Source organism: Erinaceus europaeus, chromosome 5, assembly GCF_950295315.1.
Source record: "Erinaceus europaeus chromosome 5, mEriEur2.1, whole genome shotgun sequence".
Lineage (NCBI taxonomy): Eukaryota > Metazoa > Chordata > Mammalia > Eulipotyphla > Erinaceidae > Erinaceus > Erinaceus europaeus.
In genome coordinates this window covers 47,758,873-47,830,961 of record NC_080166.1, presented here as the reverse complement: position 1 = coordinate 47,830,961, position 72,089 = coordinate 47,758,873, and the positions used below count along the sequence as shown (strand labels likewise).

Here is a 72,089-nt window from a genome sequence, read left to right as displayed (position 1 = left end):
GCTATAAACCATTATTTGTAACACTTGGACTTGTAAATGGATATATAGATAAGTTTTGGCTGGAAAGGGTGGCCAGCCTAGGAATGCCACACTGTCTGCTATACTAAGTTAGCTGAAACAATTTCTGTTACTCCCACTCAAATCCTTAATAGAATATCTGAACATGAGTCTTGCCCGTGCCTTTTTACATTAGTGATTTAATAATGATCAAGACTGTGGGATAAGTGGGGTACAACCCCACACAATTCCCATCACCGGAGTTTGATATCCCCTCCCCACCATCGGAAGTTTCCCTAGTCTTTATCCCTCTAGGAATAAGGACCAAAGAATTTTATGGGGTGCAGAGGGGGGAGATCTGTATTACTTCTCTGCTGGATATGGGCATTGACAGATTGATCCATATCCCCAGCCTGTTTCTCTCTTTCCCAAATGGGGTAGTACTCTGTTACCTATGCCTTTTTAGAAGTCTTCCTAATATGAGCTACTCCCAAAAGCTGCAAGAATTGGGCCATTAGTTATAAATAGAGGAGGAAACAGTCTCTGTTAATATATTCAACTAGTTACTAATTAAGTCTACCAAGTTAAAACTAAATCCTTAAATTAAATTAGTAGCTCTCAAAATTTGCTCTTTACATCACCTGAGAACACAATAGACTTGAAAATTCAGGAATTCTAGCAGGTAGGGACCCAGCAATTCCAGGTAAAATCAGTCTTCCAAATGATTATGAAATCTGTTCAGGTTCAGGAATCATGCTGTAAAATTTACACTCCCTTTGGGGTGGTAACTTCAGCTCAAGCACAGAAAAGTGAGGCTCATTAAATACCTGTGTTACTTGACCTTTTTATAGAAGGCAGATAAGTTGCCTAGATGAACAAGACTAGTGCTGTGTGCACTGTTCATGAGAGACTTGGGAGGGGAAAGGGCCTTCATATTTGATGCATTCATAATTAACATAGCACAACTAACTGCTTCTGTATGGTAGAATGCTTGAGGCTAGTGTTCTATTTTCAGACTTTATAGAACAGGAAAGGATTCTGGATTTTTACCTGATGAAATTCTGCGGAAAAGTGCAGCCCAGCGTGACACCAACTGGTGCAAAAGACCTAACACAATGTGACAGAGAAACAGAAAAGACAGCCACAATACCTATGCCCTACCTTGACCTCTCTCTCTGTTACGTTGCCCTAGATTGTTAAAATTTATGGCTAGGTGGAGATGGGGAATTCACAAGTGTCCTTGCTTGAGATGCAAGGCTCCCAGCCAAGTTGCAAAGAACAAACTAATGATTATAAAATAAAACAAATCCCAACGGTGGTCAGGCACAGAAAAGTCATCAAAAAAAAAAAAAAAAAAAAGAACAAAGGCACCGAAATTACCTAAAGATGGTTCCTACTTTGATTCAGATTGTTGGTATGCTTCTAAAAACCCCTTCTGTTTCATTAGTTTAATCCCCCCTGCTTAACACTATTCTATTTACATAACCACTGTATTCTATTTACATAACTGCTGTTAACAAGCACCACCCTCCCTCTAGGGCATTGGTGGTTCAGTGGTAGAATTCTTGCCTGCTCCGCCCCCTCTCCTTGTCATACCCTGATTTTCACCAGTCACTTTTCTCTCCACCCTCTCTGCGTAGTATCCTGTTCCCACCCTACTGGGCTAGTATATTTATAAGGACAAGATTGGTTGTAGTTTTTAGTTTAGCTTAGCTCGGCTTAGATTGCCCTGCGTCCTGCATGAATAAAGAGATACTGCATACAACCCAGCCATGAGTCCCGAGTCGTCTGTTCACCGCCGCGAAGCTAGCCCGGCCTGCTGGAGCTCCCGAACAAAAACAACACAGATAAGAAATTTTTTTATGTAGTTGTGTTTTTCAGACACTAAAAGGTTAATCATTAGCAGCTGCTAGTTTATAACAAATAGAATAATGACTGTATCGACATATTGAGTTCAATTAGTTTAATGGCAACTGCTGTTCACCGTTGCCTTTCATTACTATTTTGAAATTCTATCCACTGTGAAACTCTGCAAAAGCTGTTATAAGAATTTGTAGATATTTCTACCCTAAATGTTCATAAACATTCAACAGATAACACAATATTTTTTAAAAAGTTGAACCTTAACAAAAATCACTTATCTACTAAATATACTAAGACTAACCAACCTGCGTAGTTCTTATTATGCATAACACATTCTCAAATATACTAAGACTAACCAACCTGCGTAGTTCTTATTATGCATAACACATTCTCACCAATTAGCCATTTTAACTTGAAGTCCTTAGTATCAGCAGTCAGAAGCATCCTATGAAATATCACAGACTTACAGTAAATTGAAGCTCTGATAATATTGAGTTACTTTTGTAAACTCAAAACTTTAAGAGACCAGCTTAGCATATATTTGATAAAGACTTTGAAGTAAAAGGAAGGGAAATGTACCAATGTCTTCTACATTATCATGTTCTGCTTTCACTTGGAGTACTATGTTTAGGTCTAGGTACCCAAGTTTTCATGACAATGTTGACAACTGAGAGTACTTATAACATAGAAAAGATAAGGATCATGAGAATCAAGTCATACGATTTTTGCCAAGCTAAAACTCACAGAAATGGACTATCCAAGACATTTTAGGGATGATCAGTGGAAACTCAGAATGGTTCTTATTTAATGTAAAGTCGAGAAGTAACAGAGGGACCAGGGAAGTGGTTCAGTAACGGAGTGCAGGACTTGCATACACGACACCGCAGACTTTAGCCCTAGCACCACCATCCCAGCATGAATCACTAATTCTTTCCCTATTTCATAAAATAAATAATCTTAACTCTGCAATCAAGAAATAAAAGATGATATTGTTATAATAGGGACAAAATAAACGGGACTAATCTTGCAATAAGTAAAGAAATGACTGATAACTACCAGATGGTTTCGCTCATATGTGGAAGCAAGAGAACTGAATCACATACATTTGAATAAATAAATAAGTTAGATATTTAAAAAAATGAAATTTTTTTTCTAAGACTTTCTTAGAACGATGATGGTTATCATTGGGAAGGTGAGGGCATAGGCCTTTGGTGGTGGGTAGGGTGTGGAACTATATACCCTGTAGTCTATAATTCTGTAAGACATTATTGATCACAAATAAAATAATTAAACGATTTAAAAGTAAAACGTAGACACACAAAAGTAAAAGGATGGGCTCTAGCAAGGTACTCCAGTAATGTGTTCAGGGCTCTGTTTCTCTTTGGTTCACTCAGCTTCAGATAGTCTCTCCCCACATGCTTTAAACTCATTCTAGTATCCTAAGAACTCTACAAAATAGTAACTTCTTCAGCATTTTCTTTAAAAGCCCTTATGTATAATTCTCCTGGACCAGTTTAGATCACAAGTTTAGGATAAGAAATAATCACTGTGCTCACAGAAATGAAATATACTGAATGAGAGGGTATCTGCTGTGTACACATCCCAAGATCCCACTCTACTATAAACCACATCAGTGCAGAATAGGTTAAAGATGATTTCCCATCAAAAATTATCGATATGTAGAATAAAGGGATAAATCATAGGGAGGCAAAAATAAAGGTGGGCCACATTAATATTATCCGTCTCCAAATATTTGAATATTTAACAAATTAAAATTGAACCCAGTTTATTATTATTACTATTATTAGACTACAGGGTTATTGCTGGGGCTCGGAGTCTACACTATGAATCCGCTGCTCCTGGAGGCCATTTTCCCCATTTTGTTGCCCTTGTTGTTGTCATTATTATTATTGTTGTCATTGCTGTTGTTGTTGGATAGGACAGAGAGAAATCAAGAGAGGAGGGGAGACAGAGAGGGATAGAGAAAGACAGACACCTGAAGACCTGCTTCACCGCCCATGAAGTGACCCCCCCTTCTGATGGGGAAGTGGGGGCTCGATTCCCCATCCTTCTACCATTCTTTGCACTTTGCGCCATGTGTGCTTAACCCACTGTGCTACCGCCCAACTCCCTGAACCTAGTTTATTTTATCAAATATCACTTGGGACAAAGTAATAACTAATATGTAGATATTACTAGGAATCATATTTCTAATCATTACAAGAAAGAAATTCATAATCATTATAAGTTATCAATAAAGAAAAATGTGCATCATAAAGGGAGGATATTCAATCATAAGACAGTTCTAGGCCAAGGATAGATGAGCTCCTGGAGCACATAATAGAGAGAATTTCCTAAGCTGATTAGTAAAGAGGAATAGATAAAATCTAAGGTCTTTTCCAACTCTAACTAATTCTATGATAGATCTTATAAACATTCTAGCTGAAAATCATCTGTCACTGTTCCCTTAAATAGCTCCTTTAAGCCGCACTGATATTTCTGGAAGTCCTCTGTCTGGCTTATGAGACTGGGTAATGAATTTTTGACCAGCTCTTCTGTTGTTATAGCAACTAGAAAAAGGGACCTTGCAAAAAGGATTGGCTAGTGATTAGCCAGTTCTTAAATAGCAATTGCTGCAAATGAGAGTTGATAGCATGCAATAACAATACTCGAAGAACAGTGTGGTTGACGCATCCCTTGGAGAAGAAAGATCAGGATGGGTACACACAAAGTAGGACAGAAATTTCAAATGGAAATGCTTATTTAAACAAAGGGTAGGAGGATATGAATAAAGATGACTATGGACTTGTGTAAAATTAGAGTTAGGCATCACAAAAGGAAATTGCTTCAATCGGTAAACATGGTATTTTAACATATTAATTCCTAACTGACATTTCTTTCTAACTAAATGACTGTTTAAATGAGTACAGTATAACTTCAGAAGCCATTTGGAAATACAGTTATGGCAGCTTGAATCATGTTGCCAGAAGAGTTGACTCTTCCATGTGTACAACCTCCCTATCCACATATGTAGAAGAGGAAGGGGAGAATGATTGACCAGCTTCTGTCCAATAGACATAACGACAAAGACAAAACGCAACTTAATCAATAGTGCAAATGAGCCAAAGGTTATCTAGTTGAGAGACAAGAAATTTCTTATCATATTTATTTTAGTTATTACATGTGATTCGGAATTTCACTTGAGGCAAAGAGGAGGAGAAAGAAAGAGTATCACTCTGGAGCACTGGAGCATAGGGGGACTGACCAGGAGTCTCCCGCACGCAAGCTTAATGCTCTATTAGTGAATCTATTTCCCGTCACAAGAAAAACAACTTCAATTTAATTTAAACTGAAATAAACTTATCTCAACAAGAAAATTTAACCAGCTTTCCTTTGAATAAACATCTTTATATGCTTAGTGTTTTCTAACGACTGAATAAGGAATTGGATTAGATTCAAAACTCCTTCATGACTGGACAGAGTCAGGTCTGAAATTTCTAAAGTTGTATATAAAATCATTGTTTTGGCTCAAGAAATATGTCCCACAGTTTATTCCCTACAAGATATTTTTACATTTTTATTTGATTTTTCCACTTTACAGGGGAGTTAGTGGTTTACAGAGCACTTCTTGACACATGGGTACAACTTCTCCTTCTCCATGACAGATATCTGCAAGATACTCTGTTCTCTAGTCTAGGACTCTAGTGCCCCTTTATCTTATGCCTCTTCCTCCTTCCCCAGAGTCCTTTGATTTACTGCAATACCCACAAGATATTTAAAATGTACTACCACTCACCAAGAACACTACATGGCCTATAAATTCTAGGAGCAATACGTAGATTAACACAGGTTTTTCACATACTATCCGCTGACATAGGCAAATCAAAATTGCCATCCCTCCTTAGAGAATATAGGTAGAAAACACTGTTTCACCATTAACCCCCACTAGAGGCCATGCCAACCATTTAAAAAAGTCTGAAAGTGGGGCTGGGTTGTGATACACCTGGTTGAGCAAATATGTTACAATGTGCAAGGACCCAGGATCAGGACTCCAACCCCCACCTGCAGGGGGAAAGCTTTACAGGTGGTGAAGTAGTGATGCAGGTATATCTTTACCTCTCTACCTCCCTCTTCCCTCTAGATTCCTGGATGTTTCTATTCAATGAGTAAATAAAGGCAATAAAAATTAAAGTTTAAAAAATGTTTGAAAGCATATTTCTTATCTAAAGTACATGTCTCTTCATTATAATACAAATTATTTATTTTAAGTTCATTTTATTGAACAAATACTATTTTACAAGACTGTTGTCACAGAGGTACAATTTCTTATCTCCAAAAAATGTATGTCAGCATACCTCACCTACACCAAAGTGCTCTCTCTCCACCACAGGGCATCAGTTCCCTACCCCTTTTTTAACCGAACCCCCCCAACACACACACACACACACACACACAACTCCCCAATTAGTATCATTAGATCTGTTGAAATTGACCACAATGTAATGTTTCACCCTTACAGGAACTTGTTTTTATACAGGCCATGTCTATGAGCTAGCATCTTTATTTAGATTTCATTCAGCCCCCAGGATTTAGTAGTTTATCATGCGGATAAACTACTATTAGAGGCAGGGTATCTACAGCATAAGAAAGCAGGAGAGGAAAAAAAATGATGATTTCTACAAGTATGTAGACTTCTTGCTAAGTCAATTGAAAGTAGAGCCATACATTATTTATTTATTTTTTAATATTTATTTATTCATTTTCGCATTTTGTTGCCCTTGTTTTTTTATTGTTGTAATTATTATTGTTGTTGTTACTGATGTCTTCGTTTTTGGATAGAACAGAGAGAAATGGAGAGAGGAGCAGAAGACAGAGAGTGGGAGAGAAAGACAACTGCAGACCTGCTGCCCCATTTGTGAAGTGACTCCCCTGCAGGTGGGGAGCCGGAGGCTTGAACCGGGATCCTTAAGCCGGTCCTTGAGCTTTGTGCCATTTGCGCTTAACTGCTGCGCTACCGCCCAACTCCTCTATATTTTTTAAACAAGGAATCAATGCTTCTAGTTGAGAAATTACTAGGAATGAAAATAAATGTTTGTGTCATTAAACAAGATTGCAACAATACGTTGTTCCTGATTATAAAGATGCTTCTGACCATGAGGTTTCCATCTTTGCAAGGAAAGACAATGCAATGCTCTACAAAAGAGCAACTAGAGAGCACAGCTGTGTCCCATAGCACAAAGTTTCCTCCACTAAAACATTCTCCATTCAATTATTGAGCATTAATTGCTTTCATGCCTGCAATCATTACTGAACTTCATCCTATTCTAAATGTCTGTTTTCCCCTACACTAATATGTCATTTTCTTTTTCACTTGTGATCGTTTTTATTCTCTTTTTCTCACAAGTCCTGAAATTCCAAAATTTTGCCTGCAACCCCTTCTCTTCCTCCACAGTGCACCGGTGGAATAGTCATTGCTACTTCTGTGTCTTTGATTTCACAGACATTGACACATTCTCTCCCTTTCACACTGAGACGAATATATTTCTTAAGCCAGGTTTCCAAGCTACAATTAGAACTTTGCCTGCATAACCACAGACTCTCTCTGTGGTTACTCGGTATTTAATACTATACTGTTGTTTTCACAGGGCTGGCTTCACGGGTGGGTAACAGACGACCCGGGACTCATGGCTGGGTTGTACACAGTATCTCTTTATTCATGCAGGACTCAGCACAATCTATACCAAGCTAAGCTAAACTAAACTACAAACAATCTTGTCCTTATAAATATACTAGCCCAGTAGGGTGGGAACAAGATGTGACGCAGAGAGGGTGGAGAGAAAAGTGACTGGTGAAAATCAGGGTATGACAAGGAGAGGGGGCAGAGCAGGCGAGAATTCCATCACTGAACCACCAATGCCCTGGAGGGAGGGTGGTGCTTGTTAACAGCGGTTATGTAAATAGAATGAAGTGGTTATGTAAATAGAATAGTGTTAAGCAGGGGGGATTAAACTAATGAAACAGAAGGGGTTTTTAGAAGCATACCAACACTATAGTATCTATATTGAATGTTACCAAGTAACTTCTTTGTGGTAGAAAAGTGTTTCTTAATTTTCTGAGGGATTCATATTTTGGAACTCCAAATACAGAATAGAAAGCAACAGTGTTCAAAAGGATATTTTAATTCATTTATTATTTTGGTGTATTCTAGTTCATGTATAAGGACCCAGATATTTCATGAAAATAACTCAGTAAAATCTCACTTTGGGGTTGTTATATACTCTTTAACCAATAAAACAGCAGAAATTTACTTTTAAGGCATAACCTTTCTTGACCTGGTAGTTCTACTTCTTGTTCCTTAGAAAACTTTCCAGTGAGGGAAGGGGTGTAAAGAATCATGGGTTCCTGATGCATAACAATGAAAAAGACCTAAGTCTGTGGGTGAGAGTGCTATAAAAAGAACTTTCACAAGGAGTTAAAAAATGGTACCCATGTGTCAACAGCTGCACTAGAAACTATTTACCCTCCCAATTTAAAAAAAAAAAAAAAGACTTTCTTTTGGCATCTGTATGCAAGAAACCTAGGTGTAATCCGACCAGAAGCCAAAATACGGAAGGACAGAAGGACAGACTATGTAGATGTCCCAAGGCAACAGCTCAGCTGAGATTCCAAGATGTAACTAGATTAAACTGTCACCAGAAGAGTGAGGCATCTGAAATATCTAACCCAACAGAGCTCAGCTCTATCAACAATATGATTACATTTGATATGAAACAGCCCAAGAGAAACCACCCAACGGAGAACAGTTAATTCAAAGACTAGGAGAGAAAATACTTTTGTTTTAAACAGCTAAGGTTTGAGATAATTTATTAGGCTTTAAAAGACAGCATAAATACTTTGTTAAATGGAACCAGATCCTGTGACTTGTCATCTCTTTTACTCTCCTCAAGCTATCGATCGTAAGTTATTTCAATGTTAAGTTTATGGAAAATATGTAATAAAGCCAACATAATTTTGAGTGTAATAGTAAATTCAACTAATACCAGCTTCCTACTGTCACAAAAACAGAATATTCCCATAAAGAATCATTTATAAGACTGTTCTTTTTTATATATAAATTAATGGTAGTAAAACTCTAAGATACCCAAAAATAACGTATGATGTTATGGTCCTACAATCAGAGAGCACAGGAAATTGTATTAGTAATATTTGCTTAAACTAGGATGTAAAATCATGGCTGCATTTTTGTGTGGTGGTTAGAATATTAGGTGCTTTGGGTTGCTACTAACAAATCACAGTAGACCAGATGGGCAGTGGTACACCCAGTGAAGTGCAAATATTATGAAGTGCAAGGACTCATGCAAGGATCAGGTTTGAGTCCCGGCTCCCCACCTGCAGGGAGATGCTTCACAAGCAGTGAAACAGGTATGCAAGTGTATTTCTTTCTCTCTCCTTCTCTACCCAACCCCTCCTCTCCTAGTTTCTCTCTGTCCTATACCAAAAAAAAAAAAAAGGAAAAATTTGCTGCCAGCAGTGGATTCATAGTACAGGCACTGAGCACCAGCAATAACCCTAGAGGCAAAAAAAAAAAAACACCACAAACCACAATAGACGTAGGAATATAATGTAACAGTATTCTTTCCCAGTCTGGAGGTCATTATATTATGTTTTTAAATTTCTTCAATAGGGGATTAATGGTTTACAGGCAACAGGAAAATATAATAGTTTGTACATTGTATAATATTTCCACATAACAATACAACCTCCACTAGATCCCCCTCTTCCAGCATGCTTCAGGACCTGAACCCTCAACCACATCCCAGAGTCTTTTACTTTGGTGCAATACACCAACTTCAGTCCAAGTTCTGCTTAGAATTTTCCCTTCTAACTCAAAACGGGATCTGACTAAATTTGTAATAGGGTACCAAAGTCAAAACCCTGGGTGGAGGGGTGAGCATGATGTTCAGCTTCATGGGGCTGGGGTCGGGGGGACAGTCTTTTGGTGGTGGGAATGGTGTTTATGTACACTCCTATTAATTTCTAGTCTGAATGACAGTTTAGCAGGATACAGTAGTCTCGGTTGAAAGCCCTTATCACTGATTGCTTGATATCTATCTTGCCATTCTCTTCTGGCCTGTAGTGTTTGTGTGGGGAAGTCTGCTGCTAATCTTATGGGTTTTCCTCTGTAAGTGACTCTTGGTTTAACTCTTGCAGCCTTCAGGATACTTTCTTTATCCTTATTCCTTTTCATTCTAAATATGATGTTTCTTTGTGTCCTTAAGTCTGGGTTAATTCTGTTTGGGACCCTCTGAGCTTCTTGAACCTTTATGTCTTTTATGTTGTCTAGAGTAGGCAAGTTCTCAGCTATTATGTCCTATAGACTGCTTTCTTCCTTTCCCTCTTTTTCATCCTCTGATAGGCCTATATTGCCTGTATTGCATCTTTTGAAGTTATCCTATATGTCTTTGTTGTTGTTTTCAGTTTCTTAATCTCTTTTTGAGATCTCTTACTTTTTTCTTAGTTTTCTCTATTTTGCCCTCAATCTTACTAGTTCTGTTTTCTGTCTCTCTCAATCTATTCTCTCCACCCTTTGTTGTTTTTAATTTTTTTATTGTTGTAGTTATTGTTGGATAAGACAAGAGAGAAATGGAGAGAGGAGGGGATGACAGAGAGGGGGAGAGAAAGATAGACACCTGCAGACCTGTTTTACTGCCTGTGAAGCGACTCCCCTGCAGGTGGGGAGCCGGAGGTTCAAACTGGGATCCTTACACCAGTCCTTGCACTTTGCGCCACTTGCGCTTAACCTGCTATGCTACACTACCGCCCAGCTTCCTCTCTCTCTTTTAACAACATTTCCTCAGAACACAACAAGAGAAAATGAAAAGTGAAATGGCATAAAAAATCACTTTTATTTTACATATTGCACACATTGATATCTACATTCATAAATAAACTTTATTTTCAAATTAGAGAGGGAAGAATTTTATTGATAGGTAAAATTATTTTAAAAGAACTGAAATAACAATAATTTTAGTTTTGAATTCATTATTCTTTAATAAGGAATTAAATTCAGTTAGATAAATTATAAAGAGATATCAACTTCCTCATTCTCTTGGGGGAAAAACTTGCCATTTTCGATAAGGAATTCTGATCAAACTTGAAACTCTGAAGGTTCTATAAGTTCATAGGTCCTGTAGGGCAAAGTAGATTTTCACAGGCCAAATAAACTAAAAATTAGTGAAGGGAATAATCTTCAGGTATCTCTTTTGAACACAGGTCTCTTCTAATCCTATAGAGTCATCCAGCTTGAGGCACCAGAGTTCTTTTGACCAGAAACTGACTTGGGCTTAAGTAGGATGTAATGAAAACAGCTAGCAGATCATCTTAATTTCTGTCTCATGTCTTTTCTATATGCCTGCCTCTTTCTCTCTCCTTAGATAATCCATGCATATCATCACACCTCAGTACTTTTATTTAAGTAGATCTACAAAGATCCTCTTTTAAAATAACAAAACATCCCCAGGTCTAAGTGATTTGGCATGGATATATTGAGGAGGTGGTATTTGGAACAACTAGAATAAGAACAGGAACAGAAGACGTCACAATCTCCTTAAGATTACAAAGCTGGTAAGTAAGTGTATAATTATCAAACAATACATCATATCATTACTTAAATTTTAAAAAAAGATGGCAGTTTATATTATACTGTGAGTTCTTTCTGAAAGATTGATGACCAAGTGTGGGATATTCTCTGTATCTGCCTTCTGTTCAGCTGTGATCACTAACTGCATATATCAGTGTTAGAAAAATAAAGGCTTACAGAATACTTGTAAATGTATTCAAATCAAGTGCAATTCAAGATAGTTTTATTAAGCAATGAAAGAGGACTTTTTGTTACACTGCTTTGAAATTCTTCTGGCCAACTGATTATACTAGCCACGTATTGTTTGGTACACAGACATCTTCTGAATTTTTATCAGACTCTTCATAAAATTATCATATGTATTTCCTTCTCTTTATTTTTTTCTTTGCACTGTTTCACCACTACCCTAGTACTTTAATCACCTTATAGTCTCTAAAGAGATATTGTAGGAGGGACCAGGTGGTGGTGCACCTGGTTAAGCACTCACATTACAGTGCATAAGGACCTGGGGTCAAGTCCCTGGTCCCCACCTGCAGGGGAAAAGCTTCACAAATGGTGAAGCAGGGATGCAGGTGTCTCTCTGTCTTTGTCCCTCTCTATATCTCCCCTCTCCATTTATCTCTGTCTCTATACAATAATAAATAAATATTTTTTAAAATTCTAAGAAAAAGAGGTATTGTAGGAGAAATTTATGTCTAATATTCTCACACTAAGAAGTATGAAATTGGTTAAGATGCAAAATGTGTTAATAGCATTGGTAGATGGTATGAAGTCTACTTACAAGACACTGAGACATTCAGGGCATCTAATGTTACTTTGCTATCATATATTCATAACTTATTATATAACTTAAATCACTAGTGATTAAAGTATAGTATCAGAGGCAAGAAGAAACATAATTAACTCTCACTGCTGAGCCATCCATATGGTCTATTAAATATGTACATGGATTAAAAATCTTTATTTTTAAACCTAGAAATTTTTACAATTTAAACTTGTTTGCCCCCTCACATATTCATAGACTTAAAGTTTACATAACAGAATTCTCTCTTGACCAATGAACATATTTAATGGAGTATATATATGGAGACAATTATCTGTTGATTCTTTGCTCTAATATTGCAAAATCTCAATGTCAACTGAGTTACAAGATTCAAAAGTCCAATAAAATACATAACTGTCAGTATTAACTGACTTGGGTGTTTCAGTGCATTTGTCAGGAGATATCATCGTTGTTATACCTCTCTCCTCTCTAAATGTCTAGCTCATATGAAATGATATGGAAAAAGACAATACATATTTTTTCATGTAATAAAAAGCAACATTGGAAATAAGAAATATTAGAAGTTAGAAAAATCTGTCCTTGTCTTAAGGATAAGTGGAAATGTTGACAATATAATATGTCCCTTTACTTAGTCATAAATAAAATTACTGGAGACCACATTCTGAATCTAAAACTAAGTAGGATTTAATATCATAAAATAAAATCACCATGTATTAGAATATAGTAAATGAGATTAATAGTATATATAGTTATTCCTAATGCAGTCTAATTTTTTTTTACATGTTGCCACTTGACTGAACAATCTGAACAAGAAACAGTTTTATTCCCCACAAACTATTCCTTTCATGCATGATATATGGAGCTGTACATTCCACATTCTCCAATGACACCTCAAGTACATTCTCATTTTAATGAACTAGTTCCATTTTAGGCAACAACAACAACAACAACAAAAAAAAAAAACGATCAAAATCAAAGCCGGCTTCACAGTAGCTCTAATTTCAGACGTATTGACAAATCCTAGAGAATCAGATGCCAATCTCAATTCCTTAGTCATTCTCAATTCCTACAAGAACTGTTCTTAGAAATTGCATTTATTGGGAAATCATCTATATGAGCTTGCCAGGACTGCCATCCTAAAGTGCTACAGGCTGGAAGATATAAACATAAGAATCATATTTTCTCAGTTCTAGATATTAAAAGTTCATAATAAATATACAGGAATGTCAGTTTTCCCTAAGATCTCTCTCCTTGACTTGAATGTACCTGTTTTCTGGCTGTCATTACTTTGCCTTTCATGTGTGCACACAAATCCCTGGTACACAAAACTCCTTACTGACTCTTTCCCAATAGCGGTCACAGTGGGAGAACTTTTTACAAGGATTTGGAGCATTGCAATTTTTTTTTTTTTTTTTAGTCCCCACCAGGCTTATTAGTGTGGCTTGGTACCAGCACTACAAATCCACTTTTCTCAGTGGATTTTTTTTTCTTCTCCTTTTCCTTCTTCGTCTTCCTCTTCCTTTTCCTCTTCCCCCATCTCTCCCCCTTCCCCTTCTCCTCCTTTCCCTCCATCTCCTCCTCTTCTCCTTTTTTTCTTCTATTTTATTTGATAAGACAGAATGGCAGGGCAAGGCAAAAACAGACACCTGCTGCACCACTTGTGAAGCCTTCTCCCATTAAGGTGGGGTCCTGCTAGACTAGCTTCGCGGTGGGAGACAGACGACCAGAGACTGATGGCTGAGCTGTGCAGCAGTATCTCTTTATTCATGTAGAATGCAGCACAATCTAAGCCAAACTAAACTAAACTGAACTCTAATCACAATCCTGTCCTTATATATATACTTGCCAAGTATGGGGAAGCAGGATGTGATGTAGAGAGGGTGGTTGGAAAAGTGACTGGTGCAAATCAGGGTGTACTACAAGAGGGGGCGGAGCAAAAAGACATCATGAACCAATGGGGCTTAAACCAATGAAACAGAAGGGGTCTTAGAAGCATACCAACAGGGTCCTTGCACACTGTAGTGTGTGTGCCACCGCCCAGCCCCCTAAGAGGGGATACAATTTACACCATAGTACTTTCCTCCTTTCCCTTATTCTCAGTGAGAAACGGAGACATTCCACAGTATCACCAGGTGGAGATAGTGAAAATCTCAGTATATTTTTAACTAGCTCTTAGTAATCCACAAAGTCCACACTTGCAGTTCCTTAGCACTCTCTTAAATTACAATGAGAAGTTCTTGATTTGCTTCAAGACTGAGCCTAAAAGTGAATTCACACACACACACACACACACACACACACACATCTCCATTTGATGATGCATCATATCTGCTACTTACCACTCTGTTATTTGAGTAAAGATTTGGGGTAATTTTTTTGCCAGCAGGAACCATAATATTTATGCATAGACAGCTGAGAGAGAGGGAGAGAGAGAGAGACCACTCACAAATTCATTGATACAAAAGCCAAATGTAGTAGTGCTATGAAATAAATGCCATGGCAGGCGATGGTGGGGATGCATAGCCAAGATGGCGGCTTGGAGACAACACCTGGTGTCAGCTCCACAAGGAAGCTGCTTCAACCTGGGATTCTCTGAGAGGCCACTAGGTTCCAGATGATACCATGATGCCAACCTAACTTCCCTGGGCAGACGACCCCACCATGGTGTCCTGGAGTCCCACTTCCCCAGAGCCCTGTCCCACTAGGGAAAGAGAGAGACACACTGGGAGTATGGATCTACCTGCCATCACCCATGTTCAGCGGGGAAGCAATTACAGAGCCAGACCTTCCACCTTCTGCATCCCATAATGACCCTGGGTCTATACTTCCAGAGGGATAAAGAATAGGAGAGCTATGAGGGGAGGGGAGGGGATATGGAGTTATAGTGGGGGGTAATTGTCTGGAGTTGTACCCCTTTTATCCTATGGTTTTGTCAGTGTTTCCTTTTTATAAATAAAAATTAAATAATAAAAAAATAAATGTCTAATGAACTAGCAATTTAAGATAAATGGAAAGAGAAAACTGTGGTGCTACTAACAGTAGGATTGGGAAGTAATCTTTCCTCCTAATAGGAAGGGGGGGGTCAGACTTCTTTATCTTTTCTTCTATCATCTCAGTACCAATATCTCTTACCCTCAGAAGCAATCTCCACGTAGTAAAATTGACTTTCCCAGTAAATCTGAAAACTTCCCATGGCACATCGCCAAATCGGATGCTGCTGTGACTTTCTCTGCTTTGCAAACATTGCCATTAAGAAAGAGAACAGAGGCGGTAGCTTCACTTCCTTCTTGGCCAAGAATTTCAGGTTAGCAAAGTATATTAATTTCAGAGCCTTAACAATCCTGACTCCTCTTGGTAATCACATAGTTTTGAATGACAAGTGTGTGTGTGTGTGTGTGTGTGTGTGTGTGTGTGTGTGTGTTACTAAAACTTTAAAATTAGTTTGTTTAAAATTGCAAACAATCCAAATCAAATTTGATATGCAAGATACCTGCAGATTGTCTCTTTTTTTTTCTTTTTTCTTTTTTTACAGCAGCTCTCCCAACTCACTCCTTTACCTTACTTAGCTGTAGTTCAGAAGCTTTTCCCACAAACCTCCAAGAACTCAAGATCCCCTCTCAATTTCTGTCTCCATTCAATAAATAAATAAATAAATAAATAAATAAATAAATAAATAATGGGGCCAGGTGGTGGTGCACCTGGTTAAGAGCACACATTACAGTGAGCAAGGCCCCTGGTTCAAGCCCCTGATCCTCACCTGCAGTGGTGATGTAGTGTTGCAGGTGTCTCTCTCCCCCTCTTTCTTCACCTCCCCTCTCAATTTGTCTCTGTCCAATAATAAATAAATAAATCTTTTTAAAGTCTCCAAGAAGCACTTGTCTAGGAGCTCAGCCCCCAGCCCCAAAGCTCTGCTCACACCCTATCATACCTGGCTCGGAAAGTCCTACACAAGCACCATCGCGCCCAAGTTCTGCCCACGCCTGCGCTCCTCTCTCTCTTCAGAAACTCTGCACCCACTTCAAGTCCTCAACCCAGAAGCCCCGCCTACACACAACTGTCAACCCAGAAAACCCGCCCGCAGGACAATAAAAGCTCTTTACCCAGAAAAGGCTCCCTGCTTCTACAAGGTCTCTTTGCCGACCTACCGTCCCCACCACAGAGACGCGACCAGCCAGAAAGCTCCCCTGCGCACAAAGACGTCCAGGCTAAGGCCCAGCCCACTTTAAACCCGCTCGCACTCGCAGCCTAGGGGAGAGAGTCCTCCCCGCCGCCCCAACCCCCACAGCCCCTCATTGTAGAAGCCCCGCCCCCACAGCGGAGGCCCCACCGCGCAGACAGGAGGGGCCGGGGTCCCTCTGTGTCCTCATCTCTCCGCCGACCTGTCTGCGCCGGGGAGCAATCAGCAGCTAGGCCATGTCGGCCCCCGCGCCCGCCCGTCACCAGTCGAAGCCCCTGCAGATTGTCTTTAACTAGTTAAGTAATAAATTCTCATAAGTGGAAATATAAAGTAAGTTGTTAAGAACTGTAGGTTAATATTTCCTGGTAGGGCCCAGTGGTCTGTGGTAGAATTAGTATCACCAAACTTTATGATTGGACAAAGTTTGGTGACATTTCAAAGAGATATGAAATTGTCTTCTAGAATATAACTCCTTATAAAAGGATGTTATCAGAATTATTTCTGCCATAACTTCAGTGTATGACTTTAGAACTTCACTGCTTGGGGAGTCCGGCGGTACAGCAGCGGGTTAAGCGCACATGGCGCAAAACCCTGGGACCAGCTTAAGGATCCGGGTTTGAGCTCTGGCTCCCCACCTGCAGGGGAGTCGCTTCACAGGTGAAGCAGGTCTGCAGGTGTCTGTCTTTCTCTCCCCCTCTCTGTCTTCCCTCCTCTCTCCATTTATCTCTGTCCTATCCAACAACGACCACAACAATAATAACTACAACAATGAAAACACAACAAAGTCAACAAAAGGGAATAAATAAATATTTTAAAAAAGAACTTCACTGCTTACACAGCAGTGCTTTTCATCAGTTCCATTTAATTTCTAAAACACACTTTATTCTGTAATTTTTTACTAGTATTTAATATTACAAAATTGTCAGATAATACGGGTATAACTCCATACAGTTCCCACCACCAATTTCTAAAACATTCTTTTAAAAAATATTTTTTATTCCCTTTTTGTTGCCCTTGTTTATTGTTGTGCTTATTATTGTTGTTATTGATGTTGTCGTTGTTGGATAGGACAGAGAGAAATGGAGAAAGGAGGGGAAGACGGGAAGAGAAAGACACCTGCAGACTTGCTTCACCCCCTGTGAATCGACTCCCCGGCAGGTGGGGAGCCAGGGGCTCAGATCCAGGAACCTTATTCCAGGTTCTTGTGCTTTGTGTCACGTCTGCTTAACCCGCTATGCTACTGCCCGACTCCCTCCAAAACATTCTTTAAGCTGCATAGATGAAAGTATTTGGAATGTCCGTCTACAAATAGCTTTCTCTGTGCAGACCTCCTCTTAGACTTCCTTTAGTTTAAAATTAATACATCAAAGGCTGAATTCTCCATTGATGCTTGATTTAGTCACTAGGTAAATTACTGGTTTACGTGAGATGTAATGTCAAGTCTACAACTACCTTTCTTAGTTTCCTTGGATATCCTTGAAACAGATACTGAAGCACTTAAATGCTCTGAAGTCACAACTTCTATACTAGCTCTATTTAAAATGTCTTCTTTTGAGATCTTGTTGTATTCTGAAATGACAATTATCACTGGGAAAGAAATAGACATGAGATAGCTAGCTCTTACTGAATTACTTAGTAAAACAATGACTACAAGTTGTATCTAGTAGTATATAGCAATGAATATAAAACTGCTCTCAGCAGTCCCACTTAATTGTTCAGACTCCTTAGAACATATTTAGAATAACTATGTTCCACTTCTGATTTTTTTAAAAACTATCTTTTAAATATCCTTGTTGTTTTTATTATTGTAGTTATTGGTTAGGACAGAGAGAAATGGAGAGAGGAGGGGAAGACAGACAGGGAGAGAAAGACAGACACCTGCAGACCTGCTTCACCACCTGTGAAGCGACTCCCCTGCAGGCGGGGAGCAAGGGGCTCAAACCGGGATTCTTACACCAGTCCTTGCGCTTTGCACCACCTGCACTTAACCTGCTGCGCTACCGCCCGACTCCCTCTGATTTTTTTTTTAAGAATGAATTTTTACTACCTGTTCAGAAAAGAAAAAGGACCTCTCCACATTCCTGAACTAAGCACTTAGGACATAGCATGACAGCCTTTTCCCCCCATTTTTTGAAAGTCAAACATATTTCGCCCACGAGGGCAATAACGGTCAATAAAAAGCATGTGCTTTGTTTACTTAGTGAAGGAAATTTCTATTGAGAATGACCTCAGAGACTCATGTAAGAGGAAAACATAAATCTTCTTTCTATTTTCTCTGTAGAAACTAATATCACTAAATTGTCATATGATGGGCAGTCATAGTATAAAATAGAAAAAAAATGATCTCATCTAGTTTATCAATAAACATTTTCTATTTCTCCATACTTTATGTAATTGACAGCATTAATCATATTTCACGTTTTTTTGCAGTTTCTTTTATTACTTTGGATTATCATTATTTACACCTAAAATTATCACATTCAAATAGCTCATTTATTAAATGATATGAATTTTCAGTGTTTCATTTTGTGCTTTAAAGGATGAAAACCTTAACCTTGAAGGTCCCAAGGCCGAAGTACTTACTAATGTTTTTTCATCAGAGAAATTATTTCTTAAAATAATAAATAAAAACCCAAACAAAGAGGAAGTAAAGGTCAAGTGATATGACATGACATACTCTCTTCCCTTTTTGAAATATATATCTGACATAAACAAACTACTCTATTTCATAAGGTTTTCAGGAGAACATGGAGATATATGACATTGACAATAAGCTTTGATTTTGTATTTTATATCATATATCATTCTCATTTTTAATTTATTTTGCTTTTGAGATGACTTTGGTTTATAAGACTATATATGTTTTAGAAGTAGTTTCATACCTTTTCAAAATATATAACTAGGCCAAACCAACACCAAAATACTCATATTCTTTCACCAAAGTCTGCTGAATCCCCCCTCAACCATACAATCCACACTCTACCCCCTTCCTATACACCTGTCTCCGACCCCACTAAACCCCTTTTTGTAACCTCAGTTTTGATTTCTGAATCTACAACTTGGTTTTCATTTGACTTTTTACTTATTTTCTTGCTTTGTTTCTCTAAAGATTCCATATGAGTGTCGTCATTCAGTGTTTTTGTTTTATTTAAATTTTTTTTTATCTTTATTGGATAGAGACAGCCAGAAATCAAGAGGAAGGGGGGTGATAGAGAGGGAAAGAGATGCCTGCAGCCCTGCTTCACCACTCTTAAAGCTTTCCCCCTGTGGGTGGGGGCCAGGGGCTCAAACTGGAGTCCTTGCACATTATAATACATGGGCTTAACCAGGTGTGCCACCACCTGGCCCCAGGTGTTTTTGTTTTATATAAGATTATTTATCACTTATTTAAGACCAGGCTAGTAGTAATGAATTCCTTTAGCTGTTGTTTGTTGGAAAATACCTGTCACCCCTTCATACTTGAATGACAGCCTAGCTGTATAGAGTATTGTTGGATGGAGGTCTTTCCCATTCACCTCTCTGAATTTCTGGCTCTTAAGAGTTTCTGTTGAGAAACTGACAGTCACTCATAAGTGACTGTTTTTCACTTGCTATTTTTAATATTGTCTTTTGACTATATTTGCCATTTTTATTATGTGTTTTTGTCCAAATGTGAATATAACTATAGTCACTACAGTTTAAAAAGTAACCATGTTTCCTTGAGAGCAATACACTAGGGAAAACAACATGAAATGAACTTTTCCAAAAGAAGTAATACAGACTCCAGGTTTTAGTTATGACATAAAAAGACCTTGGAATTTATCATTCTTGTCCTTACAAGGAACAGTAAATAAGCAGAACATTAATGATTTTCTTTGACACCCTCAGAGAATTGAGATTAGAGGGAAAAAAACAATTGTCCTGAAATCTGGAAGAAAATGAATCTAGAAAGTCACAACCAAGATGTTTTTGCTTGGAGCGAAGCTGCTAGCTACAAACTGATAGGGATGCTTAAGTGCCCATTTTTTTTTTGATAGTGCTATTCTTATTTTATTCATTCCAATATATGTGAAACTGGATTTTTTTAAAATAGTGATTTAATAATGATAGACAAGATTGTGGGATAAGAGGAGTACAATTCCATTCAGTTCTCACCACCAGAGTTCCATATCCCTCCCCTCCACCGAAAGGATCCCTATTCTTTATCCCTCTTGGAGTATAGACCAAAGACTTTTATGGGGTGCAGAAGTTGGGAGGTCTGGCTTCTGTAATTGCTTCTCCACTGGACATGAGCATTGACAGGTGGGACCATAACTGAAGCCAGTTTCTATGTTTCCCACCTGGGGTAGGGCTCCAATGAGGTGGGCTTCTGGGCTACATTGGTAACGTTATCTGGCCAGGGAAGTCACGGTAGCATCAGCAACTTGGTGGCTAAAAAGCATTAAGATATAAAGCAGAACAAATTGTTTAATAATCAGGAACCTAAAAGTAAGAATATAGAAGATTAGACTTGGGGTCTTCATGTTAGAAGAAGCTAGGAAGTCTATTTTAGGTATATTCCCAGGGGCCTATGACTTTCTAATCTTTGCCTGAGCCCCATAGCTAACATGCAGGTGAGCTAAAAGTATCGTCTGGGAAGATGGTGTCAGAATTGGAAATAGGACTAGAAAGCTGGATCAGGACAGAAAGTAGCTCCGAAATATGGGGAAAGTATATAAATACCACTAACTGTAAACCCTATCAATCTGACCTAGGGCCCATGTCTATTTGTGTTTAGCACAGGAGCCTGTATAAACTCTGTATCCCTGTCAGTCTGAGCTTGCATTCCATAGTCATAGTCAAAACTAGGAACGTTCTAGGCTGCATTCATTTCAGGATCCATCTTCCTCCGCAGAGTGTGTTGACCCAGCCTCTTTTCAGAGACTGGGGCTATTTCTACCATGGTTGCTTTACATTGAGTGCCCACAAGGTGGTTTATGATGTTGTTCCTGATGGAGATGAATAGCAATGGTGGAGAGAGGGAACTGTTAAGAGGTCTAGGCTCATTATATCTATATGAGAACCCACAGGTTCCCTGACTAGGGCCCCAGATGATGGGGTGGCCTGATAGTGACCAGAAGGACCATCATTAGAGTGTGCCTGTCTCTTGCCCTTATCCAGTTTTTGTAGTCCTTACTTTATCTGACATGATTGGACTTAGAGTAATTGAGGGAAATGAAATAAGAAATAGATGAGGAAGGTGTCTAGATTTAAGTAGAAAATATTTGATTAAGTACTTTATGATGTCTTTTTTAGGTGTTTTTGTTTGCTTGCTACACTTTTTTTTTTTTTGAGTCACTGTAGACCGCTGCACACTTTTACTTTAAGGTTTCTATTTGCCCCTAACTTGTGGATACATGTCCACATGTGCCCTGTCTCTTGGGCCCTGATCTATACCTAGGTTCTGTATTTTTGTTAGGAAGTACACCACCCAAATTGAAATTAAGGAGTCCTATGAGCTAGGAAAGGTCTTACCCAAGTGTTGGAACTGGAAGGTTGATATCCAAGGCCTGACATCTCTGGATATTGTTCTAAGTGAAACATGTGGAAGTGGTACCGGTTGCCTTGATTTGGCTGAGATCAGCAGATGCAATTTTAAATGGTTCAGATCAAGAGAAGCCTGAAGGAAAATGAGCAAAACTCCAAGGGTTCCAGGACTGGGAGAAATACCAGTTTTATTAAGAACAAGGAAGTTTCCTTGCTATCTTAGAGTTTAAGAAGGCATTAGACAACTATTACTGTAACCAGGTAATTTGGGAATTTAGTTTACTTTGAAAATCTTGTGGTCAGGGTTTTCTGTGGCAGACAATACCTTGCCATGATTTATATCATTTAATGCTATGTACAAATAACTATAGTTAAGTGGTCATTTTTTATGGCTTTCTTGTGGTTCAATGTGAACTAATACAGAAATAAGAAAAACATTAAAAGTTTTCTTCCACTAAAAACAGCTGGCTTCATGTATTGTCATCACTAGGAGAAGTTGTCAAAGTTCTTTGAAAAGAGACAATGGTTTTTACCATCTAACCAGACCCTATTTCACAGTGTTCCACTAACTTACTTACTTCACAGGCTTCAACTGTTTTATCTCTATAGTGTATTTGTCCTTGAGGACCACTCGTCTTTCATATTAAGAAAAAGAATCTTTCACATTTCACTCCATAACAAGACTTCAAAAGAAATTGTTCACTCTTGTTTTTTTGTCAGTCTTCTAAAGTTAAAATTAAGAGGTTCAGTTTAATTTACTAAGTAGCCATTTTATTCACAATCCAGTGTTTTTATTTAAAAAATGTTATTTTTATATCCTACCCAAACAGAAGTGTTATTCTCCTCAAATCAATCTATCTGACAAATATGTATCCTTCAAGATGATTAGCCAGTTGTTTTAAACACAAACTCTGACAATGCAGACAAATTTACAAGTTTTAGAAATCTCAGATTTGGCTCAAAAATCTATTCAGTCTTTATCTGTTCATTCTAATAATAATCAATCAAGGGGACAGTCAAGGAGAAAAAGGATCATTAAACCTCAACATGAAGCAAAGATACAAAGTGTGAAATATTCATAAGCACAACTTGGAGCATTAACAAAAGTGATGAGAAATGATATCTGAAACAAATGTTGCAGAAATAATTCAGGAGATCATTAAAGATTGTTCCCTATTACTCTCAGTGTGGAAATAAATCTCACTGAAGAAGATTAACTGTAAACTTGATTGTATTTACCATTTTCTTAATGATAGTCTTCTAATGGTATGGTACTTGGACATTCATTGTTTGTAATAAATTGCCCATGATGTTGTGAGAAATATGTACATTTATAAGTATTTAAATGGAAGTGTTTCTCTTACTTGGCAGAATAAATATGACACATGTAACAAATATAACCAATATCCTCAGTTGTTAAATACTGACCTACCAACCCAAAATGAAAACAAGAATGTTTATTATCATAAATTCTTTTCAATATTGTCTTGGAAACAGGATAAAAAAATACAAAGTCAGAGTGTAATAAATGTAACATGAACTGGTTTTCTTCTTAATTTTTTGTGTTATCTTTATTTATTGGATAGAGGCAGCCAGACATTGAGAGGGGAGGTGGAGATAGAGACAGAAAGACACCTGCAACACTACTTCACCATTCACAATGCTTTCCCCCTGCAGGAGAAGACTGGGGGCTTAAACCCAGGCCCTTGCACATTGTCATGTACATTCAAACAGATACGCCCCTGAAATGCTTCTTTCAAAGGTCACTCTAAACAAATTTTAAAGGAAAGAGTATGTGGATATGGTATTTGGTTTCCAATCTACTTTTTTTTTTTTTCTACCTGCTTCTCAGTTTCTTCATACTCATTATCAGGGAGTTATTACACTAAACACCTATAAGGAAACTCCCTGCTCTAAAATTCTGTGAATGTAGGCAGTACTGTGCTACAGTAACTAGCATTTGTGTTAGTTATCTATACTGATTTTTTTTTTACAACAACCCGCTGCAGTGAAAGCTGTTATCTTTAATTGATTAGTGATGAAATACAACTTAGTTAAATAAGGACAATGACAAAGGGACAAGTGTTCTTAAGTGCACAGGTAAGACTTGAACTCAAATTCACTGAAGTCAAAATACATGTTCTTTTCACTGCATCATTCTGTATACCAGGAATCTGCTCTTACTCCCTTCAAATAGTGGCCATTCTGTCTCCTCTCAAATCACAATTATATTTCTGTTACTCTTAGAATAAAGATGGCTCCTTCTGTTTGTCTACAATGCTCTATATAATTAATTTTTTACCAGTTTCTCTGATTTATCTAATAACTGTGCTTTATCTCATTTTTCTCTATCTAGCCACACTCTCTTTCAGTCCCATTCTTGTGTCAAGTTTCTTTCCAGAATAATACCTTCATATAAGCCATTCTGTTATTTAAAACAAACAAATATAGAAATAACTTTTTTTTTCTCCCAGTAGTTAATACCTATGTATTTATTCTCACACCCCCCCACCCCCAGAGCACTGCTCAACTCTGGTTTATGGTGGTGCTGAGGATTGAACCTGGGACTTGAGACCTTTGGTGTCTCAGGTCATGAAAGTCGTGAAAGATGTTTTTTGCTTAACTACCATGTTGCTTCCCACAAGCTCCAATATCAATGTATTTACAATTATTCATGGTGTCACATACCTAGAAATTATGAATGTAGAGAAGACACAGTCCTACTCTTGAAGCAAGTTTATGAGTTGTCTTAAAAGTCTTTAACCCCCTAGTCTGATTCATAAGGGAGATAAGTCAAGCAAAGAGTGGAGAAGAAACACTCCTGTCAGAACAAAATGGGCAATGGAACAGAAATTGTACTGTTGAAGCCAAACATTGAGGTAACAACTGAAGGGTGGAGAAACATGTTTATAAGAGGCTAAGATTATACATTATGTAGATGTCAGTGAAGCATTAGATATTTTTAGGAAATGGGGAAACAAACAGTAATCTTGCTTTAAGTTAATTGAGTTTCCCATAGTCATTGATTAAAGATTCTCAACTAAAACTTTGACATCTCCTTAACGCACAGTCTAAAACCCAGATCAATGTCTTTCTTCAAGTACACTGAATAACCTAGGGATAATTAAAACACTGATTACTAGATATCATCAATAGTGTTTCTGATTTACCAGCTCTGCAGTAGGTCCAAATATTTTCATTCTGTTAACTTTTCAGATGAAGCTAATGCAGCTGGTCCAAATACTTTATGAGTCGTTGTCCCAGATGATATCACTGGGGCAAGTTAAACACAGAGTCATTCAAAGACTTTAATAAGACTAGGAAAGGAAGTCTGAAGAACAGAAAAAAAAAACACCAAAGTAATACATAATCTAATAATTATTTCTATGTTGTTTGGGATCAGTTTTTAGCAGCAAACATACCTTGGGGAGCAAATTAATTTCCTTATGTCTCACTTACTAAATAATATAAAAAGGTTGTTAAATCAAATCCCAGCCAGTTTTAAATTTCTACAGTCTTGCAATATAGATTTAAAATTACTTTTGTTCAGTTTTCTATTAAATTATTTAAGCTCCATAAATATAAATTTGAGTGGAAGTTAGGACAGAAATGTCTAAGAGATTTCTGGAAGTATATAAAATTTAAACCAAGAATCCCAGTTATGAGTAACAAAATAAAGGTGAGATAATTATATTAAACACACACACACACATATATGTCATCAACATCATCAAAACAATATAATGCAATTTCCTAAAATTCCTGACGTTTTAGTATATTACCACTCAATCTTTTGAGTCATCCCTCCAAATTGTCATGTTTATTTGAAAACTAGTCCTTATCACCCAGCTCAAACTAGCCTTCTTTACTAAAATGTCATCTTATTAGCTAAGACTCCCTGTGGTGAGTCCGATTTTAAAGCTCCATCTAAGTAATATATAATGTCCAGAGTCCATGTAATATTCATGAATGGGCATTTTCTTTCTAAAGACAACATCAAGTGATGCTTTCCTGATTTTATAGAATTCTAGTTTTTATTATCTTTTGCTTTTCACTTTTAAAATTAATTTGTTAAGTCAACTGGGTTTTCCCCTCGCTAGATTTATGCTTCTTACTAAGCATTGGGAATTAAATTGCAAGCAACACTTTCCCTATAAATATTTATTTTCTCTCCAGTTAATGCCTTCTACATAATTATCTATTTTATTCACATTAAATTGTTAGATTCTAAACAAATGATATTACTTATAGTCTAAATGTGGTAGAGATCCATCATGGATCAAGGTCATGAAGTAAGGAACAAAGAGTAGAAAACAGTGACTAAGGAAATGTATTGTTATATCTGAAACTAACAATTCACAACATCAGAGGAATTTTTCTATCAGTGAAATAGACTTGCTAAATATTTAGTCTTTTTTTGTTTATCAATCATGACTGTCTTCCATTTGACCCTTTATCATTATTATTTCTAAATCACAATGGTCTTTTTTTCTCAATAGTACACATATTTTAATTAAAACAATTAGTAATATTTTATTATTATTTATCTCACAGTGGTTTACAAAAAGAAAACACCAAGATTTCAGGAACATAATTTAACACACACATGTCTATGTAATTACATCACCTACAACTAAAATCCCTAAGAAGCGTGCATATTTGAGAGTCTCTGATGTTAAATATGTAAAAATCTTTGTGAAAATTCTTATAGATTACAAGTGATAGAATCATAGCTCAAACAGCATTACACAAAATTAGAATGCTTTATGGAAAAGACAGCAGAATATAGCGACAGGGTTGCAGGACCAGAGAGACTCAAAGGAATGGAGACAGTTTTCTCTTTTTCTTCTGCTCTAAGCTCTTTGTGCAGTTTCATTCTCCCGTATTGCAGTGAGATTTCCGCTGTGCTATGTGGAAATAGTCACAGGCTGCTTGATAACCTGATAGGTCAGTTTCCTCCACTCACTTTAATTAAATTTACTGAAATGGACCCACCCAGATTCTCCCTGGTCAGGCCATAGGCCATCACTTTGTTCAATCGCTTTAGCAAAAGCTGGGTGTTGTTATCATTAACCCAAAGTACCCTACATCCCATGCTAATTTTGATGAAAATGGCCAGAAGGGAAGTAGCTTGATTGGTTACTTCCTGTTTGAATTGAGGGAGAGGTCAAAGAAAGGGGATATTTTCCAAATATACTCATTACCATTCTTAACTATTGCAATTGAACAATTTATCAGGGGAACACTTAGCCAATCAGAGAAGATGTTGGTCATAAACAATTATTTTTGCTCTGCTAAGTGAGCTATCTTTGGGCCCCATAAACAACTTTCAGAAAGACAAAAAAAAAACACCAGGGTTTTATGTTTAAACAGAAAGTGTAAAAGATAACTTACTTCTGTTAATAAAATTATAGTAATCAGAACAACAGAGAGGAGGTGTTGACAGACTATGGTGAAACAAGCCAACAAGGCCACTATTTTTCATTACTTCTCCACATTCAACAATGAGGTCAGATAGACAGTGCCGAAACCAAGGACTTTAAAATTCCTTTCTGTCTCAGCCACTCATCTGTTGTTGGGCACCTGGGTTGCTTCCAGGTTTTAGCTATTATGAATTGTGCTGCTATGAACATAGGAGTACACACCTCTTTTTGGTGGGGTGTTATGGAGTCCTTGGGGTATAACCCCAGGAGAGGAATTACTGGATCGTATGGAAGGTCCATGTCTAGCCTTCTGAGAGTTTTCCAGACTGCTCTCCACAGAGGCTGTACCAATTTACATTCCCACCAGCAATGTAAAAGGGTTCCTCTGTCCCCACATCCTCTCCAGCATTTGTTGCTGCTGTCCTTTTTGATGTATGCCATTCTTACAGGAGTGAGGTGGTATCTTAGTGTTGTCCTAATTTGCATTTCTCTGACAATCAGTGACCTAGAGCAGTTTTTCATATGTTTGTTAGCCTTTTGGATCTCCTCTGAGGTGAATGTTTTGTTCATATCCTCTGCCCATTTTTGGATGGGGTCATTTGCTTTTTTGGTGTTAAGTTTGCTGAGCTCTTTATATATTCTGGTGATTAGTTTCTTGTCTGATGTCTGGCATGTGAAGATCTTCACAATGGAATACTATGCAGGTATCAAAAACAATGAACCCACCTTCTCTGACCCATCTTGGACAGAGCTAGAAGGAATTATGTTAAGTGAACTAAGAAAGATAAAGATGAGTATGGGATGATCACACTCATCAACAGAAGTTGACTAAGAAGATCTGAAAGGGAAACTAAAAGCAGGACCTGACCAAATTGTAAGTAGGGCACCAAAGTAAAAACCCAATGTTGAGGGGTAGACATGCAGCTTCCTGGGCCAGTGGGGGGTGGGAGTGGGCGGGAGGGATGGGTCACAGTCCTTTGGTGGTGGGAATGGTGTTTATGTACACTCCTAGAAAAATGTAGACATATAAATCAGTAGTTAATTAATATGAGAGGGGGGAAAATCAATTGTATGTCTCAAAGTTTCTCAAAACACAAACTGAATCTTTTTAATATATAGGCTGTGTATTTGATATGTGGACTCTCTCAAAAGCCTAGACCAAGTAGATTAGAAGCATCCAATAGCACAGCTATATACAAGATACTGGATACTGTACAGCAAACCATAACAAAAGGACTTTTCAAAGTTAACCCAATTACCAAATAATGTGATGATAACATTAACTATCTTTTTGAACCCTAAGACAGCAGGAACCTCACATCTCCACTATAGAGCCCCTACTTCCCCCAGTCCTGGAACCCTTGGATAGGGCCCACTTTCCCGTATGCATCTCCCAATCCAAACCAAATAATATTGCATCTGCCGATCACAACCTAACCAACGCAACGATTGCCACCTCAACATGCTTCACCTCAGACTGTGTCCAGAGACTTCACGTTTGGAATGACAACCCTTCAGCTTCATTACTCGGGTGAGACCTTTCCTTTTATAGTACACTCTAATTTCATCTCAGGTAGTTCACTTTCTAACAAAGTCCCATAACCTAGATATACAACAGTTTCTGTGAGGGAGAGCTTATGTTCACACATATCCATAAACTACTGCAAAATATATACCTGAAAGCAGAAGTACACTATAGTTTGCAGTGAGTACCTCCCTAACACTTCCTCTCCACTAATCCAAGCTTGGGATCCATGATTGATCAACAAATTGTTTGGCTTCGTATGTTAACTCTCTTTTCAATCACCAGGTTACAAATGCCACCAGGATGCTCGCCAGGCTTCCCTGGATTGAAGACCCCACCAATATGTCCTGGAGCTCTGCTTCCCCAGAGACACACCTTACTAGGGAAAGAGAGAGGCAGACTGGGAGTATGGACTGACCAGTCAACGCCCATGTTCAGCGGGGAAGCAATAACAGAAGCCAGACCTTCTACCCTCTGCAACCCTCAACGACCCTGGGTCCATGCTCCCAGAGGGCTAGAGAATGGGAAAGCTATCAGGGGAGGGGGTGGGTTATGGAGATAGGGTGGTGGGAATTGTGTGGAGTTGTACCCCTCCTACCTTATGTTTTTGTTCATTAATCCTTTCTTAAATAAAAAATTTAAAAAAATAAAATTAAAAAAAATTCCTGTCTGTCTGATGATTGTTTTGTTGTTCTTTTATCTCAAATTACTTTTGTGTTGCTTATTTATAACCTTCATATTACTGTTCTAAGAGTACTAAAATGTCTAAAGATATGTATTGCAGGGTGAGGCGGTAGTGCACCTGATTAAGAGCTCACTCTACAGTGCTCAAGGACCTGAGTTCAAGCCCCAGTTCCCACTTGCAGGGGAAAACTTCATAAGTGGTGAAGCAGGGCTGCAGCTGTCTCTCTGTCTCTCTTCTCTTTCTTCCTCTTCCTCCTTGATTTCTGACCATCTCTATCCAACAAATTAATAAAGATAATAAAACATTTAAAAAGACATATGTTTTGATAAAAACTCAGGTGCCTCTATAAACATAATTTTTCTTTTTAGTTTACAAAATTGATGGTAACCAATCCATTATCTTATAAAAAGACAAATCATTCTGGTCTACCCTTAGTACCCAATACGAAGAATTGCATAATATCCTGCTAAAGACTAAGGTGGGAAGCTAGAAACTATTTTTTAGTCATTTTTTATTGAGGATATCAATGTTTTACAGTGCAGTCATTAACACATGGGTCCAATTTCTCGTCTCCCTGTGAAAGTTATCTGCAGAGTACTCTTACACACAACTTAGGTTTTTTGTTTGTTTACATCATCATGCACCAGGGCCCCAAGTTTTCAACCATCTAGACAAGAGTTCTTTGATGTAGCATACCATGTCCAGCCCACCTTTCACCATGTTCTAATTACCTCTAGTTATTAAAATAACAAAACAAAAACATAAGTGTTGCTATTTGTCCTTCTCTTTTTGGCTTATCTTACTTAACAAGATGGCTTCATATTTCATCCAAGATTATGCAAAGAAGATTATTTCATTACTTTTAACAGCTGAATAGTATTCTATCATGTATTTACACCATAGTTTTTTAGCCATTCATCCATCATTAGAAAACTGGTTTGAAGAATCTAGAAATTCTACTTTGTTTCTCAAAAAGTAAAAGTACTTGGGAGTCGGGCAGTAGCACAGCGGGTTAAGCGCACGTGGCACAAAACGCAAGGACCCAGGTAAGAATCACGGTTTGAGCCCTGCAGGGGAGTCCCATCACAGGTGGTGAAGCAGGTCTGCAGGTGTCTGTCTTTCTCACCCCCTTTCTGTCATCCCCTCCTCTCTCCATTTCTTTCTGTCCTGTCTAACAATGATGACATCATTAACAACAACAATAACAATAACTACAACAACAATAAAATGACAAGGGCAACGAAAGGGAAAATAAATTAAAAAATTTAAAAAATTAAAAGTACTTAAGGGAGCTGGTTAGTGGTGCACTTGGTTAAGCATACAAATTACTATATAAGGACCCAGGTTCAAGCTCTGATGCCCACCAGTGGGGAGGGGGGGGGTGCTTCAGAAGTGGTGAAGCAGGTCTGCAGATACCTTTTCCTATATCTCTCCTCTGTCCTGTTAAAACAAAATAGAAAGAAAAAAAAAGGAATAAAAGGCTGCTGGGAGCAGTGTATTTGTAGTGCTAGCACCAACCCCCAGCGACAATGCTGGTTGAAAATAATTAAAAAGAAAAAACAATAATCAAATGATAATATTAAAAATCATTCCATCTGAAGGTGGCTCTGAGGCAAAGAATTAAAATAAAAATTTCTTTAAACATTGATGTATACAATATAAAACTTTTAAACTTAAAAACACCCAGTGTTATATGAATATAGTTTTCCCAGTGACAGAAGCAGATTTACAAACCGATGTGTACTTCTTTTGTTCTTTTTTTTTTCTTTTTTATTGCCACCAGTGTTATCGCTGAAGCTTGGTGCCTACCTAACAAATATACTTCTCAGGCAGCCAATTTTTTTTTTCTGATAGAAAAAATGGAGAGCAAAAGGGGGATGGAGAGGGAGAGAGAAGGAGACATACCTTCAGTACCATTTCACCATTCTTAAAGCTTCTATTCTGTAGGGGATGACAACCAGAGGCTTGAACCAGGTCCTCACACATGAAGATGAATGTGCTCCACTAGATACACCACTACCTGGCCCCTAGGTTTACAAACTACAACAAGTTTATTCAATTTCAAAGTAGCCAAATTACATTTAATTCTATAATATAATTTAATTTATTTTGATACAACTGTATAGTTAATCTTCCACACTAAATTTCTCAATAGAAATTCAATTATTTTATAACATTTAATAATCATTTATTTAATGTTAGAATAAAATATTTAACAGTATAGTATATGAAAATAATTTATTATAAAATAAATTAGATATCCGGGATGCCAGTAAATGCAATATAATGAACAGAATAGTCATCAAAGTAATCAGCATCCAACTTAATCTAGAGAAATTCCCATAAATCCCATGTGCCATTCCACAATCACATTTTTTTTCTTTCCCCCTGTTGAGGTTAATATCATCTGGAATTTTATAACAAACGCTTCTGTGATTTTCTTTGTTGTTTTACCTCCTGTGTATGCATCACAATAAGGCAGAGTTTGTCCTATTGATATACTTTATATTTACAAAATCATATTAATTGTAAAAGAGAAAGAACTTTATTTCACAATTATTTTTACTGACACTCAGATCATGTTATTAGTGCAAAATATTAAATGGTTCACTTAAATTTTTTAATGATTCATATTATTCTTCAATTTTTTTAGTATCTGTGTACTCCATGCTCTCATAAATTCTCAAAAATAGCTCTGATTTTTTATTAGTGATTTAATAATGATTGACAAGATTGTGGGATAAGAGGGGTACAGTTCTCACCACCAGAGTTCTGTGACCCACACCCTCCATTGAAAGCTTTCCTATTCTTTATCCCTCTGGGAGTATGGACCAAAGATCTTTATCTTTGGTGCAGAAGGTGGAAGGTCTGGCTTCTGTAACTGCTTCTCCACAGGGGTGTTGACAAGTTGAACCATACTCCCAGCCTGTTTCTATCTTTTCCTAGTAGGATAGAGTTCTGGAGAGGTGGGGTTCCAGTACACAGTGGTGAGGTTGTCTGCATAGGGAAGTCAGGCTGGCATCATGGTAGCAACTGTAACTTGGTGCTGAAAAGCAGTAATATATAAAGCAGAAGAAATTATTTAATAGTCAGGAACCAAAAGGTAAGAATATAGCAGAGGAGACTTTGGGTCTTCATGTTGGAAGGAGCTAGAAAGTTTATTTTGAGTATCCAAAAGACCCATGACTTTACTAACTTTTGCCTGAGTCCCACAGCTGACATGCAGGTGAGCTCACTGGGAAGATGGTGTCAGAGTTGAGAATAGGACAAAGAAGCTGAATCAGGGCAGATAGTAACTCCCAAATGTGGGAAAATATATAAATAACATTAATTGTAAACCCCATTTATCTGACCTAAAGTTCATGTCTATTCATATTTAGCACAGGAGTTTGTGTAAACTTTGCATACCTGTCAGTCTGTATAGCTCTGATTTTATACTTAGTGAAATTTGGTGTTATTTCATCAAAGAGAAACACAAAACTGGAGCAGTGAAAAATGCACTGACACAAGTAGCAGGTGGCATAGTCACCAACTAACTTTCCTAAGAAAAAGCAAGTATTCATACTAAGTCAGTGATTTTAAAAGATGTAATGTTATAGTTTATAACCACCTATAAAGTTTTTAAATATTCAAATCACTTGATCACACTCATATCAAATCAAATGTCTAGGGGTGACAGTGTATAGAAAAGTTGAGGTTAATTTTGGACAACTTCACTAGATGATCTGAGACTCAGCTTCAAAATTCTTTGCTTCTGGGGCCAGGTGGTGGCCCACTGAGTAAAGCACACATGTTAGAATATGCACAGACCCGGGTTCAACCCCTCATTCCTATCTGCAGAGAGAAAACTTCATATGCAGTGAAGGAGTGTTGCAAGAATCTCTCTATCTTGTCTAACTCCCCACTCCCTCTAAATTTCTCTCTATCCAATAAGTGGTTAAATAAGAAGAAATAAATAAAATGTTGTATATCTATAGCTTAACATTTGTGTCATAATACTTAGCAAAAGGAAAAATAACTCAACAAAACAGTAAGAATTAGTCCTGGGGAGGGAACTTATTTTGAAGCACTGAAATAGAACATTTCCATTGCTGCCTGTAGAAGAGAATGAAACCCCTTGATAAGTGAGTTACTAGATTAGATTTTACTTTTATCTGCTCTGACCATTTCTATTAGAAGAGCAGAAACTTCAAGAACAAAATAAGCCATCTGATAGAAGAGATTGCTCATAATATGTGAAAAAAATGCACTAATGAACATAAAGAGGAAAGAAACAAGATGCCATTATTTTACTTTTCTTATCAACATTAACTTATCTATTTCTCTCCCCTCTTGCACATTTACTGATATTTCCTGTGGAAACAAGAAAGAAGATGTATCCAGAAGCCTGGTTCCTTGTGACTTTTTGTTCAGTTGATACAAGTAGAAGAGTTATGTTAGTCTTGATGAGGGCATAGACTTTGTTGATGCATCTGTAAAACTGGAAGAGATATAATAACAGTTTTGTTTTGTTTTTTTAATTTTTTAATTTTTTATTTAAGAAAGGATTAGTGAACAAAAGCATAAGGTAGGAGGGGTACAACTCCACACAATTCCCAACACCCAATCCCCATAACCCACCCCCTCCCCTGATAGCTTTCCCATTCTCTAGCCCTCTGGGAGCATGGACCCAGGGTCGTTGAGGGTTGCAGAAGGTAGAAGGTCTGGCTTCTGTTATTGCTTCCCCGCTGAACATGGGCGTTGACTGGTCGGTCCATACTCCCAGTCTGCCTCTCTCTTTCCCTAGTAGGGTGTGACTCTGGGGAAGCTGAGCTCCAGGACACATTGGTGGGGTCTTCAATCCAGGGAAGCCTAGCCAGCATCCTGGTGGCATCTGGAACCTGGTGATTGAAAAGAGAGTTAACATATGAAGCCAAACAATTTGTTGAGCAATCATGGATCCCAAGCTTGGAATAGTGGAGAGGAAGTGTTAGGGAGGTACTCACTGCAAACTCTAGTGTAGTCCTGCTTTCAGGTATATATTTTGCAGTAGTTTATGGATACGTGTGCACATAAGCTCTCTCTCACAGAAACTGGTGTATATCTAGGTTATGGGACTTTATTAGAAAGTGAACTACCTGAGATGAAATTAGAGTGTACTATTAAAGGAAAGGTCTCACCCGAGTAATGAAGCTGAAGGGTTGTCATTCCACACGTGAAGTCTCTGTATACATTCTGAGGTGAAGCATGTTGAGGTAGCAATTGTTGCTTTGGTTAGGTTGTGATCGGCAGATGCAATGTTATTTGGTTTGGATTGGGAGATGCATACGGGAAAGTGGGCCCATAATAACAGTTTTAAAAGCATGTAATTAATAAGCAAAACAATGTCTAACTGGCATAAATTGGTAGAATATACTAATATATATAATTACAAATGTATGTATATATAATGTACATTATATATGTATGTACATATGTGTATTTGCCACCAGGATTATTGGTGGGGTTCCACTGTCTATACTAACACTCCATTATTTCTGGCTGCCATTTTTTAAACATCTTAAAAAAAATTTTTTTTTAATGTTTGCTGAGCTTGAACATAAAACATTTTTCTAAGCAATCTATACATTGTTTTCTCCATGTTAGTAGGCAGATGGCTAATCCGTGAATGTACATTCTTTTCCTACAAACAAAACAAAAGCAAGAGCATTCACTATTGCTCCCCCTACTTATATGAGAACAAGTAATATTATTTGAAGGCAGTTTATAAAAATGATTCAAAGGCAAGATAACATAAAAGTAATTGTGACATAAATACCAGGGCTAACTCTCCTCAAGAAATCTCTTAATATATCTCTTAATATACTGAAATCTCTGAATGGAAGCAGGATTGCTAGGCCAGTAGGAGAGAAACTACAGAAGAGGGAATAAAGAGAAATGATAGTGGGAAATCATAAGGCATTTATGAGTTGGCAGAAGGCTGCTGGAAAGGACAAAGGTGGACCAAGCACTGCACAACTAGTCTATTTCTCCAATTTGAACAAAAGAAACCCCACTTCATTTTCCAAAAGTTAGTGGTGTCACCATTTAGAACAACATTTCCACCTACTTCTAAGATACGACACAAAGTGACTAGCTTCAGGGATCCAAGAATCAACCAGATTCCACCTCATACCATACCAAAACAGCAACTGACCCAAGACACAAATTTCAAAAGACACCAAAAATAATGATGAAACCAAGAAGAGCCACTACAGAAATGAGCCAGGACAGAAGCCCAAATAGCCTAACAATCTAATTAGGCAACTGAACATAGCAACAAAATAGCTGAACTAAAGAATAGAGCTGAGGTACAAGAAAGCAGAACAACTGAGGCAGAAGACAGAACTAGCAGATCAGAAAAAAAACTTAGAGAAAACTAAGAAAGAGTAAAAGAACTAAGGGGGGGCTATCAAAAGACACTGAAAAACAACAGACACATATGAGACAAACTCAAAAGAAGCAATATATGCACTATTTGCTTGTTGGAGGAAGAAAGAGAGGAAGAGGAAGAAAGGATACTAGAGGAGGTAATAGAACAAAACTTGCAGTTGCCAGGCAGTGATGCACCTGGTTAAGCACACACATTACAGTGTGCAAAGACCTGGGTTCAAGCCCTGGTCCCCACTTACATGAGTGTTGATGTAGGGTGGCAGCTGTCTCTCTATATTTTTCCCTACCTTCTCAATTTCTCTTTGTCTGTATCTAATAAGTAAATAAATAAATAAATTTTAAAATTAAAAAATAGAAAAATTCCCTCTCTTAATAACAGAAAGGACATACAGATTCAAGAGTCCCAGAAAGTTAAAATAGAAAAGAATAAGGATACATAAATAAATAAATAAATAAATACAAGATTCTGAATGCTGACAGAGAAAAACAAAAAAGTTGCATACAGAGGAAACCCCAGAAGATTATCAGCAGATTTCTCCATGCAAACTTAAATATATATATATATATATATATATATATATTTAACTTAATATATATCAAGGGCCCAATGAGAAAGGGATTCAGCCAAGAATATTATATTCCACAGATTGTCCATCATATTAGATGGAGAGAAAAAACATTTCAGGCAGGCAGCAGTTGAAGGAATTAGCTGTCATCAAACTTACTCTTCAAAAAGTTCCAAAAATTCTCTGATTAACAATAACAGCATCACCAAAAACATGTCATACATCAGACAGTAAAAAAAATTAAAATAATGACAGTGAAATATCTTTTTTAAAATATGTATTTATTATTGGATTGAGACAGGGAAATTTGAGAATGGGATAAGGAGACAGAGAGACACCTTCAGCCCTGCTTCACCACTTGTGAAGCTTTCCCCCTTCTATGGGAACAAGGGACTTGAACCCAAGTCCTTGTGCACTATAATGTGTGCACTTAACCAAGTGCATCGACACCTGGCCCCACAGTGAAATATCTTAAATCCATTGTACCAGTAAATGCCTATGGCCTTCACTTGCCCATTAAAAGGCACAGAGTAGTAAGATGGACCAGAAAGCAACCAAATTATGTTGCTTTCAGGAATCCCACCCAACTCATCAGGACAAACAGTCTCAAAGTGAAAGGACAGAAAACTATCATACAATCTAACAGACCAGAAAAAAAAAAGCAGGAACAGCTGTTTTCATATTTGACACATTAGAAGTTATGATAAATAAAATAACAAAACGTAGGGATAGACATTACATAATGCTCAGTGGTTCAAGCCAAGAGGACTTAACAATTATTAACATATATGCACCCATTGAGGGACTATCTAAATACATCAAACATCTACTGGAAGAAGCATCAATGGCAACACAGTAAAAGTAGAAGACTTAAACATCCTACTCTTTCAAATTGACAGATCATCTAGGCAGACATTTAATAAACAAAATAATTAAATGAAGAGATAGACCAGACCTAGTGAACATTTTCAGAATGCTTCACCCAAGGAACTAGAGTACACGTTCTTGTTAAGTCTACATGGAATATTCATTCTCAAGGATAAATCATATGTTAGATCACAAAGACAGTATCAATAAGTTCAAGAGCATTAAAATCATCACAAGCATCATCTCTGACCACAGAGGTAAAAAAGAAAACAAAAAAATTAACACTTAACAACAAACAGAAAACTAGTAAATGCCCCAAAACCTGGAAATGCAGCAGTACACTACATAGCAACTATTAGCAAACGCTAGAAGAAGAAGAATAGCAACTATTGGGTCAAAGAGGATATTAAGGAAGAAATTAAAGTATTCCTAGAATCAAAAGAAAAGGAAGACATGGGCTATCAAAATGTTTGTGACACAGCTATAGGCAGTACTAAGATAAACTCATAGCCATACTGGCATACATCAGAAACTAAGAAAAATCTCAAATAGACAACCTGACAACACACCTTAAGAACTTAGAAGAAGAACAAAGGAACTCTAAAACAACCAGATGGACTGAAATAATTAAAATTAGACATAAATGAAGAACATAAAAATAAGAGAACCATGCAAAAGATCAATGAAGCTAAATGGCTCATTGAAAGAGTAAACAAAATTGACAAACCCTTCGCCAGACTCACTGAAAAATGGGGAAAACTCCAATAAAGAGGGTTGTTTACAGGAAAGAAATATGACAACAGACACCACAGAAACCCCAAGTATTAAGTGGTACTTCTATGAATAATTACATGCCACAAAACTAGAAAACCTGGAAGAAATCAATTTCTAGAAACAGAAAACCTTCCAAAATTGAAACAAGAGTAACAGAAAACATGAACAGGACAATCACAGCCTATAAAATTGAAACAGTTATCAAGAACCTTCCAAAAAATAAAAGTCAAGGACCAGGTGATTTTACAAATGAATTCTACAAAACCTGCAAGGAAGAGTTAATACCTATACTTTTTTTTTTTAGCTCTTCCAAAATATTGAAGACATAGGAATACTCCCTTCTACCTTCAATGAAGCCAACATCACCCTGATACCCAAAGAAGGCAAGTACATAAGAAAGAAAGCTACAAACCAAGACCTCTGGTGAACATAGATGCTAAAATATTGAACAAAATTCTAGCCATCCAGATACAGTAGTATATTAAAAAGATGGTTCATCACAACCCAGTGTGGCTTATCCCAGTGATGCAAGGCTAGTTCTGTACACATAAATCATTAAATGTGATCTACAACATTAATAAAAGAAAAGTCAAAACCACATGATTATCTCAATAGATGCAAAGAAAGCCTTTGACAAAATCCAGTATCCCTTCATGATCAAAACACTACAGAAAATGAGAATAGACAGAAAATTCCTTAAAATAGTGGAGGCTATGTACAGCACACTTACAGCTAGTATTATACTCAATGATGAGAAACTAAAAGCATTCTCACTTAGATCAGGAACTACACAGGGATGCTCACTATTGCCACTGCTAGTCACCATAGGATGGGAAGTTCTCGCCATAACAATCACACAAGAACCAGGAATTAAAAGGATACAGATTGGTAGAGAAGAAGTCAAACTGTCACTATTTGTAGATGATATGATAGTAAATATAGAAAAACGTATGGATCTCCTGGAAATTATTAGGTAATATAGTAATGTGTCAGGTTACAAAATTAACACACAAAAGTCAGGGGCATTCCTTTAAGCAAACACTAAGTCAGAAGAAGAAATACAGAAATCAGTCCCATTCATGATAGCAGAAAACAAATATATATAAGAATAAATCTAACAAAATAAGTGAAAACCTTGTATACTGAAAACTACTAGTCTCTATTCAAGTAATAGAATAAGATATAAAGAAGTCAAAAAATATTCCATGTTCAGGGATTGGAAGAATTAACATTATCAAAATGAATAATATACCCAGAGCCATGTACAAATTTAATGCTATATCCATCAAGGTCCCACCAATTTTTTTAATGAGATTATACAAAAGCTACAAATATTTATCTGGAACCAAAACAAACACCTAAACTCTCCAAAAGTCTTGAGAAAAAAAAAGAACAGAACTGGAGGTATAAAATTCAAACTATATTATAGGGCTATTGTAATCAAAGCTGCCTGGTACTGGAACAAAAGTAGATACACTGACAAGCCAAATTGAAGTGAGTATCTAGTTATAAGTCCCCACATCTATGGACATCTAATTTTTGACAAGGGGCCCCAAACTATTAAATGTAGAAAGTATAGTCTCTTCAACAAATGGTGCGTGGTATAATTGGGCTGAATGTGCAAAAGAATGAAACTGAACCACTACTTTTTACCACACACAAAAGTAAACTCCAAGTGGATCAAGGATTTAAATTTTATACCAGAAACTTTCAAATACTTAGAGAAAAATATTGGCAGAAATCTTTTCCATCTAAATTTTATAGTCATCTTCAATGACACAAGTCCAGTTGCTACAAAGATTAAGACAAATGTAAATCAATGGGACTACATCAAATTAAAAAGCTTCAGCACTGTAAAAAAAAAAAAAAATCACCACCCAAATGAAGAGACTCCTTACAGAATGGGAGATCTTTATATACCATCATCAGACAAAAAGCTAGTAACCAAAATATATAAAGAGCTCACCAAACTCAGCAACAAAAACCAAATGATCTCATCCAAAAATTAGGCGAGAATATAAACAGAATATACACCAAAGAGATCCAAGAAGCTGAGACATATCAAAAATGATCCAAGTCATTGATTGCCATAGAATTCAAATAAAGACAACAATGAGGTACCACTTCACTCTTGTTGAGAATGTCATACATCAGAAAAGGCAGCAACAACAAATGCTAGAGATATTGTGGGGACAAAGGAACTCTCCTGCACTACTGGTGGGAATGTAACATGGTCCAATCCCTGTTGAGAGCAGTCTGGAGAACTCTCAGAAGGCTATCCTATCACCCTGAAATTCCTTTCCTGGGGATATATTCTAAGAAGTCAAACACACCCATCCCAAAAGACCAGGGTATATCTATGTTTGTAGGAGCAAAATTTTTAAGAGCCTGAAGCAACATAGATGTCCAAAAACAGATGAGTGACTAAGTGTGATCTGTATACACAATAGAATACTACTCAGCTATTAATGATGAATTCATCTTATTCATCTAATCTTAAATGGAGTTTGAAATAATTATGTTAAGTGAGGTAGCCAGAAAGAGATAGATTAATATGGGATGATCTCACTCATAGACAGCGGTTGAGAAATAAGAACAGAAGGGAAAACACAAAGCAGTACTTGAACTGGGTTTGGTATATTGCACCAAAGGAAAGGACTGGGGGTAGAGGGGCTTTCAAGTCATGGTACAAGATAGGACCTAGATGAAGGGTGAGAGCGTTTTGCAGAAAACTGAGAATTTTACACATATGCTAACAACTGTATTTGCTATTGACTCTAAACCATTAATCCCCCAATAAAAATTTTAAAAAGAAACAATTGCATTGCTCACCCGTGGTGGTTGCTCCTGGCTGAGTAAACTTGTTATCATGCACAAGGACCTAGATTCAAACTCCTGGCCTCCATTTGCAAGTGGGAAGCTTCATGAGCAGTGAAGCAGTGTTGCACGTGTCTCTCTCTCCCTCTTTATCTCCACTCTCCCTCTCAACTTCTGTCTGTCCAGTAATAAAATTAGAAAGTTAAAAGTTAAAGCAAAGGATTAAATGACTTTCAGGACTAGTGGATTTATCTTTGTGCAAGCACTGAGCCCCAACGATAACTCTGTCAGGAAAAGAAAATGTGAATGTATGTGAAAATGTCTTCAAAGTTCCAGTTTAAATCTTACACTGCATGTTGGTAACATTAAATGTTATAATGAGCAAAAAATGTAAGTGAATTTTGTTTTTATAAATATCTTTTTGAACCTTGTTTTGCTAACTCTATTGTTTCTTAATTTAAAAAAAAAACAATTTCTCAAAAATGAGTTCACGACATCCCTTAAGTTCAGCAGTTATTTTAACAGTTTTATTGAGATGTGACTGGTATTCAACAATCTGCAAATCTATAAATTCTACTATTAGATAAGCTATTAGGTAAGTTTGTTTTAATATTTTTATGATTTTTATTATCTTTATATATTCAATAGACACTGACAGAAATGGAAAGGGAAGGGGAAGATAGGGAGAGAGACAGAGTCACCTGCAGCACTGCTTCACACTTTCCCCCTGCAGGTGGGAATCAAAGGCTCGAACCTGGGTCCTTGAGCATTGTTACGTGCGCTCAACCAGGTGCCCCACCACCCAGCCCCCCTATTAATTAAGTTTTAACAAACACCTATGCAGCTATCACCATAACCTAGATAACTAATTCGTGCCATTATTTTCAGAGGCCTTTTTGCAGTTCTTCTGACTTCTCCTGGGACACCTTTTCCCTTAATGCCTTACAAATTCTGATATGCTTTATGTTGTATCAGTATGAATACACCACATTTTTATATAAACGCAACCACATACTATATATTACTTTGTGCCTCCCTGACTTGTTTCATTTAGCAAAATGATTTTGAGATTCATCCACATTAATACGTATCAGTACTTCAATGCTCTTTAACTATAGTATGGTAGTCCAGTAGGTGGATATTCCATAGTTTGTTAAACTAGACACTGGTTGATAAGCATACATTTAAGTTGCCCCATGAAAAACAAATAACTTAATCTTGTTCACTTTGATGTTTTTGGCATCCTTAATAACTCCAGGCATGTGAAAATTATTCAAGAGATGATTGTTTAAAAATTGTTTGCTTCAGGGGGTCGGGCGGTGGTGCAGTGGGTTAAGCGCATGTGGCGCAAAGCGCAAGGACCGGAGTAAGGATCCCGGTTAGATCCCCCGGTTCCCCACCTGCAGGGGAGTCGTTTCACAGGCGGTGAAGCAGGTCTGCAGGTCTGCAGGTGTCTGTCTTTCTCTCCCCCTCTGTCTTCCCCTCCTCTCTCCACTTCTCTCTGTCCTATCCAACAACGAACAACATCAACAATGGCAATAATAATAACCACAACGAGGCTACAACAACAAGGGCAACAAAAGGGGGAAAAATGGAGGTGAAGCAGGTCTGCAGGTGTCTGTCTTTCTCTCCCCCTCTGTCTTTCCCTCCTCTCTCCATTTCTCTCTGTCCTATCCAACAACGAACAACATCAACAATGGCAATAATAATAACCACAACGAGGCTACAACAACAAGGGCAACTAAAGGGGGAAAAAATGGCCTCCAGGATAGTTGGATTCATGGTGCAGGCACCGAGCCCAGCAATAACCCTGGAGGAAAAAAAAAAAATGTTTGCTTTGGTAAAAGTTTGAAAGGCTGCTGTTTTCAGGAATAGGGAAGACTGAAGTTACTTTCATAAATGGAAAACTAACAACTAGATTAACACTTGGAAAATATAAGTAAGGGTAGAAAAATTAAATAGATTAAAACAAATACACAAAAAAACCTAAAACTTCTGGGGCCAGGTCTGCCTAGAAAGAGTTACAGGGTTAAGCCAATGAAAACCACCAGTTTTTCTTGATAAAAAGATTCAGCTAACAATAGGAAACCACACAGTTAATCTTCCAAATGGACCAATCGTTTTTCTAGACTAGAATGAGTAACCAGAAAAACCTCACCATGAATAAACTTCCCATACAACCCTTTGATGTGAGCTTTGCAAAAGAGCAGCACTGAAGAATATAGTCTGACAGCTCTTCAAACTGAATCTGCTTTGACCGTCAGAATTAGTGTCAACTGAGATGAAAACCCAGGCAGTTACATATAAGCCCAGAGAGGAATAAAAAGCCCTTTTCCTGATTTGTTTGAAGGCATGAAGACATGAAATGGATTTTGAAATTATATGAATTTAATTTATTTAACATCAAAGCAACCAAAATGAGAAGCTCATCATTTTGTTTAGCGTAAATGCTGTTTACTAATTTAATGGTTATTGAGCAATTACTATAAATAGTAACTTTCATCAAGCATACAAAAAATGAGTACAGTCTTTATGCTCTGGGGAATTACAATCACATGGTAGAAAATATAGATCTTTCTGAGCAAAGTCAAGTGCTTTCTGTTTTTTAAATGTGTCTTTTGACTTCTCTTATATCCCTTGTATGACTAATCATTAATTTTCATATATTTTTATACCAGGTGATTGTAATTGTAAGGAATTTGGAGAAATAATATAAACATTAATCTTAAGATATATATGTGTGTGTGTGTGTGTGTGTGTGTGTGTGTATAATTTTCTAGGTGAACAGAAGGCTATCAAAAGCTGTGACAGGAACTCTGTAACACTGCTAGTATTTTCATGTTAGGTCTGTCTAGACTCTCATTATTGCTAGCAGGGACGTATATTATGTTTAACTAAGTAGAACATGTCTGAGATGGAATTAATTCACAAAAGATTCTTTTAAGCCATGTGAGGACCAAACAACTACAGAATTATTCATACAAATATAACTTTATAATAGTTCAAATAGAGAAAATTATCATACATCATCATATGGCAAAATGAGCATTTAAATATTTTATTTATGTACTTATTTTGGATAGAGACAGAGAAATTGATAAGGAAGAGGGAGACACGGAGGTAGAAAGAGTGACACCTGCAGCACTGTTTCACCACTTGTGAAGCTTCCCCCCTGCAGGTGAGGACTAGGGAATTGAACTCAGGTCCTTGCACACTTTAATGTGTTCACTCAACCAGGAGCACCACCACCAGGCCCCCCCACAAAATGGATGTTTAGATAACCAATAAAGCTCCACCTTTTAAGTCAGAACCATATCTACATTGTAAGTGATAATTAAGAATGCCTGCTACAGTAAATGAATGTTCTTAATGTGATCTCATCTAGTTGAGGCTCCATATATGATCTTCAAAACTTGTATTACTACTCTAGATTATTCCCTCATGTTCAATTTGGCATATGTGTAGTAAGTGTCTCAAATACATCAAGACACATTTCCCTATATCATCTCTTGTTCTTATCTCTACTTTTCCTTCCCCAGACTTCTTCATCTCAACAAACAGCAGCTCTGATTGCTTATTTGCTCAAGATTCATCCATCCTTGAATTTGTTGTTTCATACAATCCATATTTTCTGCCTTCAAAATATACTCAGAATTTGGCAGTAGCATATTCATGCAGGTGGAAGTCATTGTTCCTTGTCTTTTAAGACGTTTCCTCACTGCTCCCTCTCACCCCTCCAACTTATTTGTTGTATAATCATAAAATGACTTATATAATATGTCATATCTCTTATCTATTACAAGTCTCCATTAGCTCCCAGTCTGATTCAGAGTAATATGTACATATACATTTGTAGGTATATATATGTAATCACCTCTCGCCTGCTGTATCACACTCATCTCTCTGATCTATGTACTGCTACCTTCTCAGTCACTCTAATCTTATGCTTGAGTCAAACTGGTTTACTTTAAATTCCTCCAACATGCTTATGCCTTCTGCCTCTGTGTTTACCTTTTGCTTTTTGCTCACATCTTTATACTGAGAAAGAACTTCGTTAACATTATCCAAGGTGTAAAAGCTCCACTCCCATCTCCTTACTCATATATATGTATATATACGTATATATATATATATATACACATATATATATATTTGTATAATTCCTGATGTATCTCATATTTTATTTGTCAAATGTGTTTCTTGTCAGTCTACCCCTCATCCATCAAGGCAGACATTTTTGTCTATTTCACCCACTGCTGTATCTCCAGTGCTTGATATTTCTGGCACAAAGCTTCTCAATAAATACAATTTAATAATTTTAGTAAAATAGACAGTTTTCAAGTACACAGCAACTCTTGGCAAGTATTTGATTCATTAAACATTTGTTGCACGTTAAAAACCATTATTCCCAAATAAAATTATTTTTAAAAGAAAAAAAAAACCAGAAGGGGGCAGCAACACTTCACCAACTCAGCAACTGGACATCATGCTAGGTCAGCAATTTGAGAGAGGACATGTGGTGGAAGGTTAAGCTTGCCAAGTTTGCCCTGGGACTCTCAGCTGACGAGCACTAGACTACAGAGTTTGGGAGGATTGTGTGCTCACCAAGAAATAAGGAGAGCGATCAGAGAGGCAGCTCGCCTGGCATGAGCACACCCCAGGTCCGAGCCTTCAAGTTCACCACAGGTGAGTTCGTTGGCACTAGGGGAAGCTTTAGGGCCTTGGTGTCTCCCACCTGGTGCTCCACCCAATTGAAAGGAAAAACAAATAGGGAGAAATACAGACGAAGAGAGAGACAGATCTTGTTTAGGAGAATGAGACTGACATTGGAGTTCAGGGAATTAAAGAATAGGTTTTAAAGGAGGTAATTGGATGCCAAAGAATTAAGAAAATTATCCCAGCAAAGTCAGGTAAAGCTGTTAGGTATGGCCACATCTGTACACCATCACTGGTCATCTCCATCAGAAGCAACATCATAAACCCTCTTGTGGGCCTCTACAGGACCTTGCCCTCAATGTAAAACAATAGTGGTAGAAATTGCCCCAGTCTCCGAAGAGAGGCTGGGTCAACAAACATACTCTGCCTCTAGAGGAAAACTGGTCCTGAAATAAGTGCAGCCTAAAATGTTGCTGGTCATGGCCATAGGATGTGAGCTCAGAATGGATATGAGGTTATACAGGCTCCTGTGCCAACTATGAATAGACATGGGCCCTAGGTCTGATCGATGGGGTTTGTAGTTAATGGTATTTATATAGTTTTCCTATATTTGGGAGCTACTCTCTGCCTTAATCCAGCTTTCTAGTTATATTCTCAACTCTGACAACATCTTCCTAGACAGTACTTTGAGCCCACCCGCATGTTAGCTGTAGGGCTTAGGCAAAAATTAGTAAAGTCATAGGCTCCTTGGCATATACCTAAAATAGACCTACTAGGTCCTTCCAATATGAAGACTCCAAATCTCATCTGCTCTATTCTTACCTTTAGGTTCCTGGTTATTAAACAAATTGTTCTGCTTTATATCTTGATGCTTTTCAGTTATGAAGTTGCAGATGCTACCATGACACCAACATGACTTCCCTGAGCAGATGACCTCACCAATGTGCCCTGAAACCCCACCTTTCCAGAGACCTACCCCACTAAGGAAAGATAGAAACAGGCTGGGGGTATGGATCAACCTGTCAATGCTCATGTCCAGCAGAGAAGCAATTATAGGTGTAAGACATTCTGTTCCCCATAAAGATCTTTGGTCGATACTTCTTTGGTCCATGAGTGGTGAAACAGGACAGGAAGTATCTACTTTTCCCTCTCCCTCTCTATCTCCCATTCCTGTCTCAATTTTTGTTTGTCCTATCCAATAACATGGGAAAAAATGGCCTCCAGGAACAGTGTGTTCATAGTGCAGGTACCAAGGCCCAGTGACAACCCTGGAGGGAAAACAACTATTTGGGGAGACTATATAACTATTTGAAAACAAACTGAACAGGGGGACTATATCTTATTATACACAAAAGTTAACACAATCCACAAAGTGAATTGGTGTGGAGAGCCATGTGCCGCGCCCCAAGATGGCGCCAGCCTCCTCTACCCTCCAGACCACAGGGAGAAGTAAACAACTCCATAAATGGTCTGAGACTGAGAGCGCGCTTGCTTCCGCGATCGTGTGCCTATGAGCAGCTGCTACGTGTGCCCTTGGGATTGGCTGACCCATGAGTATATAAGTTGGAGGTTAGGTTATAGCGGGGCTTTTTGCTGTTCAAGGTTCCCGAATAAACTGCTTGAAGAAGAACTCGGCGTTGCGTGATCCTTGCAGGCAAGGGTGGACACGACAAGTGGTGGCCCGTACGGGGACATCATCCGAAACGGGGTTCAGAACTTTGGCAGTCAGGGCAGTACACTGGTAAGTTCCCAGGGTAAAGTGGGACAATAAAGCCCATGGTGAGGTGGCTAGCAGGGCTCGTCTCTGTAGATAAAGGATGAGCGGGAGAACGTTCGTGGGTCAAGCCAATGGAAAGTAAAAGTCCCCCCGGGTAGCGAACAGGGAGTACAAAGTGGGCTAGCAGCCACATAATTTTTGGGAGGAAGTTATCATGGGGACTTCCCAGTCCCATCCAATTTTTTTGGCTCTGCAGGAGCTACTTCTATCCAAGAAATTAAAAATCAAGAAGTCCACACTTGAAAGATTCTTGATTGAGTGTGACATAGTTGCTCCCTGGTTCGCAGCCTCAGGGAGCTTGACTGTCTCTTGCTGGGAGAAGTTAGGAAAGGACCTAGACTTTGCTTGGGAGCAGGATGACCTGAAAGCAGGAGGAGGCCCGTATGGAAATTAGTGCGCAGTCGCCTTGAGGATCAGAAGTGCTGCGAGGCCGTTGAAAAGGGGCAGAATGCCTTGGAAATGCTACAGGAGGAATACTCTGAGAAAGCGGAAAGTAAGAAAGGAGGAGAGAAAGGGAAATCTTTATACCCTGATCTAGAGGAGCTGGAAACACTCCCCTCCTCCTCGGAATCAGAGGAGGAGGAGGGGGAGGACGTGCAGGCCTTAGTGGAGAGACTGGAAGAGGCTACTTTAAGAGAAAGAAGGAAAAGGAAAGAGAGGGATAAGGCACCAAAAAAACTGGAGGACAGAGAACTGGGAGGGGGCTATACCTCAGCCTTGCCCTCAGCTCCGCCCCCTTATCAGGAGGGCGTGACAACCATCCAACCCTTGGGGACTGGAGGGCCAAGCCGTTCCTTTTGCCCGGGGCTATGGGCCCGGGTTAGGACGGAGATGCAACTTGTCTATCCGGTGTTTCAAGATCTCCAAGGGAACCGGTATGAGGAGCCCTTGGATTTCAAAGTAGTTAAGTCCCTGGCAGAATCTGTGAAGGCTTATGGGGTTAGTGCATCCTTCACTCTTGCTCAAGTGGAATCTCTCAATAGGCTTTGCATGACACTGGCTGATTGGCAAGGCTTAGTTCGTGCTTGTCTCAGCCCAGGACAATATCTAGATTGGAGAGCATTCTGGATTGATTTTGCAACCGAGCAAGCGGCAGTTAATGCACGCGCAGGTCAACCTGCCTGGGACCGAGACATGCTCCTAGGACTAGGCAGGTTTGTAGGCCAGCAGACTGGGTACCCTCCACAAGTATATGAGCAGGTGAATCTCTGCGCCATAAGAGCATGGAAGGCCCTTCCAAATAGGGGACAAGTTAGCGGCAACTTAACAAAAATTCTGCAGGGACCCACGGACCCTTTTTCAGATTTTGTGGCCCACATAGTTGAGGTGGCGGGCAGAATCTTTGGGGACCCAGACACAGCTATGCCTCTTATTAAACAGCTGGTATATGAGCAATGTACCAAAGAATGCAGAGCGGCTATCACACCACATAAGGGCAAAGGAATTGAGTGGTGGTTGAAAGTTTGCAGAGAGATTGGAGGCCCTTTGACTAATGCGGGACTTGCCGCTGCGGTTGTCCAACTTGCAGGAAGAAAAAGCAGTAACACTGGGGCTTGTTTCAAATGTGGCAAGATGGGACATATTAAGAAGCAGTGCCCTGAGAAAGGCAGAACAGGAGGAAGTGCTAGAATGAGACAGCCTGGCCTCTGCCCTAGATGTAAAAAGGGGAACCATTGGGCTAATGAATGCCGCTTCGTTAAGGACATTAACGGACAACCCCTGAGTCAGGGATATGGAGGAGCCTGTCCAAAAAACGGCCAGAGGGGCTCCTGTCCCCAGGGCCCACAAATATATGGGGCAGTAGAGAATCGGGACAGGGAGATCAGTCAGGAAACGTGGCCCAGCTTTCGCCCTCCGGGGAACCACGGAGAGCCACTGCGGGCTCAGCAGGATTGGACCTCTGTTCCACCTCCCAACTCGTCTTAACTCCTCAGATGGGGGTCCAGCTTGTCACAACCAACTTTACAGGACCCCTCGAGCCAGGCACAGTAGGCTTACTTTTGGGCAGATCCTCTTCAGCATTGCGAGGACTTCTTATTCACCCTGGGGTTATAGACTCCGACTTCATCGGGGTTGTTAAGATTATGGTGTCCTCCCCCCGGGGAATTGTAGCCATTTCCCCGGGAGACAAGATCGCCCAATTGCTTATCTTACCCAGCCTACATGATCGCTTTGCGGCTAAGACAGTTGAACAGTTGAACGGGGGTCGAGGTTTTGGCTCCTCCGGCACAGACTTGACATTCCTATCTCTGGATTTAGAACAAAGACCACTGATGGTATTAGAAGTTGAAGGAAAAAACATTCAGGGGCTTCTTGATACTGGGGCTGACAGAAGTATTGTGGCCGCCAAAGACTGGCCAACAAGATGGCCTGTGCAAACTTCCTCTCAAACCCTGCAAGGCCTGGGTTATGCAAGGACTCCAGACATGAGTGCTAGACAGCTAAAATGGAAAGATCAGGAAGGCCATTGTGGCTTGATGCAGCCGTATGTTTTGGAGCTACCCATCTCATTATGGGGGAGGGACTTGCTTAAAGAGATGGATTTTAAATTAAGTAATGAATACTCCATGGCAGCTCAAACTCAGATGAAAAGAATGGGTTGTGTCCCTGGCTTTGGCCTGGGGAAGCACCTACAGGGACGCAAGTCCCCTGTTGCGGCTCGACCGCACTCAGGAAGATCAGGTCTGGGTTTTTCCTAGGGGCCACTGCGGACACAGGTATTCCCATCTCTTGGAAAACAGAGGATCCAGTGTGGGTTCCTCAGTGGCCTCTTTCCTCTGAAAAATTAGCCGCGACCAGAGAGCTGGTTGCGGAGCAACTTGCCTTGAAACATATCAAACCTTCTGTGTCCCCCTGGAATACTCCTATATTTGTGATTAAGAAAAAGTCAGGAAAATGGAGACTGTTACATGATCTGCGGGCAATCAACTGCCAAATGCAGATCATGGGGCCAGTACAGCGGGGGCTTCCATTGCTAATGGCCCTGCCTGAGAGATGGCCCATAATAGTCATAGATATCAAGGATTGTTTTTTCTCTATCCCATTAAGTGAGAAGGACACGGAAAGATTCGCCTTTACCGTACCATCCTGCAATCATGAAGAACCCGACCAGAGATTCGAATGGCTTGTGCTGCCCCAGGGTATGGCGAATAGTCCAACCATGTGCCAGCTGTTTGTTAGTGAGACGATTGCTCCCCTCAGGAAGAAATATCCTACCTTAAAATGTATTCATTATATGGATGATATTCTACTTGCTGAAAAAACTGAAACCTTACTTGATCAAGTGTATGAGGAATTAGTTCAGATTTTAAGAGTAAAAGGGCTGTATATTGCCCCTGAAAAGGTGCAGAGAGGTGAGGTGGTAAACTACTTAGGAGCATGCATTAAACCTATAGAGGTAGTGCCCCAGAAGCTGGAATCGAGGAAGGATGGCTTACGTACTCTGAATGACTTTCAAAAATTGTTAGGGAATATTAATTGGGTGAGGAGTTACTTGAAGCTTCCAAATCGTGAGCTGAAATCCCTGTATGATGTCTTGATAGGGGATTCCGCCCTGAACTCCCCAAGAGTATTGACGCCAGAGGCTAGACTGGTCCTAGAGAAGGTAGAAAGATCCCTTCAGGGAGCCTTCTTGAAACGTTGGGATGCCAACAAGCCCCTGACTTTATGCATTTTAGCTACCTTGTCACAGCCCATGGGGCTGCTGTGGCAAGAGGGTCCATTGCTTTGGATTCATTCAAGAATTTCTCCTGCTAAATCCATACAATATTATCCTTCAGCAGTAGCAGATCTGGCCCTGACCAGGATTCAGCAATGTATACAGTCTTTTGGCATCTTACCAACCACATTAGTGGTCCCTTATTCTAGCTACCAGGTACAGACCCTGTGTGGAGCTTTGGATGAGTGGGCCATCTTGAGATGCGGCTATCCTGGAGAAATTGATAATCACTATCCCAAACATCCTCTTGTGAGCTTCTTTAAGGAGCACCCCGTGATTTTCCCTAAGATTACTGCAGTGAGGCCTCTGTCTTTGGTGCCTAACATTTTCACAGACGGTTCTAAAACGGGATGTGGAGCTTATATGATAGAACACCAAGAACCAGTTAGGTGTCATTTCCAACCAGGCTCTCCTCAAATAGTGGAGTTGCAAATTGTGATTGAAGTTTTTAAGAGATGCCATTTTCCCTTTAATTTGATATCTGACTCTGCTTATGTGGTTAATGCAGTCAAAGTTCTAGAAGCAGTTGGACCTATAAAGAGATCCAGCACCGTGTGTGCGCTGTTGCAAAGGTTGCAAGATCTGATTTGGCACTGCACACAGCGTTTTTATATTCAACACATTCGAGCACACACTGGATTGTCTGGCCCCCTGAGCGAGGGTAATAACATTGTAGATAAATTGGCAAGACAGGATGTCCTCTTGATGGCTCCAGCAATGGAATGGGCCAGACGTTTTCATGAACTTTTTCATGTAAATGCTAAAACCCTACAGAAAAAATTTAATTTTCCCCTTGCAGACGCTCGTCAGGTGGTTCTGGGTTGCCCTCAGTGTGTGACTTTCAGGCATCCACCAAGCGTTGGAATTAACCCTCGGGGCTTGTGCCCTGGCGTCCTATGGCAAATGGATGTCACGCACTTTTCTGAATTTGGCACGCTTAAGTATCTACCTGTCTCTGTAGACACCTGCTCTGGTGTTATCATGGCCACCCCATTGAGTGGCGAAAAGACTCGCAATGTGATCACCCATTGCCTAGAGGCATGGGCTGCATGGGGTACGCATCAAACTTTGAAAACAGACAATGGCCCTGCCTACACTGCTCGGTCTTTTGTCTCCTTCTGCCAGCAAATGGGAGTCCGCTTAACCCATGGCCTGCCCTATAATCCTCAGGGTCAAGGCATTGTGGAATGTGCTCATTGCACCCTCAAGGAATGTCTGTTAAAACAAAAAGGGGGAATAGGCCACGGCCGCACCCCTAAGGAAAGACTATCCCTAGCCTTATTTACACTTAATTTTTTAAATTTGGATATTAATGGCCACTCTGCGGCGGAAAGACATCATATGCCCCATGGCCCACAGAGAGGCATGGTAAAATGGAAGGACATATTAACAGGCACATGGCATGGGCCTGATCCCATGCTGACATGGGCACAAGGCTCTGTTTGTGTTTTTCCACAGGACAAACCAGATCCGGTGTGGGTACCCGAACGACTGGTGAGAAAGGTCCAAGATGCCCCACCACCAAAGAATACACCAGATACTTCTGGTGACTACAGTGGTGATGCCGGTGATGATGGAGCCTCGCTGGGGAATCCTGTCCGTGTTTCCAAGGCCGATGCCGATACGGCATGATGCCGGGCTCTTAGGAAACTGGTCTGGGAGTTTCGATACCCTGATGCGACAACTGCGAAGCGCCATCGTGGCAGTCAACTCAACGCGGGTGGATGCTTCCATGGCGGTGGGGTTGACCTCCTGGATCAATCAAGCAATGGACAGATTGAAAGAGTGGGCGGGCTTGGGATGCTTAACTGCGCTCTTGGTTCTTGCCTCCCTGATGGGCCTGTGGTGTATTTGCAAAATTAGGATCACACAGAGGCATGAAGTCACGCTGATTGCACAGGCCTTCACAGCAATCGAGGATGGCCACTCCCCCCAGGCTTGGCTGGCGGCCTTAAAAGCCTGATATGAAACGCTCAGGGTGCGAGGCAAAGCACTGCACTTGAGGGCGTAATGCCGTCTCAAGGAGTGCACGTCCAATGCATGCAGGTTGTGCTGCTCCCTAATCCCATAATTTCCTTATCTCCTGCCCCAGAACAAAACGGCACGGGATGGGTCTAGCACTGGCGAAGCTTGATTGCCTAGGCGAGGACTATGACAATATCCCCTCCTTTCTGGGATTGGACCTCTACACTCACCTGCTGCGTTGTTAAAACAAAAAGGGGGAACTGTGGAGAGCCATGTGCCGCACCCCAAGATGGCGCCAGCCTCCTCTACCCTCAAGACCACAGGGAGAAGTAAACAACTCCATAAATGGCCTGAGACTGAGAGCGCGCTTGCTTCCGCGATCGTGTGCCTATGAGCAGCTGTCACGTGTGCCCTTGGGATTGGCTGACCCATGAGTATATAAGTTGGAGGTTAGGTTATAGCGGGGCTTTTTGCTGTTCAAGGTTCCCGAATAAACTGCTTGAAGAAGAACTCGGCGTTGCGTGATCCTTGCAGGCAAGGGTGGACACGACAAATTGGAGATGAAATATATAAGCACCAACCTTTGACATCCTCTTCAGAGATATTTTTGAGAACTCTAGCTCAATGGCAAGTGAAAATAATTTAAAACAACAGAATTACATTAGACTGAAAGCTTATGCATAGTGAAAGAAGCCATCATTGAGATGAAATATAATGAACTGAATAGGAGAAAATATTCACACACCATACATCAAGCAAAGGACCACTTGGAAGGTATATAAAGAACTCATAAATTTCATTAACAAGAAATATAAATAAACCCATCATAATGGGAAGAAGAGTTGAAGAGACAGCTCACCAAAGAAGATATACAAATGGCCAAGGGCACATAAAAATAATTATCTCTTACCATCAGAGAAATATAAATCAAAATAACAATGATATATCATCTCATTGCTGTGAGAATGACCTACAACAACAAGAAGAGAAACAAGTTCTGACAAATATATAAGTAAAAGAAACATCGAGATACCAGCATTATCTTGTGTTCAGCCCAGGTCTGAGCATCTGTATCACATGGGAGGTACTATGGCAACAGACATTCGGATGCTATGTTCTTTTTCCCTGCCACTGTTTCTCTGAAGACATTTCCTAGAGCAGGGAAATTGTGTATGCACAAGGCCCTAGTCCTACATTAAGCAAGCAAGCAAGAAAAGGAACTCTATTAGTCTGATATTGAGGACGGAAATTTAGCCAGCTTCTCTGGAAAACAGTATGAAGACACCACAAAATAAGAAATAAAAGGCCTGGGAATGGTGTTTATGTACACTCCTAGAAAAATGTAGACATATAAATCAGTAGTTAATTAATATGAGAGGGGGAAATCAATTGTATGTCTCAAAGTTTCTCAAAAGACAAACTGAATCTTTTTAATATATAGGCTATGTATTTGATATGTGGACTCTCTCAAAAGCCTAGACCAAGTAGATTAGAAGCTTCCAATAGCACAGCTATATACAAGATACTGGGTACTGTCCAGCAAACCATAACAAAGGGACTTTTCAAAGTTAACCCAATTAACAAATAATGTGATGATAATATTAACTATTGATTGTCTTTTTGAACCCTAAGACAGCAGGAACCTCACATCTTCACTATAGAGCCCCTACTTCCCCCAGTCCTGGAACCCTTGGATAGGGCCCACTTTCCCGTATGCATCTCCCAATCCAAACCAAATAATATTGCATCCGCCGATCACAACCTAACCAAAGCAACGATTACCATCTCAACATGCTTCACCTCAGAATGTATCCAGAGACTTCACGTGTGGAATGACAACCCTTCAGCTTCATTACTCGGGTGAGACCTTTCCTTTTATAGTACACTCTAATTTCATCTCAGGTAGTTCACTTTCTAACAAAGTCTCATAACCTAGATATACACCAGTTTCTGTGAGAGAGAGCTTATGTGCACACGTATCCATAAACTACTGCAAAATATATACCTGAAAGCAGGATTACACTAGAGTTTGCAGTGAGTACCTCCCTAACACTTCCTCTCCACTATTCCAAGCTTGGGATCCATGATTGCTCAACAAATTGTTTGGCTTCATATGTTAACTCTCTTTTCAATCACCAGGTTCCAGATGCCACCAGGATGCTGGCTAGGCTTCCCTGGATTGAAGACCCCACCAACGTGTCCTGGAGCTCAGCTTCCCCAGAGACACACCTTACTAGGGAAAGAGAGAGGCAGACTGGGGGTATGGACCGACCAGTCAACGCCCATGTTCAGCGGGGAAGCAATTACAGAAGCCAGACCTTCTACTTTCTGCAACCCTCAACGACCCTGGGTCCATGCTCCCAGAGGGATAGAGAATGGGAAAGCTACCATGGGAGGGGGTGGGTTATGGGGATTGGGTGGTGGGAATTGTGTGGAGTTGTACCCCTCCTACCTTATGCTTTTGTTCACTAATCCATTCTTATATAAAAATAAATAAATAAATAAAAAAGAAAAGAAATAAAAGGCCTGGGGGGTTCCCAGAAGATGGCGGACTGAGAAGCTGCTAATGGCTTGATCTCTGACCACATCTTCTGGAAAACGGTAGGATTTTCTGCCTTTAGTAGGCCAGTCAATAAGGGGTCCTAGCAGTGACACCAAGGAGGTGACTATAACTTAATTTGGGTTAAAATATAGAGTAGGAAAAAAGGGAAAAAAAATTTTTTTCTTTCTTTTAAATTATTAAGCACACCTCCTCCCCCTCCTACCCCCCCATAACCAATCCCTGGGGACCAGCTCCTAGCAGGCTCCCCTGCTGAGCCCCTTTCTTTACCAAAATTCCTGTCCCACCAGGGAGTATCATTCATTCTAAGTCTATACCCTACTGAAACCTCTGGCCTTTTTTCTTTCCAAGAAGCCAACCCACCCCAACTCACCCCACATAGCTAATTAAATAATTAAAAATAAATTAATTAATTGAAAAAACTCTCTCCTTTCACCACTCTTTTATGACTGTTCTTTTTCTTATCTTTTACTTCTTTCTCTCTCTTTCTTTTTTTTTCTTTTTCTCATTCTTGCCATCCTTTCTTCCTTAATCCTACAGCTTCCAAAGCCACAGGACCCAGCCCCCACACCACCAAACAGTGTGCTTTTTTTTAATTCACTGATAGACATTTCGGAATTATTTTGGGGAAGAATTCTGACTTAGCGTTGGACTCACACTGCGAGTATCTCTGCTCAACATCCCTTCCTCCTTTAGCTACCCCTAGAATATACAGTGGATAGTAGATCTACATAACTGTATATTTCAGCTATTCTTGTCTAGTCCTGAGGTTTTTTTTTTTTGTTGTTGTTGTTTTCCTCTTTCTTAACAATCAGCTGCCTCTGATCACGAGATTTGAGGTAATCTGGGACAGGGTTTTTTTTTTTTTTACCTTGCTCTATTTTATTATTAACATTATATAAAGGCATATATCTTCCTCCCCCTTTGGGTTGATCAGAATTAACTGTTAGGGTATCTTTCATTGCTAGGGTAGTGGGCATCTTATCTATTGTGGGAGGAACTTGTCTCATTACTCTTACCTCCTCTACAGACTCTCCACTTCCTCCTTCTCCTAGCTAATTAAAAAAATTAAATTAAAAATAAAGTAATCAAAAAAATTCCTTTTTCTGCTTTTAAATTACACCTCTTTTTCTTATCTTTTCTCTTTTCTCTCTCTTGTCCCTTTTATCTTTTTTCTTTTTTCTTTGTCTTGTAATACACTTCTTTCTTCCTTCTTTGCCTTTCTGAATTTGTGAATTATTTGGGGGAAGAAATCTGACTCAGAGTGGACTCTCTATGTGTGTATCTCTGCCCTACTTCCATTTCCCCTCTTGTTACCCTTAGAATATACAGTGGATAGCAGATTCCCATAACTGTCTATTCTTGCTACCCCTTCTTTCCTTTCCCTTTCTTCTTCACTGGGATTTGGTTACTATTTTATCACGGACTGGAGAAATTGTTTGGCTAAGTGGTAGTGATTAAACTGCTTCAATACTTCAGTTACTACTGTAATTCCTGAGGTTGGTGAGTGAAATTGTCAGAAAGGTATTTAGTACAGTGTTGCTTGTACTCAAGACACAACAACTGAGGAACAACAGAGCATAAAAAAAAAGAAGCACATAAATCAAAAAAATGGGATGATCAAAAACAAATAAAACTTCTACTGTAATGAATGAAGAAAAGAGCCCAGAAGAAACTATAAATCAGCCAGAAGTAACCATAGATAAGAAAAGTATGCAAGCAATAATAAACTTATTAACACCAGAAATGAAAACAACATTGGAGGAAAGGAATGGCAGTATTAGGGAAACAACAGTTGAGACCCCCAAGGAAAATACTGATTATCTTGAGGCAATTAGAGAACTGAAAGATGAAATAGCTGTAATGAAGAAAGAAGCTGAGGCAAGGGAAAGCAGACTAACAGAAGCAGAAAACAGAATTAGTCAGACAGAGGATGAGTTAGAGAAAATGAAGAAAGAGGTGAAAGAGATTAAAAGAGATTGAGAGACACTGAAAACAACAACAGAGACATATGGGATGATCTCAAAAGAAGTAACATTTGCATAATTGGCCTACCAGAGGAAGAAACAGAGGAAGGGGAAGCAAACATCCTAGAGGAAATAATAGAAAAAAACTTCTCGACCTGAATAACAGAAAGGACATCAAGATTCAAGAGGCCCAGAGAGTACCAAACAGAATCAACGCAGACCTGAAGACACCAAGACACATCATAGTCACAATGAGAAGAAGTAAGGATAAAGAAAGGATCCTAAAGGCTGCAAGAGAGAAACAAAAAGTCACATACAAGGGAAAACCCATAAGATTATCTGCAGATTTCTCCACTCAAACTCTAAAAGCCAGAAGAGAATGGCAAGATATCTATCAAGCCCTGAATGAAAAAGGGTTTCAACCAAGGATAATATGTCCTGCTAGACTTTCATTCAAACTAGATGGAGGGATCAAAACCTTCTTAGACAAACAACAGTTAAAGGAGGCAACCATCACCAAACCGGCCCTGAAAGAGGTTCTAAAAGACCTGTTATAAACAAGAACATCACTACAATACTGGCAATATATCAGAGCAAACAAAAAAAATTTTTTTTGAACAATGGCACTACAATACATTAAATCCATAATATCAACAAATGTCAATGGCTTAAACTCACCCATCAAAAGGCACAGAGTTGGGGGATGGATCAGAAAATATAATCCAACCATACGCTGCTTGCAAGAATCCCATCTGTCACAACAAGATAAACACAGACTTAAAGTGAAAAGATGGAAAAATATAATACATGCTAACAGACCACAAAAAGGGCAGGAACAGCCATTATCATCTCAGACACGATAGATTTTAAATTAAATAAAGTATTAAAGATAGGCAAGGACATTATATAATGATTAGAGGGTCAATCAGACAAGAAGACTTAACAATTATTAACATCTATGCACCCAATGAGGGACCATCTAAATATGTCAAGCACTTACTGAAAGAATTTCAAAAATACATCAATAGTAATACAATAATAGTGGGAGACTTCAATACCCCACTCTCACACTTAGACAGAAAAACAAAGCATAAAACCAACAAAGATACAAGAGAATTGAATGAAGAGATTGAAAGACTATACCTCTTGGGCATTTTCAGAGTCCTTCACCCCAAAAAACAGGAATACACCTTCTTTTCAAATCCACATAACACATAGACCACAAGGATAGACCACATGTTAGGCCACAAAGACAGAATCAATAAATTCAAGAACATTGAAATCATCCCAAGTATCTTCTCAGACCGCAGTGAAGTAAAACTAACAACAAACAGAAAATTATTAAAAGTCACAGAATTTGGAAACTAAACAACATACTCCTCAAGAACCACTGGGTCAGAGATTCACTCAAACAGGAAATTCAAATGTTCCAGGAAACAAATGAAAATGAAAACACAACCTATCAAAATATTTGGGACACAGCTAAAGCAGTTCTGAGAGGGAAACTTACAGCCATATAATCACATATTAAACACCAAGAAGAAGCTCAAATGAACAACCTTACTGCACACCTCAAGGACTTAGAGGAAGAGGAACAAAGGAACCCTAAAGCAACCAGAAGGACAGAAATCACTAAAGTTAGAGCAGAAATAAACAACATTGAAAATAAAAGAACCATACAAAAGATCAATGAAGCCAAATGTTGGTTCGTTGAAAGATTAAACAAAATTGAAAAACCCCTAGCCAGACTTACGAAACAAAAAAGAGAGAAGACTCAAATTAATAGAATTGTAAACGATGGAGGAGATATCACAACTGACACCACAGAAATCCAGAGAATCCTGTGAAACTTCTATAAAGAACTATACGACACCAAGATAGAGAATCTGGAAGAAATGGAACAATTCCTAGAATCATATGCCCTTCCAAAACTGAACCAAGAAGAACTACAAAATCTAAATGCACCAATCACAGACAAAGAAATTGAAACCGTTATAAAGAACCTCCCCAACAACAAAAGTCCTGGACCAGATGGCTTCACAAATGAATTCTACAAAACTTTCAGGAAACAGTTAGTACCCATACTTCTTAAGCTTTTCCATAAGATTGAAGAAACAGGAATACGCCCTTCCACCTTCTATGAAGCCAACATCAAACTAATAGCAAAAGCTGATAGGGACAGAACAAAAAAGGAAAACTACAGACCAATATCTCTGATGAAAATAGATGCCAAAATATTAAACAAGGGCATGGCCAATCAAAAAAATTGTTCATCACGACCAAGTGGGATTCATCCCAGGAATGCAAGGCTGGTTCAACATCCGTAAGGCAATCAATGTCATTCACCACATCAATAAAAGCAAAGCCAAAAACGACATGATTATCTCAATAGATGCAGAGAAAGCCTTTGATAAAATCCAACACCCATTCATGCCCAAACTCTACAAAAAATGGGAATAGATGGGAAATTCCTCAAGATAGTGGAGTCTATATATAGCAAACCTACAGCCAACATCATACTCAATGGACAGAAGCTGAAAGCATTCCCCCTCAGATCGGGGACTAGACAGGGCTGTCCACTGTCACTGTTACTCTTCAACATAGTATTGGAAGTTCTTGCCATAGCAATCAGGCAAGAGAAACAAATCAAAGGAATACAGATTGGAAGGGAAGAAGTCAAGCTCTCACTATTTGCAGATGATATGATAGTATACATAGAAAACCCTAAAGAATCCAGCAGAAAACTACTGGAAGTTATTAGGCAATATAGCAAGGTATCAGGCTACAAAATCAATGTACAAAAATCAGTGGCATTTCTTTATGCAAACACTAAATCTGAAGAAGAAGACATCCAGAAATCCCTCCCATTTACTGTTTCAGCAAAATCAATCAAATACCTAGGAATAAAGTTGACCAAAGAAGTGAAAGACTTGTATACTGAAAACTATGAGTCGCTACTCAAGGAGATAGAAACTGATACCAAGAAATGGAAAGATATCCCATGCTCATGGATTGGAAGAATAAATATTATCAAAATGAATATTCTCCCCAGAGCCATATACAAATTTAATCCAATATCCATCAAAGTTCCACCAAGCTTCTGTAAGAGAATAGAACAAACACTACAATCATTTATCTGGAATATGAAAACACCTAGAATTGCCAAAACCATCTTAAGGAAAAGAAACAGAAATGCAGGCATCCCACTCCCAGGCCTTAAACTATATTATAATACCATCATCATCAAAACAGCATGGTACTGGAACAAAAATGGGCACACAGACCTGTGGAACAGAATTGAAAGCCCAGAAATAAATCCCCACACCTATGGACATCCAATCTTTGATAAGGGGGCCCAAAGGATTAAATGGAAAAAGGAGGCTCTCTTCAATAAATGGTGCTGGGAAAACTGGGTAGTGACATGCAGAAGAATGAAATTGAACCACTTTATCTTACCAGAAACAAAAATCAACTCCAAATGGATCAAAGACCTAGATGTCAGACCAGAAACAATCAAATACCTAGAGGAAAACATTGGTAAAACAGTTTCCCACCTACACCTCAAGGATATCTTTGATGAATCAAACTCAATTGCAAGGAAGACTAAAGCAGAAACAAACCAATGGGACTACATCAAATTGAAAAGCTTCTGCACATCCAAAGAAAGTATTAAACAAACAAAGAGACCCCTCACAGAATGGGAGAAGATCTTCACATGCCAGACATCAGACAAGAAACTCATCACCAAAATATATAAAGAGCTCAGCAAACTTAGCCACAAAAATCAAATGACCCCATCCAAAAATGGGCAGAGGAAATGAACAAAACATTCACCTCAGAGGAGATCCAAAAGGCTAACAAACATATGAAAAACTGCTCTAGGTCACTGACTGTCAGAGAAATGCAAATTAGGACAACACTAAGATACCACCTCACTCCTGTAAGAATGGCATACATCAAAAAGGACAACAGCAACAAATGCTGGAGAGGTTGTGGGGGCTGAAGAACGAACCCTTTTACATTTCTGGTGGGAATGTAAATTGGTACAGCCTCTGTGGAGAGCAGTCTGGAAAACTCTCAGAAGGCTAGACATGGACCTTTCATATGATCCAGTAATTCCTCTCCTGGGCTTCTACCCCAAGGACTCCATAACACCCAACCAAAAAGAGGTATTATTCCTATGTTCATAGCAGCACAATTCATAATAGCTAAATCCTGGAAGCAACCCAGGTGCCCAACAACAGATGAGTTGCTGAGAAAGCTGTGGTATATATACACAATGGGATACTATGCAGCTATCAAGAACAATGAACCCACCCTCTCTGACCCATCTTGGTCAGAGCTAGAAGGAATTATTTTAAGTGAGCTAAGTCAGAAGGATAAAGATGATTATGGGATGATCCCACTCATCAACAGAAGTCGAGTAAGAAGATCTGAAAGGGAAACTAAAAGCAGGACCTGACCAAATTGTAAGTAGAGCACCAAAGTAAAAACCCTGTGGTGAGGGGTAGACATGCAGCTTCCTGGGCCAGTGGGGGGGGTGGGAGTGGGTGGGAGGGATGGGTCACAGTCTTTTGGTGGTGGGAATGGTGTTTATGTAAACTCCTAGTAAAATGTAGTCATATAAATCACTAGTTAATTAATATGAGAGGGGGGAAATTAATTGTATGTCTCGAAGTTTTTCAAAACACAAACTGAATCTTTTTAATATATAGGCTGTGTAATTGATATGCAGACTACTCTCTCAAAAGCCTAGACCAAGTAGATCAGTAGCAACCAATAGCACAGCTATATACAAGATACTCGGTACTGTACAGCAATCCCTAACAAAAGGACTTTTCAAAGTTAACGCAATTACCAAATAATGTGATGATAACATTAACTATCGATTGTCTTTTTGAACCCTAAGACAGCAGGAACCTCACATCTCCACTATAGAGCCTCTACTTCCCCCAGTCCTAGAACCATTGGATAGGGCCCACTTTCCTATATGCCTCTCCCAATCCATATCAAATAATATTGCATCTGCCTTCTAGCGTTTGCCCTTCTTCCGTAGCCAGTCAACAGTGTCAGGTTGAGCCTGATGTAAAGTTTCGAGACCTCCTTTGAATCTGGAGATCTGCCAATCACAACCTAACCAACACAACGATTGCCACCTCAACATGCTTCAGCTCAGACTGTGTCCAGAGACTTCACGTGTGGAATGACAACCCTTCAGCTTCATTACTCGGTGAGACCTTTCCTTTCATAGTATACTCTAATTCCATCTCAGGTGGTTCACTTTCTAACAAAGTCCCAAAACCTTGATATACACCAGTTTCTATGAGAGAGAGCATATGTTCACACGTGTCCGTAAACTACTGCAGAATATATACCTGAAAGCAGAAGTACACTAGAGTTTGCAGTGAGTACCCCCCTAACACTTCCTCTCCACTATTCCAAGCTTTGGGTCCATGATTGCTCAACAATTTGTTTGGCTTCGTATGTTAACTCTCTTTTCAATCACCAGGTTCCAAATGTCATCAGGATGCCGGCTATGCTTCTCTGGACTGAAGACCCCACCAGTGTGTCCTGGAGCTCCACTTCCCCAGAGACCCATCCTACTAGGGAAAGAGAGAGGCAAACTGGGAGTATGGACCAACCAGTCAATGCCCATGTTCAGCGGGGAAGCAATTACAGAAGCCAGACCTTCTACCTTCTGCAACCCACAATGACCCTGGGTCCATGCTCCCAGAGGGATAGACAATGGGAAAGCTATCGGGGGGCGGGGGGGATATGGAGATTGGATGGTAGGAATTGTGTTGAATTGTACCCTCCTACCCTATGGTTTTGTTAATTAATTCTTTCTTAAAGAATAAAGGAAAAAAGAAAGAAAGAAAAGGCCTATAATACAATCTGGCAGTTTATCTCCCAAGTACCTATCTGAAAAACACAAAAGTATGTATCTGAAGAGATATCTGCACACCAATGTTCACTTCAACTCTTTAAATAATAGTCAAGATTTGGAAGAAACCTCAGTTCCCTAGGACAGATAAGTGGATAAGGAAGTTGTTATTTCACTGGAAGAAAATACGAGATCTTGTCTGTGGAAGTTTTAAAAAGAAGAAGAAAAAAGAAAGTTGTAGAGCTTTGCTTCACAATTTCCAAGCAGAAGACTAACCAGATATTGATAAAATCAGGACTGTTTTTTTTTTCTCTGATGAAGACAGAAGAAAAACTGTTCCTTGTATACATATCGACCATTGAAAAAAATGGCTAGATAAACAGATACTGTTTAGCGAACAAGAACTAACTGTACAAGTCAGTTCACTAGAAATAACACAAGTGTAACTGCAGATATTTCTTAGAAATAAAGTGAGTATAACTGCAAACATGCTGATTCTAAGACTCTGATTTAAATAAATATACATCAAAGACTGAAGTTGGGCAGGCAGTCATTTTTCCACCATTCGCCTCCCCTCAGTCCTCTATCAGAATCTTGACTAATTACTGTCATCACCACAGCGACTTTTGCTGGCCAGAAGACAGCAAGACTTGTCTTTTGCTACAATAACTGAAAGTAAAAGACAGATACTGAATCATCTCACTCATAGGTGGAGGGTAAGAGATGCTAACCTGTATTTTGGGGAGACACAACCCCACCCATTCAAGACAGTAGGATAGCACTTGCTCAATAAAAGAAACAAATAGCACCTTGATATTACTAAAAGCACAGATACTACTTCTTTTTACTTTCTTCATGATGAGTATCTAAAATATGAATTAAAGTACACACAGTTGGAATATTTTTATATTGGTTGTATAGGTTTTTAAAAATCACTTGTTGGTTTACATGGTTGATGTCACAAGAGGACAATTCCAAAGTTCCTCAAGAGGAGGTATTACCACACCTCAATCTCCACCAAACCATCCTCCTGTTTCACCATAGAGCGCTCAATTCCCAACATCCTTTATAGTCCCCAAATCCATGAGTCTCCAAATACGCTGCAAAGGAACACGGCCCATTAATGTTATCATTCTGTACTGTCCACTGAATGCCTACAGATTTTTAATTTCCTGCCTTCCTAGTAGTGGTGCTCTCTCTAATGTCATATGAAGGATGTTATAAGACAAGAAAGCAATGGTAAATTCCTTTTTGTTTTAGTGCAGTGGAGTCCTCATGAATGCACACTTTCATATTCCGTGAAAACTTTTCTATTCAAGTAGAGTGAGAGATTGAGAGATGGTCAGGCAGGCAGAAAGGAAAAGAAACTGCAGCACAGATACTTGCTCCAGTGTTGTTACTATCTCGTGGAGCTGTCTCCACGTAGTACCAGAACGTGAACTTGGCTAATACATGTGGTAAGGCAATCACCCTACTCCATGAGATATTCTTCTGACATGAGGGTTTGACTTTTTTTTTAATAAGTCTTCTGTGTTAGAATTGACCTGTATCTGAGCCCAACAAAAAGAGGGCTGCTGATAGGTACTTCGAAATCATATAATTAGAATTTATGCTAAGATCTTCTGGGGGTGTAACATGTTCACTCAAACCTGTATCTGAGCCCAGTGTTCTTACCTGAAGGGGGAAAGCTTTGCAAGTAGTGAAGCAGTGCTGCAGATGTCTCTCTTTCTCTCTCCTCATCTCCCTCTTCCCTCTCAATTTTCTACCCAGTAAATAAAAATTTTTTTTAAAAAAAGCACTTTTTTTTTAGAATTACAGGATTATCCCTAGTCAATTATAATGGCTTTTGGATGTTCACCTGCCAGCTTAAAAGTCACTAGGTGAAGTCAGAAAAAAAAATCTATATGACTAAGTACTGCATGTTGTCTTTTTGTTACGTCTTTCTATTTCCTTGCTGCAATTATTGAGTAATTTATTTATTTTTCATTTATTTATTTATTTATTTTATTTTCATTTATTTATTTTTCTACTTCACATGTTTATTTTCTCTATACACTATATAGACTACTGCACACTTTTACTTTAAGGTATATGTTTTCCTCTAACTTATGTATACATGTGCATGTGAGCCCTATCTTATGTGCCCTGGTCTATATCTAGGTTATATAACTCTGCCAGGAGGTGTGATGACTGAAATGGAATTTAGGAGTCCTGTGAGCTAGGAAAGATCCCGCCTGAGTATTAGAGCTGAAGGGTTGACATCCTAGGTCTGGCATCTCTGGACACAGTCCAAAGTGAAACATGTTGAGGTGGCATTGGTTGCATTGATCTGGTTGAGATCAGCAGATGCCTTATCAAATGGTAGGGATCAAAAGAAACATTAAGGCAAAGAGCAAAGCTCCAAAGGTTCTATAGAAGACCTTATCATGATTTAATGTAATTCAATGTTATTTACAAATAACTATATCTTATTCACTGACAAGACCAGTTGCTTCTGGTCTCTTTGGTCTAATGTGATAGGTGATTTAATATTTCCAAAAAATAAAATAAAATAAAATAAAATAAGCTACTATTAAAAATACACTAATAATTTGAGCCCGTGTTGAAATCCTCATCTACTTCCTATTTCACTTTCCCCAATCACTCTAAGTCTAGCTTTGTCAGATGAAGTAAAGATTGTAAAAGCTGGATAAGGGCAAGAGACCAGAACACTCTAATGATAGCCCTTCTACTAGGCCACCCCATCCTTGAAGGCCCTACTCAAGGAATCCTGGGATTCCCACATAGACATGATAGGCATAGACATTTAATAGATCCCTCTCTATACCATCACTGGTCATCTCCATAAGGAAGAACATCATAAACCCTCTTGAGGGCCTCTACAGGACCTTGCCCTCAATGTAGAACAATAGTGATAGAAACTGCCAAAGAGAGGCTGGGGTAATATACTCTGTCACTCAAGGAAGACTTTTCCTGAAATGAGTGCAGCCTAGAATGTTCCTAGCTATGACCATGGAATGCGAGCTTAGACTTCAAGGGATGCAAAGGTTGTACAGGCTCCTACTTCAGATCAGTGGGGTATTTACATATTTTCCCCATATTTGGGAGTTACTCTCTGCCCTAATTCAGCTTGCTAGTCCTATCCTCAACTCTGACAGCATCTTCCTAGACAATACTTTCAGCTCACCTGCGTGTTAGCTGAGGGGCTCAGGCAAAAATTAGTAAAGTCATGGGCCCCTTAGAATAAACCTAAAATAGACTACCTAGCTTCTTCCAACATGACAACCCCAAATCTCATCTTCTATAAACTTACCTTTAGGTTTCTAATTATTAAACAATTTGTTTTGCTTTACATCTTAATGCTTTTTAGCCACAAAGTTGCAGATGCCACCATGATGCCAACCTGACTTCCTTGGGCAGGTGACCCCACCAATGTGTCCTAGAACCCCACCTCCCCAGAATCTTGCCCCACTAGGGAAAAGCAAGAACAGGCTGGGAGTATGGATGGACCTGTCAATACCCAGGCCCAGCAGTTATAATGGCCAGACCTTCCACTTCTGCACCCCATAATGATCCTGGGTCCATATACCCAGAGGAATAAAGAATAGGGAAGCTTCAAATGGAAGGGATGTGATGTGTTACTCTGGTGGTAGCAATTGTGTGGAATTGTACCCCTCTTATCCCACAATCTTGTCAATTATTATTAGATCAATAATAAAAAAATACACAATATGATTTTAAAATCTGCTTAGTTACACTGACAAATTGAATGCTTGGTAATCTTAATATTCCTAATTTGATGTATGACCCCAAAGTAAATACTTATCTATTCTCAATAACTAGTGAGACTTTGCAGAAAGGAATTAAGTGTTGTAGTTTCTCTCTCTTCCTGTCTCTCTTTCTCCCTCTCTCTTTTAGATAAATATACCCAAAATTTATTTCAACCAGACAGGAAAAAAAAAATCCTACTGAAAGAGAGAATGGATGTAGAAGAACTTCATTCTTCTTCTAACAAACATACATAAAAATTTGGCATTCTACAATCTGTAGGCAAAACTAGCATTCCATTAAGAATCAGAGATACAAGCATATTTCCAGAAAAATGACTTCCGTTGGCCTATTACTTTGAAAAGGCTTTCAACCTTATTAAGCATATGGCAGTGCAACACATCACCTCAGCCTCCAAGCCACAACATCCTGGGAGAAACAGTTCATCCTTTGTATACTTTTTAAACTTTTTAAAATTTTATTTATTTATTTATTTATTTATTTATTTATTTATTTATTATTAGATAGCGACAGAGAGAAATCGAGGGAGAAAGGGAAATATAGAAAGAAAGAGACAGGGAGTCGGGCTGTAGCGCAGCGGGTTAAGCGCAGGTGGCACAAAGCACAAGGACCGGCATAAGGATCCCGGTTCGAACCCCGGCTCCCCACCTGCAGGGGAGTCGCTTCACAGGCGGTGAAGCAGGTCTGCAGGTGTCTATCTTTCTCTCCTCCTATCTGTCTTCCCCTCCTCTCTCCATTTCTCTCTGTCCTATCCAACAACGACAACAACAATAATAACTACAACAATAAAACAACAAGGGCAACAAAAGGGAATAAATAAACTAAATAAATTTTTTTTAAAATTAAAAAAAAAAGAAAGAAAGAAAGAGACAGAAACCTGTAGCCCTGCTTCACCACTCCTGAAGATTTCCCCCTGCAGATGGGGACCAGGGAGTTGAACCTGGGTCCTTGTGTACTGTAATGTATGCACTTAACCAGGTGTGCCACTGCCTGGCCTCTATCCTTTATATTTTTAAACAAGGCTCATATGGAAGGCCCATCTCTAGCCTTGTGAGGGTTCTCCAGATGGCTCTCCACAGAGATTGGACTCATTTACATCCACACCAGCAGTGTAGAGGGGTTTCTTTGTCCCCACAACCTCTCCAGCATTTGTTGCTGCTGTAACTTTTGATGTATGCCATTCTCACAAGGGTGAGGTGATATTTCATTGTTGTCTTTATTTGTATTTCTCTGACAATCAGTAACCTGGAGCAATTTTTCATATGTTTGTTACTCTTTTGGATCTCATCTGAAGTAAATATTCTACTCATATCCTCTGCCCATTTTTGGATGGAGTCATTTGCCTTTTTGTTGCTAAGTTTGGTGAGCTCTTTATATATTTTGGTTATTCGCCTCTTGTCTGATGTATGGCATGTGAAGATCTCCCATTCTGTGAGGGGTCTCTTTAGTTGATGGTTTCTTTTGCTGTGCAGAAGACCCCTTTGAAGGCTCCTACAGGACCTTGCCCTCAATGTGGCTCAACAATGGTAAACACTGCTCCATTCTCTGAAGGGAGGTTGGATAACATACTCTCTACCTACCACTCGAGGAAGATGTGTCCTGAAATTAGTGTAGCCTGGAATGTTCCTAGCCATGACCACAGAATTCGAGCTCAGAACTATAGGAATGCAGAGGTTACATAGGATCCTGTACTGAATATGGACCCCAAATCAAATTGTTGAGGTCTACAGTCAACAATATTTATATGCTTTCCCCGTATTTGGGAGCTGCTCTTGCCCCTAATCCATCTTTCTAGTCCTTTTTCCAGTTATGACACCATCTCCCCAGACAAAAACCTGGGTCCACCTGCATATTAGATATCAGGCTCAGGCAAAAACTAGTAAAGTCATGGGCCCTTTGGAATATACCTAAAACTGACCTAGTGGCTTTTTCTAAAATGGAGACCCCAAATCTTCATCAGCAATATTCTTGCCTTTGGGTTCATGATTAGCCAACAATTTTTCTGCTTCATATCTTAATTCTTTCTCAGCCACCAGGTTCCAGATGATACCATGATGCCAACCTGTCTTCCCTGGGCAGACAACCCCACCGATGTGTCCTGGAGCCCTACATCCCCAGATCCTTGCACCACTAGGGAAAGATAGAGACAGGCTGGGAGTATGAATCCATCCGCCAATGCCCATGTTCAGCGGGGGAGCAATTACATAAGCTAGACTTTCCACCTTCTGCACCCCATAATGATCCTGTGTCGATACTCCCAGACAGATAAAGAATAGGGAAGCTATCAAGGAAGGGGATGGGATACGGAGTTCTGGTGGTGGGCACTGCGTGGAATTGTACCCCTCTTATCCTATGGTCTTCTCAAAATTTTGATATTTTTTAAATATTTATTTTCCCTTTTGTTGCCTTTGTTTAACATTGTTGTGGTTATTATTGTTGTTATTGACATCGTTGTTGTTGGATAGGACAGAAAGAACTGGAGAGAGGAGGGGAAGATAGGGGGAGAGAAAGACGACACCTGCAGACCTGCTTCACCGCCTGTGAAGCGACTGCCCTGCAGGTGGGGAGCCAGAGGCTTCAACCCGGATCCTTACACTGGTCCTTGCGCTTTGCGCCACATGCGCTTAACCACTGCGCCACCACCCGACTCCCAATATTTTGATTTTATAAATAAAAATTAAAAATAAACAAAATAAAAAGAATGCTATTTTTTATTTGTGATTAATAGTAGGCTATGAGATTGTAGGACTGTAGTATAGAGTTCCACACACCACACCCACCACCAAAGTTTTTTTATTATTATGAACAACAAGTCCATTGAATAACAGTGATAGAATTCCACACAATTTCCTCCACCAGATTTCTCCATCCCACCCCTTCCATTGGAAGCTTTCCTATTCTTTATCCCTCTGGGAGTATGAACCCAGGATCATTATGGGGTGCAGAGAGTGGAAGATCTGGCTTCCGTAATTGCTTCTCCACTGGACATGGGCATTGGCAGGTCGATTCATACTCCCAGCCTGCTTCTGTCTTTCCCTAGTGGAGCTGGGCTATGGAGAGGTGATCACCAAAGTTTTTGTACCTACCCTCCCAGCTCCCAAAGATAGAGTTCCTGCAAGTCTTCGAAACAGTTTGTTCCTTTTTTTTTCTTTTTTTTTTCCAAGTAAAGATTGTGATTTCAAAATAGTGATTTGAGAGTCAGGTATAATGACTCTGGTTCTGACATTTATATTAATAAGTTTGGGCTGGGATGTAACTTAGTAGTTTTATCACAAGCTTCCATGTTTGATCCCTAACACAAAAAAATTAAATACAGTTTCAAGTCCAGGCTACCTAAAAGTATACTGTATGCACATTTACATAGTATGCCTATGTACATATCATACACATACACAGCCAACTCTATGTTCTGTAACATTACATACCTCAGGTTTGTCCTCGGTTCCTTCAGCTTTGCTGTTGGTGATACTCAAGTGTGTGAAACGGTAGAGACTCCATATTCTCTAGGACATACACAAGCCTATTCTTCCACAGGGTGCTTTGGGGAGGATGATCTTCACATTTTCTAGCTGTGAGACAATTACTTGGGAATACAGCTTGGGTTCCCATCAGTTACACACACCATATGGGATAACAGTAACAGAAGAGTGGGAAGCAAAAACAACCAGCCATGTTGGAGGAGTCCTTAGACTATACCAGAGGCACTATGACAGCTGAAATCTCAATGGGGAATTCTGGCATGTGGAAAGTTGTTGTTTCTTCTGGGGAGGCTCTGTGTTATATCATTTTTTCCTCCTTTATTATATTCTGTCCTATTAAGGAAAATGTGAACCCTCTAAAGCTGCCTGTTTTCTTTCTTTGAGTCATATCCCATTATGATGATTCTGTATACGTAATCACTACATCATAATCCCTTTGTATTGAGCTGGACAACAAAGATGTTAAAAAATAAATAAATAAGCAGCTAAAGGGAGCCTAATAGGATTCACCTAGTTAAGTGCACAAGTGACTGAATGAATGAATGAATGAAGCTCTGGATTCAAGCCTCTTACTCTTCACTCCTTAAGAAAGGAAACTTCATAAGCAGTGAATCCAGAACTGCAGGTGTCTTTCTGTCTCTTTCACTTACTCTTTCCCCTTTCCCTCTCAAATTCTCTTTCTCATCAAAGAAAGAGGGTGTGGGCGGGGATAGAAAATGGCTGCTGGGAGCTGTGGATTCATTATGCAGGCACCAATTTCTTGTGACAATAAATTAAATTAAATTAAATAAGGCATAGTTTGTTGAAAAGACTTATATATTGTAGTATTTAATATGTTACTGTTTTTCTTCCATCAGAGGAAACATGTTTTCCAAAAATTGAGAAAAAAGTGCCTAATGTTCAAGATTTTCATTTTTTAACACTTAGACCCAAAATACAGACTTGTAGTAGACACTAACTCATTTCATCAGTCTCATCATGATTTTCCTTTTAATTCCTGATATGTTTGCTTCCTTCGTGCAGAATGTCCTATTTTGTTTTTCTTAATCCAATATCTTGGTTCTTCACTCCTCCTTGGATTCATTACAACAGAAAGTACTTAATAAAATATTTTCTTTTTTTAATATTTATTTTCCCTTTTTGTTGCCCTTGTTTTTTTGTTGTAGTTATTTTGTTGTTGTTACTGATGTCATAGTTGTTGGATAGGACAGAGAGAAATGGAGAGAGGAGGGGAAGACAGAGAGGGGGAGAAAAAGATAG

At 39.1% G+C, this 72,089-nt stretch overlaps 1 long non-coding RNA gene across 1 annotated transcript; it reads right to left on the bottom strand.

The window, feature by feature from the left end:
- Positions 1-33,873: 33,873 nt before the first annotated feature.
- On the bottom strand, positions 33,874-71,185 carry LOC132538691 (uncharacterized). Its single transcript, XR_009550045.1, has 2 exons — positions 70,776-71,185; positions 33,874-34,071 (listed from the first exon to the last, which is right to left on the bottom strand). It is a non-coding gene; the product is annotated as an uncharacterized LOC132538691 (long non-coding RNA).
- Positions 71,186-72,089: the final 904 nt, after the last annotated feature.